Here is a 72,089-nt window from a genome sequence, read left to right as displayed (position 1 = left end):
AGAAGCTAAATTCCTATTTTTGTTGCTCCATTCTTGAACCAAAACTCTCAAATACTCTAGAAGTGTTGCAATAGGTAATTCCCTTACTGATTTTATTGCTGCATTAATAGACTCAGCAATATTCGATGTCATCGTGGAATACCTGATACAACACATTTGATTAGTTAAAAAAAGTAATAGGTATTGGTTAACTGAATTAAACTCATAGTAACCTATTAGCTAACTAACAGATAACTAATAGTAACTAATTTAACAGTTTTAAACCAAATGTTAAACATATTTAGTACCTGTTATCAGTTGAATGTGCTCTTGCCCACGTTTCGAACCCAATATCATCAAGGTATGGTCGTATTCCGACGTTTATGCTATCTAGTTCTCCCATGAAATAATCAAAACTTTTAATAGTGTATGCCTTTGCAGCCCCAAAAAAACAATCCTTCAAACTCTTAGGATTAGTTTTAAAGTGTCGCTGGACGTTACACAATAGATGATACGCGCAAATACCATGAGTAGCAAGAGGAAATATTGAACTTACAGCCTTACGTATGCTATCATGTCTATCGGATACAATACATAGCTTTTCCTTTTCACCAAAAGCTCCTTTTATTTTCTCAAAAAAATACTGCCAAGACTCATCATTTTCAGAATCAACGACACAAAAGGCAAGTGGAAATATCTTACCTCCAGAATCTTGGGTAGATGCAGTTAGGAGTGTTCCTCCGTAGGTTGATTTTAAAAAAGTCCCATCAACTGCAATTACCGGTCTACAAAAATTCCACCCCTTTATGGATGCACTCAGAGCTATGAAAACAGATTGAAATGTATTCCCCTCTGATATTTTTAGTTCTACAACTGATCCTGGGTTTGTTTTCATAAGCATATTCAAAGAACTAGGCAAAATTGAATATGAATCTCTTGGTTCACCTCTAAGCAGTTCAAGTGCTTTCCCTCTTGATCTCCATGCCTTGTTGTAATTCAAAATAACTCCATAATCTCTTTGGATGTCGGAAATAATATCTGCAGGTGTGTAAACTGTTTTAATATTCATGAACTTTGATTTTATCAAGTCGCCAATTACCGAAGATGTTGCTTGCCTCTGTTCTTCCGTTCTAATATTTGGCGGACATGGGTGAATATTGTCCATTCTTCTTATAACAAACATGCTTGTTTTTCCATCCCTTGAAGCTCTCAACCTCCAGTTGCAATTATCATCCAGGCAATGAATTACATATTCGAGCTTGCACGACTTACTAGCTGCAAACTGAAAGTTGTTCTCAATTGCAAAAAAACACAAACATGATTTCATAATTTGTTTATCCTTGAAAACTTGCCCTTTAAATATTTTCTTGACTTTTGGTGACGATACGATTTCATTATCGCCGTCTTCGATTGTCGTTCCTTCTTCTTCTTCAAGTTTTGTTTGCTTGAATATCATTTCAGCATATGAAACAATATCCATTGATGTATGGCTGGAATATGAATTCTCATTTTTGTCTTCATTCATTTCGTCAACTGTTTCAACAGTGTTTATTTCATTGAAGTTTTGCGTCTCATACCTTCTAGTTGTGATGCACAATGGAAAACATGTAATTCTTACATCATCCCTTTTAAGTTCAATATAGAATCGAAGGCTTTCATTATCATCTATATCCACAGCTTGTTGATTTGGTTCCAACTGATATTTGATGTGTAATTCAGTTTCTCCATAGTTAACATTCAATACACCATAAATCAAAGTTTTCAAAGTCTCAAAATCCACATCGTGTTTAACTAAAATTCCCTTGATCTTAAAATTTGAGTAGTTAAAATCTTCATCCCAAAATCCGTTATAGTACATAACAACCTTCAATGTAGCCATTCCTGCATTGATAACATATAAACTCTATTACTCTTAATATAGGTTAACTATTAGTTAACTATTAGTTAATTGTTACTATTACACATACAAATTAGAAATTACATGATACTGAGTATTACAAACTTATAACGTCAATTAACTAATATGATATAGATTGCATTATTTTTAAAATAAATTATGCACGAAATTTCTTTAAAATGTCCTTTTTATGTTCAGCATACAAGCTTACAAATCCAAATTTAATCTCATAATTTTAGCTTTTCATTGTTTTTTATTTAATTCCGATTCATGTCTACATAAAACCATTATTTAAATCATTGATTCACATTTTATTCACCAGTTAAAACACAGCAATTCCAGAAAAAGCTTCCTATTTAGTTAATTACATAATAAAATATGATTTTAAGAACACTAACCTCTTTGATTCGATGATTTCTTGTTTGTCTTCTTTGATGAAATTTCTTGATTTGTTAATGAGTTTCTGATTTGTTATTTGTAAAATGGTGGTACATTGTTAATGAATCACTAAAATTCCTTTATTTATGGAAATTTTGTTAAATGCAACGTTTTTTTTAATTTATGAATCTTGAAGATTCTTGAAAATATATTCCCAATATGTTAGGTTGCACATTTGTAGGAGATATTAGAAATCATAACAGCTGATTTCCTTGTGTATGGAAACCGTATTTCCTATATTAAAGTTGAATTTTATGCAATATTAAATTTGGTAACTGTATTATTCAACTTTGATTTTTGCTCAAGTAAAATTTATACTCCCTCCGTCCCAATAGAATTGTCCACTTTGAGAAAAAAATTTGTCCCAAAACTCTTGTCCACTTTCAAAAAATAATTAATTTTTACACTTAATATTTCTATATTACCCCTATTAAAAATCTACTAATGAGTAAATTGTAAGTGGACCCCATATTAAATAGGGGTATGACAAGAAAAGTAAGGTAAATTTTACAAAACCCATAAACAATAATTGCTTTTCTTAAACTGTGTGATAAAGGCAAAGTGGACAACTCTATTGGGACGGAGGGAGTAATATTTTCACACATCTAGGGTATTTGTCAATTTTTCTCATGAAATAATCAAGAGAAGATTACATATTTACCTAAAATAAGATAATATTTATAAAATTTACCTCAAGGCGGAAAAGTTATAAAAAATACATCACGATTTTAACTTTTTCATACTTTTACTCTGCTTCTTGAATTAATTGCAACTTTACTCTGACTGCCATAAATAAGACACGCATGATCTGACTTTCTCGCCCTCCCTCCCTCCCTCTCTCTCTCCTGCCACAAGTTGACTCTCTCTCTCTCTCTCTCTTTTTCTAACCTGTTCACATTTTGTTTTTACTTTTTCAAACATTTTCTTTGTTACCTGTGGCCAATTCTTTTTTTATTTTTTCATATATTTTATTTTTTATTTATTTTTATTTCTTCATTCTTTTAATTAATTCTATATAATATTTTTAATTAAAATATCAAACATTTCTATTAATCTTAAATTATGTACTACTATTTATATTATATTTTATTATATGGATAGAGGTTTTAAAATTTATATAAATTAAATAAAATAATTAAAATTTGATTAAAAAAAAATCTTCGTTGTGTTAAGATACGGGATCCATGTCTAAATTTATCCTAATATTATCATATCATTATCAATATTATCATAACCTTATCATCACATTATCATTTTATTATTAGACTATTATCATAAAATATTATCTTAACTTTATATTGATATTATCATAATATTATCATAATATAATCATAATATCATTATAAATATTTATTTTACGTATTTTATCCTAATATTATCATATTCTTATCATAGTATTATCAATATTATCATAACCTCATCATCACATTATCATTTTATTATTAGGCTATTATCATAAAATATTATCATAACCTTATATTGATATTATCATAATATTAATATTATTTTATATATTTATTTTACGTATTTTATCCTAATATTATCATATTCTTATCATAATATTATCAATATTATCATAACCTTATTATCATATTATCATTTTATTATTAGACTATTATCATAAAATATTATCATAACCTTGTATTGATATTATCATAATATAATCATAATATTATCATAATATTATTATAAATATTTATTTTACGTATTTTATCCTAATATTATCATATCTTTATCATAATATAATCAATATTATCATAACCTTATCATCACATTATCATTTTATTATTGGGCTATTATCATAACCTTATATTGATATTATCATAATATTAATATAAATACTTATTTTATATATTTTATCCTAATATTATCATATCATTATCATAATATTATCAATATTATCATAATCTTATCATCACATTATCATTTCATTATTAGACTATTATCATAAAATATTATCATAACATTATATTAATAAATCATAATATTATCATAGTATAATCATAATATTATCATAATCTTTTTATAAATGTTGATTTTACGTACTTTATCATAACCTTATCATAAATTTATCATAAAATTATCATAAAATTATCAGAATAAAAAAGATTTGAAACAATAACATTAGTAACAAAAGAATGGCTCAATTAGCAGGTAACAATTTGCACAACCATATTTAGTTGTTTGTGATTCAAATGAGACATAACATTAATGAGAAAGATTCAAAATAATAACATCAGTAACAAAAGCTCAAACAAATCTCTAAAGCCTAAAAAAATGGATAGCTCTAGCTAACATATATGTACTCCAATTTTATGGCATATACACAAATAGAATTTACATACAAACAATCGTCCATTAAATCAAAACTAGAGCTATGAACTTTCAAGATAATTAATAACCACTTGATGCACATTAAATTCTTCCCAGCATGCTCTCAACTATTTCTGCAGCAAGTAAAACAATATTTCTTGATTCATTTACTCGGCTTTACTCTTTTCTGCCTAAAGCAGAAATAGACAAGCTTCAAACCTGAAATATAAAGTTATGATAATATTTTCATAATTTTTAATATTTTGTATAATCGGTAACTTATTTATTCAATTCAATTTTATTATTTCATTAAATGTCAAACAAAGATGCAACATATATAAGCCTCTCCTTAATCATAAAATACAATGAATCAATAAATACAATAATCTCCTCTTGCGTTGGTAGCTATTAATAATTATCAATTCCTTAAAGCCAATAAACCATACTTCAGTCACATTATTTTTTTACATATCTGCTCATTTCTCTTCAATAGTTGAGGAATGATTGCTTTAGGAAATCCTAGACTTTAAAACTCCCGTAACCATCCAGAGAATAAGCAAATATGATTCACCACTTATCGTTTCACTTGCGGCTGAAGATCGCCTCCACTTCACCGTCGAAGATCGCTTCCGCTACTGTCGCCGAAGCACATTCTGATCAACGTCAAAGAACAAATCACAAACAAAGTAGCCAAATGTGCTCCATAGAATGATTTGACAGACATAGTGTTTATAATTGACCAGGAATTTCTACAAATTGCTTAATGATTTCTAAAAAGAGAATGAAAATAGTGATAATCATGTAATAATACAGAGAACTCAAGGCCAAAAACACAAATTGCTCAATGGTTCCTTAACTTTTATATTATAAAATTGTCTTACTCTAAGTTAGAATGCCTAATCAAGATATACAATTAGATATGACATGGCAATTAAGCAATTGGAGCTTTAAAACTAAGAAGCATCTATCGCAGCAATTCACACCTCTTATGTTCAAATGACTGTTTATATTTATCAAATTCATTCAAATTATTTTTAAATTAGTACTATTTTCAAAATAAAACTCATGAAATTAATTATGATATCTATAGACACGATATTAACAAATTCAATTCAATTCAAGCACAATGAATTATTTTTTAAAAAACCCTAAAAATCAATTAAAAACTTACGACATGATTGTTGCCGACATGCCGACTAGGAAAATTCATTGCAATTGTCGAAGCATAAGTTTGGCAAGCAAAAGCCAGAGAAGAGGAAGCAATGGTGGCGTTTATACAAAAGCAGCTACAGAAAGCCATTAATGAGCGACGGTAGTGGTTATGCATAGAGGGGATGACAGATTAGGTTGCTCATGCGAATAACTGGAGGAGAAAGCGGCGGATGCGGAGTCTGGTTATTGTCGAGCGGGTAAAGGTTGCAGAAACGGACGACGGTGGTGGAGCTGTGTGAAATAACCCAGAGAAGATGAGAAATTGGTGAAAGTGGAAGAAGAGTAAAAACAAAAACTTATAAAATTATATGGAGTATTAAAAAGTAGAATACAGAGTAAATAATTAAACTTTAAATATATTGGAGTAGAAATAAAAAGATAAAAAAATAGAGAGTAATTTCTATAACTTTTGAGAGGTGAGGTATATTCTACAAACTAGTCGTAAACCCGCGCACTTGCGCGAAATTAAATTACACGGAATCAAGTTTTTATTTATTTAAATAATAAATGTATTAAGAAACACTTATAAAAATATGAATACAAAGTAATAAAATAAAAGTATATTTTAATATTAGTAATAAGTTATTTAAAGTATTGATTATTTGTCATATTAATACTTTTTAGTTATAATTTTTATATTAGATAAAAATCAAAGAAACTATAATAATAAAATAATAAAAATAAAATAAATATCTGAAATGTGAGTTTTTCAAAATTTTAAATTCATTTTATTTTTAAAAATTAATGTTCAATAATAAATGTTGTGTAGATTAAAAGTTAATTTATATTTGAACACTATGATGTGTAGAGATTATAAGTTAATCTACATTAAAACACTACAATGAGTAGAAATTAAAAGTTAATATAGATTAAAACACTCATTAAAATAAATATAGTTTAAATAAGTGATTTTAAAATAGTTAAATAGGTAGTTTAAAAGAAGTGGGAACTCATGAAATTATTATAAAATATTAAAATTAAAATTATTGAGTAATAAATTGAGATTTTTCTATTATAAAAGGTATTTACTTTTTTTTTAATCAAATAAATTGCTAATCATGTCATGCGGTCCATGCATTAATTATATTTTATGCAAAATGTTTTGTAGAGTTGAAGATTGTTTGAAATATCAATTTAACACTTAAGTTTTTTCAAAGTTACTAAAGTTTTTATTTTACGAACACTTCCTTGGTTTTGTTTTATAATAAATAAATTTACTTTATTTTGTAATTTTTAAAAAAGTATTATTATGATATGATTTTTGTAAATAAATAAATATACATAAATTTAACTATAAAATATAAATTAATTAATGGAAAAGAAATTAAACAATAATAAATATTGGAATCTAAAAATTTATATTCATTAGAAACATTCAAGACAAAATGAATGACTCATAATCAAAATTTTAATCCTGAAAAATAAAAACTATTAGGCGAGGACTAAAATACTAATAAATAAAAATAAATATATTTAAAATTGATATATAATAATTTGATAAATTATTTTTTTAAAAAAAAATTAACCACTTAATCGAATCAAAATATTTTATCAAACAAATCGAATTAGCCAAAACCTTTGACCCATATTCGGGACATAATTTTTTTGTTGCTTTATATTGCCTCTAAGGGTGTGAAAGAAAGAAAAAGATCATTCTTTAGTGATATTAAATTATTTTTCAGTTATTATTAATAGAGTTATAATGTTTCAATTGGAGATAAATTTATTTCAGTTTGTAGGTATTCCTTATTCATTTGAATGAGTGATCATGAGAAGGTAAAAATTAATTTTGAGCTTCTCTTTAAAATTTCAGCATAAAAAAGTAAAACAAATATAAAAAAGGTATACAATACCTTTAAATCTAAGTTGTAAACAACTTTTATTTTTTTTGTAGTATAATGTGTCGCCAGCTTCTGGAAAAAAAATGTGTTGCCACCTGATAATAGAAATAACCAAATTTAAATTACAATAATCAAAATATAATGAGTAAAATATATGAGAATTAAAAAAAAGGAACAGATCACAATGCTAGAAATTAAACCTAACTGAAAGAAAACAATTTCCATGATAATAAAACAGTACAAAAACAAACTTAATGAACAAAAGTAAAATCCTAACTGCTAAATGCTACAAATTACAACGGAAAAGAAGAAGGAATGTTATAATGCTAATTATAACAGAAAAAGAGGACTATTTAAATTGATAAATTAGGTAGTTTATTTAGATTAGGATGTTATTAAAAATTATGATAAAATCTAATTAAACTAAGTATTTTATAAAAAAATGGGAACTAATGTAATTATCTATTAGTATTGAATTTTAAAAATTAAATAAAATTAAAGTAGTTTATAAAAATTGATTAGGACCCAATTGGTAGAAACTTTTTATTTGAATAATTTATACAAATCATTTTATTTATTAAAAAAATGAAAAATGAAAAATCTGAAATTTAAATTTTTAGATTAGATTTTCTTTATGTATATTTAGGTATTTTTTTTAGTGGTCTATCAGTAATAAAAGTATCATTTACTGACAATATTTTTTTACTTCCTTTTAATTGATTTTTTTATATTTATATATGACATTTAGATATTTTAAATTTGAAATATTGGAAATGTGTTACTATCTCCGTTCTTTTTTAGTTGTCCATTTAGCCAATATTGCACATACCAAAATAGTGCTTTTTTGTCTTAATTTATAAAAAAAAATACTAATATAGCCCTATTAGTTAATAAATGCCTTTTAAATTAAAACATAGGGTCATTTATTAGGGATGGGTAAACTTGGAAGATAAGTAGCTAATATCACATGGAATTACTAAATTGACAATTATTTGTAAACAAATAAAATTGGCTAAATGGACAACTAAAAAAGAACGGAGGGAGTAATTAATATCCATGTTCTTATAGTTACTAGTTTCGCATTACGTGCTACGCACGTGGCTCGTAATGTAACTCGTCAATGTACATATTAATAAATTTATTATAATTATAATAATTTTTTATTTATAATTAATATTAAATTAGTTAAAAAAATTTATAAAAATAAATATAATATATATTCGGCTATTAAATTTTTTTCCATACTGAATTTATTCTTCTTTTAATTTTATAATAACTATAATTAAATAACTAATTTAATTTTATTAATAATATCTTTAAAAATAATAAGATAGAAATTTAAATAATAATATATCGACCAAATACAGTATTTTGATTTTGTAGTTAAATCAAACTAAAAGATAGGTATTCCTACTAATTTGGAGACAATTTAGTTATTTTTTACATACTAAAACTAAATTGGAGATAATTTAGCTACCTATTTTAATTAGGACTTTAATTATAATAGTAATTAATTAAATAACTAATTAGTTAATGACTATAAAACCTTTATTTAGTAATAAACTGAAAAGGATTATTCAGTAAATTTGCTTGTCCCCCCCATCCGTGCTTTTATATATAGTATAGATTTATTTATATTTATTAAAATAATAAGTAATTATACATGTGTTTTAGATTTTTATTTAAATAAATAAATAAATAATTGTAAAATTTAATTTAATTGAGTGAATAGTTAAAATAATCAAATTCATTAACATATATATTTCCATTAACTTGTATTGGATTTGTAATAAACATAATCACGGATAGGTGATGTATTCTATTACTATACGAATGAATTACTTAATTAAGTGTTTATATTCTTTAACTAATTCATTTATAATTAAAGACAGATTATACTTATAAAGAACAAAGAACAATAAATTCAATTTGAATGGGAAAATAATAAATCTACAACGGAGGAGAAGATTCAATGCATGCATAATGAGGAATTTGAGTTATAGAAGGACAAAGATGTTGTAGGGATCAAAATATATAGAAAAAGAGATAAGTGAAAAAAGTAAATATTCTATGAAAAAAAAGGTTTGTAATCAATAGGATTCTATACCAATTAGTGCTGTAATTAGATTTTCTTCCATTTAATAATTTAACTTTACAATTAATTAGATAATGACCATAAAACCAGTAATTAACTAATGAATTAGAAAGGGCTTTTAGGTAAAAGTGCCTGTCCCCCCCCCCATCCGTGCTTTTATATATAGTATAGATATAGATATAGATAGATAACATAGGCATTTTCCCTTTTGAAGTAACGGTTAAAATAATTGATTACCATTTACCCATTAAGTAATTATGAGGGAGTCATGGTTTACTATAATTCTATTGAATCTATGTTTATAACGTAATTATTATAAAAAGAAAATAGAGCAACTATTAGAAAATGAAAATAGGGTATTATGAGAGAGTTTGCATGGTTATAGGATTAGGTGTTTTAGATAAATACTCCATAACATAAAAAACAACTGAAAAATTAAAATTAAAATGAGTAGTTTTAAAAATTAAATAAAATTAAAGTAGTTTATAAAAATTGATTAGGACCCAATTGGTAGAAACTTTTTATTTGAATAATTTATACAAATCATTTTATTTATTAAAAAAATGAAAAATGAAAAATTTGAAATTTAAATTTTTAGATTAGATTTTCTTTATGTATATTTAGGTATTTTTTTTAGTGGTCTATCAGTAATAAAAGTATCATTTACTGACAATATTTTTTTACTCCCTTTTAATTGATTTTTTTATATTTATATATGACATTTAGATATTTTAAATTTGAAATATTGGAAATGTGTTAATTAATATCCATGTTCTTATAGTTATAACATAGGCATTTCCCCTTTTGAAGTAACGGTTAAAATAATTGATTACCATTTACCCATTAAGTAATTATGAGGGAGTCATGGTTTACTATAATTCTATTGAATCTATGTTTATAACGTAATTATTATAAAAAGAAAATAGAGCAACTATTAGAAAATGAAAATAGGGTAATTATGAGAGAGTTTGCATGGTTATAGGATTAGGTGTTTTAGATAAATACTCCATAACATAAAAAATAACTGAAAACTTAAAATTAAAATGAGTAGTTTAAAAAATATGGGAACTAATGAGGATTAGGTGTTTTAGATAAATACTCCATAACATAAAAAATAACTGAAAAATTAAAATTAAAATGAGTAGTTTAAAAAATATGAGAACTAATGAGAATGCTCTATTTGGTGAGAATAAATAAGAGGACTCCGTTGGTCCTCTCAATTATATAATATATAGATATAGATATAGATATGTTTAAATTTGGAGTATTTTTCCTAAATTTCTCAATAATCAATTTGAGAGTTTAGAAGGCTTTCATTAAACAAACTGCTGGGCCAGACTATTTAGGTTTTTATGGGCCAAATCAATTATTAAGTTAAACAAGGGTACATTAGACTTTTCACAATTTAAAAAAAGGACCAAACTAAACCTAAAAAGAAAAGACGACTTCATCTTCTTCCTCTGATTAAGCTACTTGAGCCCGGGTAATAGTCTAAAACAGAACCGCTTCCATAAATATTCCACCGGACGTCCAGCGATTCTCAGGCGGCAGCTCGGGCTTTAGCCTTCACGTAGTTCCGCCACTGCAAGTCCCCAAGCTATTCGTAAGGAAGGAGTATTAGTTAGCACCCCAAAAAGCTCAAGAGGAAGCTGGTTTTGAATTCTCAATTCCAACAAAAAGCTCCGCCAGTAATTGGAAAAACGAACAGGTTAGTAGGTGTTTTTGTTTGCTTTGTTGCATGTTTTGCTTTTCGAAATTGGGTTAATTTCACCTCTGGAGAGTATAAAAAAACTTATCACTCCTAGAGCCTGAAACATAATACTAAATTAGGGTTTGAAAACTGTAACTAAGAAGGTGTTTGTTGTGTTGTCAGGGTTAGTTCACTATTATTATTACCCAACAATGATTTGCACGCGGTCTTATTCAATACAAGATTGGGTAGAAGCGAATCCCTGGAATCGGGAGTCTGATGAAGCTAGGAAGAGTAAGGAAATTCTTGCATTTTTCCTGCAATTCAACTTCTTATCTCTGCTCTCAATATGTTTAATGGAATAGGAAATCCTGCACTTTTGTCCAACAATTTGAGTTATCATCTCATCAAACTTGCTCTCAAAGCATCTCTATCAGTTGTTGCCGTCGTTTCTTATTCAGGTAACTCTCGCAATTTTGTATCTTTTTCTTTTAAAATGCGGTCTCCATAATCTTCAATTCTATACAGATGAGAGAGAGATACTTGAAGGTTCCGGATTTGTCATAGAATCCCTCAACATTGATGGTAAATTTTGTAATACCATTTTGACCACTGCCAGTATCCTAAGACCTGAACCTCATATCAATGCTGTTGCAAATGGTATCAAGGTTTGCTAATTCTTTTTTTCTTCATAATTTAACTTATCCCATTATAATATCGATATTTATAATTTACTACAATATTTATAAGCTATAGTTTAAGTTTTCAGATTGTTGTGATTCAGTCTCCTGGTATAGCATGCGATGGTGATATAATAGGATATGATTTCAATTATAACATTGCTGCTATAAAGTTTCGAACAAAAATGTCAATTTCACCAGCAAGGCTGCGAAATGTAGATAATTCTGTACGCATTGATCTAAACATGATGGATGAGAAACCACCCGCATACCATCCTCAGACTTCCAAGTTTAATTTAGCACCCGGGGATACAGTATTAGCACTTGGTCGCAATCATGATAAAGAATATACTGCTATGGTTGTTGGCGGAAAATTCAGGTATGATATGATTGAGTAACGTGAGGGGTTGACATGAATTTGAAGCATTGGTTATGCTGACATCTAATTTTCCTTTTCAAAATGTCCTTTCTCATTTTTGTGTAACAGCATTGATGACGCCGAATTGAATTGCAAAGAGCTTCTGAGGGCAGATTTTTTAATTTCTAGAGTAAGGACATCTTTTTCATGTGTCAATAATTTTGTTGCACCATTTTATCAATTGTTAGAAATTAAATTGATGGACAATCTTAACAACAATAGTGGAGTTGCAAGAAATCATACATAAAATAGTTTAGGATTAACAATATTAAGTTACAGACATTCTTTACCCCTGATTAATAGGCAAAACAAAAAGCTGAATTATAACAATAAGCTCTAAGGATATTTCTTGTCAGGGTACAAAAGAAAGGTTATATATTATAGTAATTACTTTCCTTGAAGTGCATAACTAGGTGTTATTAGAATTTGAGAGAGTAACCAAACACTTTATTGATTGAATCTTGAAGATTACAAGATTAAGTCTACAATGATCATGATTAGCTCCATTATATAAGTTGTCGAAGCTAGCACAAAAATAACACGAAAATAACTTTTTCTTAACTAAAAACTCTTAAGCACATACACAATGTGTGTGTGTGTGTGATTTGCTGATGTGGACACACACATTGTGTACAATTTACTGATGTTGGCAGCAGCTATATACTGTATTAGGCGTGTTTAAAGATCTCAATTCATATAGATGATACTTTTTTTAGATGCAGTTTCCCATTTGACAACTAGGTGTCAATTTACTGGTATACATTTTTGACATTACCTTCCGAAAAATAGTAGCTTTTGATATTGTATGTTGCATGTTATCCAATCATGAAATTGGGAAGTGGTGCTGGATAGGATAAATTCATGTAAATTTAAAACTTAACATATGAAATTTATTAGTTATGCATCGGTTGGAGTCTTAGCCTAAATTCATGCAAAATGAGTGCTAAATAGATCTAGGATTCTTAGCCTAAATTGGCTTAGTTTAGCATTTTTGGAAGATAGATAGTAGTACTCAACTAACAGTATGTTGGATTAAACAACATACTTTGAATGGTAGTATTAGTTGAGTAGTTTCCTAACAAGTATTAATTTTCCTATTTTGGATTTTTTGTCCTATTAGTGTTAGGGTTATTTTCAATATTTTACAAATACATATATCAAAAAATTAGTTATTTTTATTTTGCATTAGAGATTAAATTTTGACATAACAATTAATATAGTAAATGTTGCCGTGTAATTATTAGGTGGACAGAAATTTCATTTTACCCTACTATTTTACTTTGGCATGTGATATTATTTAATTGTTAATTAGTTGGTTATATCAATAATCGATCCGTAAATGTGTTTGTCCAACATTCAATCTGTGCTTTTATTCTAATGACGAGTGCACATGGTTATAAATTATAATATAACATAAAAGGACTTGTTTTATGTTAAAAGTTTTATAAGATTGGTATGGAAGTGTTATTTAGAAGTTTATATGTGTAATTTGCAAATATGTTTTCTAAGGCAAGTCGGCTTGTAGTCATTATCTTTCTCCTTATTAGCAAAACAAACTTAAAGGATTAATTATCAAGATCAAGTAGAGAAATTGTGGACGCATGATAATTGTTTTAGGGGGATGGGTTTGGTGACCTAGATGACTCTAAGTATAACAAATTCAAAAGAATTAAATTGTTATTGTTTATGATTTATGATATTCACACAATTTCTTCATTGCTGTTTTTCAAAAGGTATGACTTATTGAATGATAATACCAATTTTGAATGAAAATTCGCACAATTGCAAGAGAGACTCTAGATATTACACTTATAGAAGAGTAAATCTAAATATCACGCTTTGAAATTCTATGATTTTATATAAGGATAAAATGTACTGCATCTAATAGAACGCTGTTGAACTCCTATTTACTTTGCTATCTTGCAAATGTTTACATAATTACCTCTTCTGTTAATGAATTATTAGTGATAACCATAAATGGATTGTTAGGTGGCTTGGGATCTATTACTTCATTTAGCAGATTTTCGTATAAACAATCTAAAGTAGTTGTTTACTATAATCCTAGCCCAACAGCCACTTATAGTTCATGAGTTTGCCAAGTCATATAGAATAATTTTGATTTTGCTTCTGAATTTTTCCAGATAATGATAGCTTTTGAAGTTATCTTATGTTTTTTTTTCTTTTATAGTAATTGCTTATGTATATTTTTTTAATTTTGGTGATAGTATGGCATTGGGGGACCAATCATCAATTGTTATGGAGAAGTAATTGGAATAAATTTCTATTCTCATTTTTGTACCCCTTTTCTACCCATCAATATAGTTTCAAAGTGGTGGGATGAACTTAAAAGAAACAGGTATGCTCTATTTTTCTTTTCATTGCTATAGCATGTCACTTTTATTAGTTCACTTTGCTGAATATTTGTAATTAATAGTTTCCAGTAGTATTGGATATATAATGTATGTTATGTCAAATACAGTTTCAGTTTGCTTTTAGTCAAAAATTTGAATATTGTCTCCTTAGATATTGTGTCTTTTCTTGAATTTGCTTAACAAAATATGCTCATTTTCATATTGATAAGCCTTAAACATAATTATACGGAAAGTATGCTTACTTTGTACTTGCAATCCTTGATTTGGTCTAGGCAATATCTTCTCCCTTGGCATGGAATGGAGTTGTCCAACCTTTATATGAAAAGTGAATGTTATTTAGAATTTGTGATACAAAGATTTCCAAATATCTTTGAAGGTGTTGTTGTTGATAAGGTTTGTTCTTCCTCCTAGCAACTGATATTTGATGAGTTAAATATGCATTTTTAGTTGGTTCATTTCTTTTCCTCATTTACCAAACTTCCAACCAGGTTCCACCAAAGTCAACTGCTTATAATACCGGAATATTGCCAGCTGATATCATTGTTGAATGTGATGGAAAATGTTTTGAGACTGTTTTGGAGGTATATCACTTCACTGTAGACATAAATATCAATTTGCCTCTTAAACTTGTACTTAATGAGCAATTAACACCAAACTTAAACATTTTATAGTAAATATTCTGAATTTTGGAGGTATATCATTTTATTATAGACTTAAATATCAATTTGCCTCTTGAACTTGTACGTAATGAGCAATTAACACCAAACTTAAACATCTTATAGTAGTTTCTGAATGTGCTATTCTCCATAGAAAATGAGAAAACCTAGTTACATTAAAAAAGGGCTAGAAGTAGCGGCATTCTCAGTTTAGATAACAAGATTCAAGCTTGCTTGTGTGTACATTCTATAGATCTACATACCACCAAGGAATTAATTATTTTTCCTATTACTGTCAGTTTTTAGATTTGATATGGGACAAGGCCGGGAAACCTGTGAATTTATCTGTGCTACGACCAAGTGATGGATCTCGTTTAAATGTAACAATGGTTGTTGGTAAGGTTCATCCAAATAGATATAATAGGTAATCTCTTTCCACATTTATTCATATTTTCTTTCAAATGATTTAGCTTATTATGGGGCAATAAAAGTTGTTCAAGTTTGGTGTTTATGGTCTACTCTGGTTTCAGTTGGCCGGTGCCCCCTCTAATTACGGGGAGACGAAGCAGGATGATAACGCAACGTGATAAAGACAACGAGATCAAGGCAAAGAGGGCTAGGCTGATATGGGAGAGTTAGATGGTGGCAAGAATTATGTGCATGCTCAAGCAAATTAAAGCACCGGTTTATTTAGTGTAGCTATCTAATTTCTGTAATTTAATGGCTAAACCATTCTGAAATCTTTGTATAGGTTTTTGTTTCACTCTTGGTATTTAACTAATATTTTTTATTTAAATAGTCTTTTTAACTATTTATTTTCAGTTCTTATGATCTTTTTGTGGATGGAATTTGGTGCATAAAATCAAACGCCAATGATACCCTCAAATATCTAAGGTTAAATCTATCATAAAATCTTTGTACTATTAGTTTTTATTTACTGAGTTTTCAGTAAATATTTTATATTTAGAAAGTTCTTTAACAATTTATTTTGTACATATGTGACTAGATGAAGTTTGGTGGATTATTTGACATGAATACTATTTGCCCATATTGTCTAACATATTAGTTGTGTAGTGATATTTTTATTAATTTCTTCTTTTTTTGGTACAAGGAAAGAAGCAAAAGCTTATAACAAGCTAAATATGCATTGTTCGATGATTGAGCCGCTGCATTAAGCTGCCCGGGGGATGAACGTGGTTGATGAAACACACTATGAACATTGCAAAGCGATGCTAAATGATCTGCCGTGGAATTCGCCTCTCGATAAATACGACTAATCTGGACCTCCTAATCTCTTGCCATCAAAGCACAGATAGCAGCAAAAATATTGAGTTATGACCAACCTTTGAGTTCTTATTAATGGCATCAACCACTATCATGTTATCAGCCTCCACCAAACCCTTCCTTAAGCCAAGATTCCAAGCGAGATGAAGCATGGAATTGAGCTTCAAGGACTGATCCAATGCCAATATTCATGCTGAAACTCCCAAGCCAACGCCCAGCAGAGTCGCGGGCTAAACCCCCAGCTTTTGGGATTCTAGAAGTCAAGCAGAATGTTGTTGACTTTTATCCAACCCTGAGGTGGACAAGACCAGCAGATCATAGATTCATAAACATTTCTTTTTAAACCTCTGAACTCATCAACTTTAGCATGAGCCTTAACCATATAATCCGTTTGACAAAGAATATCATCAATAACCTGCTGATTAGAAATAGGCTTCTCACGAAATATGCTTTCATTCCGCCATAACCATAAACGCCAAATTGTAACTCCAAAGAAGCACTTCCAGTTTTCCATATCAGAAAAATTGCAGACACGAGAGATGTTAGAAACTAACCAGTCATCTACAGGCGTGGAAAAAACTCAGATTTTTTCAGGTCCTTTCCAAGACGAAACTGAAGACCAATTTCTATTACTTCGGTTCCAATCTTGATGGGTTATAGCTTGATATACATATTTTGTTGAGAAGCAACCTGATGGTGACATACCCCAGAATATAAGAACTTCACCATGATTGGGATCAGGAGGAACTGTTTTAGCTATTTTATTCAGATAATTACTAGGCAATAAATTAGCAAATTTGGACCAGTTTGACTGTCCATTAGCATCAATGCATTGATGAGCTAAAAGAAACAAATCCTGCTCTGGAACTTATTGCACCTCAATCCATCCACGGGTCTAGCCAAAACCGGACTTTTTTCCCATCACACAAAGCCCACCTGATACCATTACGAACTTGGCTCCACACACCATCAAGGCCATGCCAAAAATGGGATGCACCTTTCGTTCTCGGTAGAACAGCAAGATTATCATCACAAAACTGATATTTAGCTCGAAGAATTTGCACCCACATCTTGTCCGTATTAGCAATCATTTCCCATCCAAGCTTCATCAAGAGAGCTTGATTCATCTTTGTTATGTTCTTATAACCCATCCCTCCATTAATTTTTGGTTGTCTAACATCATTCCACGCAGCCTAGTTAATCTTTTTCGTGTCGATCGTGCTTTCGTAAAGAAATTTTCTGCAACCTTTTTCAAATGAACTCACAAACACCGCTAGGTCTGATACTTATTCCTGTGGTATGTATGTTAGACTCCTGTGGTCGTGGTCAGACTGCTGGCTAGCTGGTCGGATTAAACACACAAACACATCAATATATGTTTCCAACATAACTTCTAGGTTCATAAACCTAGTTCCAGGTCAAACATATAATCATGTAAACATGTAGCACTTATGGTCTTTTTTGTTTTAAAATCATATATAATTCTCATTTTGAGAAAACGTTTGAACTTCTCTCAAGAAGTCATTTTAGGTATAACAATATCTAAACAAAACCATTTATAGTATAAACTTAATTGTCAAAACAATTCTTAATCATATACTAAGTATTTAGCAAAACCGATTGCTAAATTTTTAAAACCGTTTAAACGTCAACTTTAACTCTTTTGAAGTCCGTTATAAACGTTTAACTTCAGTTTTAAAATCTCTTTTTAAAAGTCTTTAGGTTTAAGTTTTAAACTCTTTTCACTTTACTTTAAAAGAAGCTATCGCTTTTAAACGTTTTCGAATCAACGAAAATACATCAAGTTCTTAGGGCAAAAAGCCCCCAAAAGTCCCCAAACTTCGGCAAGTCGGAATTGTGCACGATCCTGCACTGAATGGTGCACGGTCGTGCACCTCCAAATGGTGCACGTTCGTGCACCCGAGTGCACAGCCCCGGAAAACTCAATTTTATGAGCTTTTCAACGTGCTTTAACCCCGTTTTTCCGCCCCTAACACGTATACACAATCCAATCTACCCATATTCACATTCGAATTGAAACGTAAAAACAATACGTATACGTTCGATTCGATACGGTAGCCGTTTATAAATGAATACATATATCGAAATATATCAAAATAAACGTTTAATACGGGTACTACCTCGATTACTTGAGTAATCGTTGAAGAAACGGAGTTAGAATCGAAGAACTGAGAAGCGGTATCAAAACCCTCGCGTTAACTGAGCGAGCAAGCAGCTCAGATTATATTTGAAACTTGATGAAATAAGGTTTCTAATCTCATTTGTTAACTTATAAAACATATATATATATAGTATTAATTAAAGTGCGCTTCACTACTGGCTCAATCATGCACTTTAAACCAATTTCTAAATTAGTCGTCCGTAGTCCAAACGGAAACGACTTTTGAATTTTGTGAAAATTTACCCAAAATCAAATAAAATATAAAAAAATAAAAAAATAATTTTTATTACCATCCGACTTATATTTTATTTTTATTAAATCATTTTTGATTTATTAAATCTGCATTGACTACGCTTGATAAAATTGCTACTTCCAAATTTTATCAAATTTTCACGATAACCTTTTTAAAATATTTCGCGAATATTAGCACCAAACATATTCGCTAGGAACTTATGAATTATTCTGCACCCAATCCATAAGTTTATTCTATTCCCGCTAATTATATAGTTAATCAAATGTAAATTCTAAAAATTTAAATTTACAATCCTATAGCCACAATAAAAATTTAAGAACGCTCACTACTAGAAATCAGCTAATTAGCGACGGAATTTAGCGACGGACCTAACTTCCGTCGCTAATTGCTGGATTAACGACGGATTTGCCGACGGATTAGAAACCCGTCGGCATTTCCCGCCAAATGAAAGGCGGGAAGCTTCCCGCCTTGCTTTTACGACGGATTAGCGACGGATTAGTAAGTCCGTCGCCAAATTTAGCGACGGACTTACTAATCCGTCGCTAGTACATGGGACTCAGTAAAACTCATCGTTTTACTTAGTCCACATTAGCGACGGATTAGTAAGTCCGTCGCTAAATTTGGCGACGGACGTACTAATCCGTCGCTAATGTCATCCGTTAATGAAACGCATCGTTTCATTAACGGATAGCGACGGATTAGTAGGTTTAGCGACGGACAACGTCCGTCGCTAAAGCTTAACCTAATAAAAACCGCGCTGCTCCTTCTTCTTCCCCTTTTCTTACCTATTTTCTGCTACACCGTTCCCACCGCCGCCTTCCACCTTTCTTCCGCTGTTCTCACCATCAGTTCCCTCGCCGTTCTTACCATCAGTCACCGCCAGCTTTCCAGCCATCGCCGATTCACCCACCCTCGTGTTCACCCACCGCCGGCCACTGTCAACGGCAGCCAGCCCCCTTCTCCTCCGCCGTCAACCTATCTCCTCCTGTGAGTCGTTTTTCCATTATTTTAATTATTAAATATATGATTCAATTATTAATTTAGGTATTCGAATTAATTTTTTGTTAAAAATTTATGCCCCTGACTTTGGCAGTCGCTGTCCACCGCCGCCTTCCACCTTCGCCGGCCACCGCCGCTTTCCACCTCCACTGTCCAGCCAGCAATTCACCGCCGGGTCAGTCATTTATTAAATTAAATTTTGTCAAATTTAATTCAATTAGGTTAGGTGTAATTAGGTTTAAATTTAATTAGTTTTAAATGTGATTAGGTTAAAATTTAAGTAATTTTATATTATTAGATTAGGTTAGGGTTTAGTTTTATCAAATTTATAAGTTTATTAAATTAGGTTAGTATTATTTGTATTAGTAAATTTTATAAAAATAGATAGCTTTTTAAAATTAGGTTAGTTTTTATAAATGGAAAAATTTATTAAAATTAGGTTAATAAAGTAGATTTAATTTTGAATTAAAAATAATTAAAATAATATTATTTCATTAGTAATTTAGTTAGTAAGATTAAGTTATTTAATAATGAAGTTAGTTAATTAGGTTATGTAATTTGGATAGTTAATTGTTAACGGTTGATTATTATGTTATAATTTATGTTATAATCTTTAATTGTTTAAAAATTTAAAAATTGGGTTAAATTTTATGTTAATTTTGAGAATTTAGCTTATTTAATTAATAATAATCGTAATTAATTAATACATTTTGTAATATGAAAATTTAGTTTAAGATTTAGTTTAAATTAGTCAATTTAATATTTTAATTGTTAACAAAATTTTATTTAGTCAATTTTATTTTGATTAGTTTAGGATTTAGTTTATGATTGAGATGAAATGGTTTGTTTTTTGGTTTGGTTAATTGTTAGAATATGTATTGTTGTCTGCAGGCTTTCCCTGAAAAATGGGTGATGCTCATTTTGAGGGGAAATGCTGCCGAATTTTCGTGAAAAATATAATAACACTTAGAATATTAGAAAAAACGTATCTTGATAAAGTATTAATTTGTATTGTTATGATAATCTAATCCAAAACTATTAATGTAGGTTCATTTCTGACGATTGTTGATAGCCGCTGATCATAGCCGTTGTCGTCTGTTTACACCGCGTCTACCGTATTCATATCTCATATTTATTGCGGTTCTGCTCTTCAACAAGTAAGTGTTATTGATTTTTTGTATTTCAATTTAATTAATTAGTTAGAGTAAATTGAACAACTGTTAAATTTAATTAACAAAGATTTTATTCCCACCGAATAAAATCTTACCTAGCCGTAGAAACCCGTCCCGTGTGTTCAAGAGATTGAACGACACGGGATTGTACGTGTGTACAGTTCGTAAAACTGCCGTCGTCTGCGTAATTTGATCACGAAAAAACATATATGTATGGATATGGTATAGGAATATTTGGTAGTTTTCTGGCGTATGTTCTCCGGGTGGCTATTTAATATAGGCTGTGTAACGCTTATTCCTTACGGAATATATAATTAGCGTTACACACCCTATATTATATAATGCACCTGGGGAACGACGCCGGAAGGCTGCCGAATATTTTTTCCGTATTCATGCATATATCGTGATCGAATTATGGGGCGCCAGTTTTGCGAATGGGATAGGACCCTACCCTTTTAGCAGTCAATTACATTGACTTTGCTACATTGAGCTTATGAATCGTTATATATTCTGTTTTTAATATTACTAATCGTTATATATTCTGTTTATCTACTAATTAACTTTTTCATTTCATATGATAGACTGAGGAGCTCGGTCGAGAGCCCACTTTAGCTGAGTTGCATGTACGGTTGCACCTGACCAAGGCTGATCGGACTGTCTTCGTTGACAAGAGATCAAAGGATAAAAACGTAAGTTTATTTTAACCTTAAGTGACTGCTTACTATGATATAAATATAACTTTATATAGTTAGTTGTTTATAGGATGTTTACGTGTTTGTTGTGGGTGTTGTGATTGCTATTTCGTATTGTTGAACAGAGTTGTCTGTAGTTGTTGCAGGATGTCCCTGAAAAATGGGTGATGATCTAATTTTAGAGAAAATGCTGCCGAATTTTAGTTAGAAATGTAGGTTTAAACTAATATTTGTGAAGTATTTTTATAAAGTTTTACTAAACTATAAATTTGTATTTTTATTCTCAGGACCGTTTCCAGGCAGAGCTTGCTGCAGCGACCCAGTCTCAGGCGGCTGGAGAAGGGAGTTCGTCGACTCCAGAGCCGATCGACGAGAACGAGCTGTTTTTGTCTCTCGAGGCAATCAAGAAGCAACGAGTCTACGGTATTGGTTCGGCTTCAGCATCCTACATCGGCCAGAGCAGCCGATTGCGCCCGGCGGATCATCCCAGTCACAGCAGCAGGCGGTCGTTAGTGAGGAGATCGAGCAGCGCATTGCTAGAGAGGTTGAGGAGCGACTCGAGCAGCGGATGCGTACTGTGGAGGCAGGTTTTGAAGAGCGGGTCGAGCAGCGGATCCGTACTGTGGAGGCGGGTTTCGACGAGCGGATCCGTACTGAGCTTGCGCGACTGATGACTACACTCCCACCGGAGTTACGACCGCAGTTTCCCCCACCTCCACCTCCACCGGCTGACGACACTACTAGTTTGGGGTAGTATAGTATTTAGACTTGGATTTTTATAATACAGTTTGCATATTTTGACTTATTTAGTATTTATCAAATTGTATACTTTTTTACCGTTTATTTATATATAACGGTTTCGGTTTATGTTTATTTGTGTTTCGGTTTTTGTTTATTTGTTGTTGTCTATTGTGTCTGTCTGTGATTAGTTAACGGGTCTATTCAAAAACAGGGAAAATCGAAAAATGCCGAAAAACGGGAATTTTCTGCCAAAAAAAACAAAAAATTAGCGACCACATATGAGCTTTTAGCGACGGATATTCCGTCGCTAAAATGCTCAAAAACGACAAAATTGGACTATTTAGCGACGGAAATTTCGTCGCTAAATAGTCCAATTTAGCAACTACATTTAGCGACGGACGGTTCCGTCGCTAAATCAGCGACGGAACCGTCCGTCGCTAAATGTGTCGGTATTTGGTCGGTCAACCCGACCAAAATACCGACAGGTCCAGGTCAACTTACCGACGGAAATTTCCGTCGGTAAGTTGGCGACGGTTCGTTTTTTGGGTCGCTAAACGATTAGCGACCCAAATTGTACCGACGGATTGAGTCCGTCGGTAATCCGTCGCTAATCAAGATTAGCGACGGATTTTAGCCAATTAGATCCGTCGCTAATTGGCTGATTTCTTGTAGTGGCTTGTAAATTAAATCTATCTTTAAATTTAATTTACCTACTTCCGTCTAATAAAATACAAGACACGTGGCCATATTTTATTATTTAAATTTCCGGGTTATTACACGTAGTTTGCAATTTGGCTCAAAACTTCTTCAAAAGGGGCTTTGATGGTAATGTCATGATGACAATTCTATTCACAGTATGTCTGATCCCTGGTTAACAACCCAATATCCTTGTCTCCCTCATCTTAAATCTGAGGTACATATTGATTCAATTCCTTCTTCAGTCTCTTATTTATTTACTCCCAATGGTCTCCTTGGAATGAACCTTTACTTCGACAACTTTTTGTGGATGCTGATCTGTCTTTATCTCCATTCCCAGACAAAATGCTTTGACATTATCATGATAAGAGCCTTTATACTATAAAACCAGGGTATCATGTTCTTTTTAATGAGCTTCAAAGTTCATATATATCTTCCATCCCTACATTTTCAGGCCAAAATTGGAAGTTTCTTTGGCATGGTCCTATTTCTCCCAAGTTGCGAATGTTTATCTGGTGATGCCTTCATATACTATTAGAGTAATTTGTAATTTAATTTTTCATTTAATCATCTATGTAAAGCAATTTCATGCAGTTTTGGAATATTTTATCAATCAATAAATTATATATGATTACCAATGGCGAGTTCATAACAAGATTCAATTTTATATTTTTGTTTGAATTGAGTTGAGACGTCTCCTACAAGACTCGTTCACATAAATATGCTACACGAAACAAGCTGAATCCAAAACCTATGCTATGTGTGCGGGAACTTTTTGTTGTTTTAGTAGAAAAAGATTGTGTTTTCAGAATAAGGAAAAGAATAGATATCAAATTATACACCATTAGTCTCCTCTAACCACCACATCCAGCAACTCTAAATACCCCAAAGCTTAACCACTGAACTCCCTATCCGCAAAAACATAATCCTTAAACTATGATAAATGTATTTATAAAAATATTTAAAGTCAAGTCTAGTTTTGCAAAAGATCTTGTGAATAAAATAAAATAAACTTTTAAAGATGATAATAGAAACCATGAAGTGATGACAACTGATTAATCATGATAACAGAGAGATACAATTAATTTATAATTTAATAACAATCATGAACCTTTGTCGAAGATGGAACTTATCCCTCCCGAGATTTGGAGATATATTGCATTGACATATAAATAATAAATATTAGAATTCATCTGCCATAAGAAAGTCGAGTTCTTCCGGAAGTGGCCAGCTATAAAATAAAGAAAGAAAAATAAGGGATGAAAACAGCAATGTATATGAACGTAAAAGAGAAATATGGATGGTGTTTACCTATATAATTGATCTGCGCGGACGGCACCAACCACCATAGATAAATCCAAACGAGCACTATTACTTGCTCTCAGCAAAACCAAGTCTACCCTTTTACCAGCCTTGTCCCACATCATTTCAAATAACTGACAAGCAACATAAAAGAAAAAGAAATTAACCCAACAAATCAGATCGCGTGCACCAGATGTGGTCATATACGGTACCTCCAAGCAACTCCGGACATCCTTTCCACCAAGTTCAACTATTACATCATTCGGACATATGCCGGCAAGTGCAGCAGGAGATCCCGGTGTAACCTATGCGTAGTTTGAAGCATAAACTAGATAAGCAATCATAATTCAATGCAACATTTGCTCAAGTGAAATTGTTATCATGAAATCACAACCAAATTATACAAAGCAAATGACGAATATATAAACTATGTGCTGTGCTAGGAATGTGAAAACATGGCTCTCGTTTCTTCTTCATTGAAGCTTAAAAGTTCTCATTTACATTCTCTTTGAAGCTTGTGCTTCAACTTCGCATTTTGTCTACTTCAAAACATTTTGGATGTTTGTATGACATAAGCATATCAATAAGGAGTCAGGATAGTTTCAATTTAACCCAAGATGTCCACCGTAACCAGATATGGTTCATTGATTCAAAACGTACGTAACAAATAAACATGGTTCAGTTTTTCTCAGTAAATTAACAATAATTTCTTCATACACAGCTTCCTTGAAGATTTACTGGCAAAACAAAAAGAGTCATACCATATGTATTTCTCTTATGCCTAGGCATTACACACCTAAATTGGATGGTGTGGTTGCACTGGTAGTTGAATCAAATAAGTCGAGATCATTTTGCAATAATAGAAAGTGGTGAAAAGATGATCACTATAAATGCATTGTAACTAGAGACGGAAAACTTTTCACCTCAAAATCTTATCAAGAGATCACTTAACTGAAATTATCACACTTAAAGACAATAAACTTGATGCAAATATTAATAAAAATCATAAGAAAATCCTAAATTATGACATCATGTGAACCTGACCTTTCTAAATCTAGCGAGTCATTTAAAACCTGAAAATAAGAAAAAACCGTAACATCTTGGTAATTGCCTCTTTTTACAAGAAAATAATCTAAGCTTCACTCAAGTACACTTTTAATCACATAGCGCATAGTTGAATGTAAAGGCAACAAATTCACAAAAGTTTACATGTTCAATAGTGTGCTGCTTAAAAAACAGCAGTGTGCTGCAACAACAACAACACTATCCGGCACAAACCATTAATTTTCCATATTCTTATATGGCTTCACAATAATGCTTTTTGAAATATTCAAAAAGAATAAATAATGATGAAGAAAATACCTCCTCGACAATAACGCCATTTGAAATATCCGGAAACTCCCGTACAATCTTCTCAACTTTATCCACCACAGCTGCAAAAAGCCTTTTAACTTGTACTCCTAGCAAAGGTGGAACATATTCCCTATCAAATTCCACAATGAAAGCACCATAAAAATTTAGCACACACTAAAAAAATAGTCAAATTGACATTCATCGTCTATTAAATGCAGTAAAGAAGTTAGCACATCCCTCTATTTTAATCTCTTAACTAGCCTATGTGAGCTAGAAAATAATAATACCTTTTCTTCCATTTCACACGTGAAGAAAAAATTGAAATATTTAGCTGACAAACATAATACACCAAAAACGAGAGTAGCACTCGTGAAATCAAATTTCTGCTCCCATCCTTTTACAAACAAAAACAAAAAGTTGAATACAATTAGCTAAGTAATGAGCTAGTTATACCTTATGACCTTACCTTTTAATGCTTCCGACTAAACTCATTCTAATTGAAAAATAGTGAAAAATTTCAAATCAACTTAGGATTAGAATTTAATATATCATAAGTTATTACTCATCAACTCTCATTTAATAGAGCATTCATATATAATAAATGACTAAATTGATTCATAGAAACTAATTTAAAAATACTTAATAAAGGTATTAAACTAAAGTTTCCAACCAAACACAATCAACTTACCTTTCCTTGTATCTTTCTGTACAGATTATAAAATATAAAAAATAAATTCAGTATCCAACAACTTTTATCTAAGCCAAGTACAATCAATAGAACCGGGCACATGTTACAAATTCATTAGATAGTTAAAGGAAAACATTTGGCACATACCTGCAACTCTTAAAGTGCTCCCACCACTTGCATACCACATTTGTTGGTAGAAAAGGCGTACAGTTCTGAGCGTAAAAATTAATTCCCACAACTTCCCCGTAAAGGTTAATCATTGGTCCCCCAATGCCGCACTATTAAGACATAGTCATGTCAAGATATTTTAGAACATATACAAAATTTATTAGAAGAGAACAGTTAAAACCATTATGCATAACTAGACAGCATATATGGATATGTACTTTTTTGTTCATAGAAATGCATTCATTTCATAATTAGTACTAATGTAAAACAAATAGGGAAAACTTTTACCTTAGTAGTTATGCAATTTACTCTGAGGAGTTCTTCACAATCTAATCTGCAACTTTCAACGCTACAAAGATAGAAAACAAAAATTATTGACTGCAATGTTCAAATAAACTACAAATTGTATTATGATCGGAGACACTTAATGTGATTTCCAGAAGTTTGCATTCTCTTGAATTAACTAAATTGAAACACATATGACTAAATTCAATTATTTACTAGGGTGTAAAAACAAAAAAAGCATGTGACTTAAAACGAAAACAGCAAAAAGAATTTATATTCCAATGGAAAACATTCTTTCTATTTCAATTTATAACTCATTTTTTTACTTTTTTCCTTTAAGATTCAAATATTGAGTACCATAATGGTAATTCTAAAAGATATTAAAAGCGGCACGTCCTTATCTCACCTAAATTTACCAGGAGCAGTCATAACCTCAAAAGGTTCATCATGAAATCGGCCCAAAGCTACCAATGTATCACCCGGAAACACTTTAAATGAGTTAGAATGTCCGCTTGAACCATCAAAAGTGATAGAATCATCTAAACACCTTAGATTAGCAGTAGGTAATGGAGCCGTCGATTCAATCTCAATGGCACAAATATTAAAATATTGATCATAAGCAATAATATCGCCGCAACATAAATCACCACCAGGTAAAATGACTTCAACCTAAATAAAAGAGCTTAATTTAAAATTTAATCTTAAAGAGAAACAGATTCTACATCCAAATAAATTTAACAAACCTTGAATTCTCCTGGAAGACAGTTTTTATAGGCATCAAGTCTAAGCGGACTTGCGGACGTCAATATAACACAGACAAATGCACCATTGACATGATCACATTCTATGACAACCCCTGAAGCCCAAAAGAATTTCTCCTCCCCTGGTAAAGAAGATTGAAAACAAAAAAATCTGAAATTTATCAATGTAATATGATTAAAACACGATTTACACAAGTGAGGCAGTGTCACAGTTATTTCATGATAATACGGTGATGTTGTAAAATATTCAAATTCAAATTCAAATTAGAATCAAAATTCTCATTCGAACACTCAAAAAAGATATCCCAATGGTGGCACATATGAAAGTTGGTAAATACTGGCCTAACCTTTCCTTTACTTTTAGCAGGTTCAAGCTGAATTCCATAATGCGGCATCATTTTGTTCATTATGAAATGGCGGGCGAGAACTTGCCAAAAAAAATGAAGTGCTTAAATAAGAAATGTGAGGCTTTTTGATGCAAATAACCCTAAATTTAATAGTTAGAGAAGAGAGGAATGGACGAAGCATAGACATGGGTAGAAGAAAAAACTTCAATGGGCTCAATTAGATGAGGAGTAACACAAACAAAGAGAAAACCCATAATTGTTTTATGCAAGTTCAAAATGAGCAACCAGTTCAATAAAATCTATGATTGACCAACCAATCCTTACTCACAAGCATGTTCACTGAGACAGTCTAATACAAAATAAATAACAGAACTAACAGCTTTATTGTTCATATACAAGAATACACTACTGAATTCTGCTTTTAGATAAACTAAAAAACAAAACTTTTGAAATAAGCAATGAATTCAATTTGCATAATAAAACTACAGCAATAATAGTATCTACCGGAAGAAAAGATAATGCTGACAACCGAAGGAGCCACCGCCAAAGCAGCATTTTTTACGCTTAAGTCGGTGTAATTGTTGTACTCCAAAATTTTAAATTTTCGGTGAAACGAATTGTGAAGGATGTAGTAACCTGAAAGCTCTGTAGACAGAGGCAAACATTTAAAATCCAAATAAATAAAAAATAAAATGTGATTTCTTTGTCTTACCCCGATAATCATCCCTCCTCTGCCTCCATAAGTTGATCGGAGCCATTGATTGAACTAAATAAAGCTCAATCTGGTCCTGAAATTTACTACTCCCTCGCTAACTTCTTCAAACAACAAGCTGTTAGAATTTTAATGTTGGTTTACAGGTTAAGCTTTCTATTAGGGTTAGCAGTTCCAATTACAAAAAAAAATTGGGTTAGCACTAGCAGTGTTGTGTGTATGAATGGGGGGAACCAAAATTTGAACAAATAATCCTTTTATTATGGTGTTCACGGCTTTTTGTTTCACCCCCTTGAAATTGTAGTAATGTTGTGAGGTGGGTCGAAGAAGATGGGTTAAAAAAAAAGCGTTATATAGCAATATTCCTTTTAGAAATTTTATTTTGAACAAAGGGTTAACGCGCCCCCCTAAAACTTAAGAGGCGCGTTGACTCTTTTTTCATTTTATTTTTATATAATCCTTTTTAAAAGGTGTAAATACTAGTAGTAAAATACATAAATTCCATTGCAAATTTGCAATACTATAATATATGCAAAATTTAATATATATTCAATTTTATATTTAATTTAACACAATATAAATTTCTTTATTCATCTAAATTAATTATAAAAATATCATGTTATATAAAGAATATCTTTTTTGAATATTTTATTTATTTTTATTATAATATATTTTAAATTTGAAACTCATTAGTTACCAACTAATAATAATTTTTGTTGTATTTAGTAGTTAAACTGAAATAATAGTAATTATACACACATTTTAACATTAAATTATAATTTTAACATTAAATTATAATTAAAATATGAAATTTTAATATTAAAATATAATATTTTAATTAAATTTAATATGTGATACTAAATGATATAATTAAAGTAAAATATAGGTTTGTAAAAGGAACCAATTTTACTGTATATATCACCTAAAAATTTAATGGTATAATAATCTGAAATTGTTATAGTTGTTTTAGACATCCAATTAAACAAACTAATAAGTTTTAGATCATTGCTTAATGTTATTGCTTATTTTTTTAAAAAAACCGTTTTTTTTCTCTCCTCCTTTTCTCGGAACGCCTGCTGAGAAAACGGTTATTTCGTTCTCTAAAGCTCACGTTCTTGCAACTATGGCGAGGAATAGAGCTAAAAAAGGTTTGTTCTACTGCGATTCAAGATATGGCGTTGATCGAAGATGATAAATACCTAATCCGATTGAATCTCTAGAGCAACTGGGTTTTGTTCAAGTTGATGAAAATTTGGGGGAAGCTATAAACCCTAATTTAAAGAACGATGATGTTTTGTGGAGTAATATGGTGGAGAGTGAGAAACATAATCCTACTAATGTTGATGATGAGACTAATGCGAATCCTAATGAAGTTTCGAAGGAAAAGAATTGGAGTTTGTTCTCTGATAATATATCTAAAAGTTTTAGTGGTTCCTTGAAGTTCATCCCCCTTGCGGTTAAGGATGGAGAACGATTTGTTAGTTTCAGTTCAACAGAAGCAATCAAAGAAAAATACAAATGGAGGAATGCCCTGGTTGGATGTGTTCTTTGAACTTTCCCAGAGTTTGAAAGGATTGCTTCATTTGTGAAGAATAGGTGGGGGAATTTTGGTTTACTGAATGTTGTAAGGATTAATGCCTCTATGCTCTTGTTTGAATTCAAAACAGAGGAGGATTGTCAAAAAGTTTTATGAACAGGTCCGTATTCGTTTGATCAGAAACCGATGATGCTCAAGAAGCGGCATCCGAGAATGAGTATGGACCCTTATGAGATCAAGACTGTCCCCATCTGGATTCAATTGCCTGGGCTACTCTGGGAATTTTGGTCTCTTGACATCCTGAGTAAAATTGGCAGCATCTGTGGTTCTCCTTTGTACTGTGATTAATGTATAATAAATAAAACCAAATAGGAATCTATTTCCTATTTGGACTCTGAAAGGTATTCCCCCATACTTAATATAAGGACTCGAGGAATGCTTATACTCAGATTTGAATTACAATTAATACTCTATTAAACTCAATACCGACTTGAGTATCGGTGTGCTCATCAACCACCAATCGATCAAGAGTCTAACACTATTTTATAGGTTAAAGCCCGTTAAAGAAGACAAACTTCATCAATTACTATGCTAAATTCATAGTAATTAGGGTGTAGTGGAAAAGGTGGCTAAAAGAATATTTTGATGTCTGAAAGTATCAAAAGGGGCTTCCAGGACCACAAGGGTTTGAGTATGGTCAATTTAACTCGTCAAGTTTACAAATTGGCCCATAAACATCTAAGGCATTGCAATTAGTCCAATATCTTAAATTTTTATTGTGAGTCATTTGGACTTTTATGGGTTATTTGCGGCTAATTACACTTTAATCTTTCAAGGTTGTCAATGTGTCTGATCTGGCCAACTTGAATTCAAACATGTGGATTGCTAACTCGTCACTCGGATGAGTTTCTCTAAAAATCATCATTAGACGCTTAAATCTCTTATCACTTTTTACATGTATGAAAAAAGGGTGTACCTACAACGCTGATCGGATGTGATTGTTCGATAAGCACTCTAATGCTGAAGTCGGTATTTGTATGTTGAATTTGTAGAGTATTTGCAATATAGAATGTTTAGGCATACCTCAACTTCTTATATAGTAGTGTGATTAAGATATACATAGTAGAGTCCTCATAGGACCAGGTAATGTGAATTCTAGTAGGAGTAGGACTCGTAGACTATTATGATTGGATATTCCTTTTAGAAGAGATGTCTTCTAGATTTGCCAGTATTGTAATTGGATTAGGATATGGATAAGATCCACGTCAGAATCATATCCACGCATTAATATTTCAGAATATTGATTCTTCTCTAAGTTTTAAGGGACTGTCTTCTGTTAGGGTGAGTTTATAAGTACTCGGTACTTGGTGGGCGAAAACTATAAGACTCGGTCTTTAATGAGTAGTTGTTGTGGGATTTGGTTTTAGTATAGCTATCAAAATTCATCTAAGTGAATCTCCAATGGCCTATCAAATCGAGGCTTGGCGAGTGTTATGAGGTTCATTTCAGTGGGTGGATCCCATAAATTTAGTACACTGTGCTTTATTTCCATCATGAATTAATATAATTATAATATTAATTCAATTATAAAAATATTTTCTAATTCAATAAAAGTTCTAATTTATTTATTATTAATTACAAATTAAAAATATTAATTTAACATTAGATCATCAGTGGATTTTAAATTAAAATAGTATAAATAAGTAATTTAAAAATTGTTATCTACTATAATTGAATAAGAATTTTTGGGAACCAAAAATAAATAAATAAAGTGGATAACACAATTTGGATAGAGAAGGTAAAATATTAAGAGTAATTAGCATATTAAACCTTTACATTACACATTTATAGTGATTTATTTTATGTTTTAGATGTTACATTATAAATTCCAATTAATCTTTTATTTTCTATTTTGTGAAGTTCTTTTATTGTAAACGACGCTGTTTTTCACAGTACTTTATAAGGCTAAGCCGTTATAAATATGAAATATTAAAATTAATATGCAAATAATCGAAAGCTTAATTTTGTATAATTACAATTTTTATACAAAATTGTAATTTTGTCGTATGTATTTTTTTTTGAGAAGTGTATATTTTTAAAATTATTAAGTTTATTTATTACTATTACTTTTACAATTATATCACTAACATAAAACTCGTATTAATTAAAGGTGACGTACTTATTGGAGGCAAACATGGCAAAACAAATTTAAATATGAAACACATGCTTTGCAAAAGAAAAAAAATACTAATAGTTGGTCAAAGTGATAAGAGATTTGATATCGCTTAGGTAAGATTTCGGATTCAAATGTTGCGAAAACAGAAAATTTCCATCGGCAGACTCACACACCAAATTAGGTGCGCGACGCGGGTCAGATTCAATGTTGTTAAAACCGGACCGGACCGGCCGGTCGAACCGGGTTAACCGGAAACCGGTCATCTGTCCGGTCCGGTTACATATCAAAGTCAAAGTTTTAAAAAATCGGTCAAAAATTCGGTTTTTGACCGAAACCGGACAAACCCGGTTTTTGAAGTAAATGATCAAAAGGCAATTTATTTGCCCAAGAGAATATTTGTGGGGCTTTCATACATATGTCAACTTTATGTAGGAGTATTATTTCTTTCTCTTACATAATTACACATTTTTTTTTTCATACATCATCATTTTTCTCTTTTTTCTCTCTCATACAGAGTGACGAATACATAATTTTTTTTCAGGGGGTCCAAATTAAATATATAAAATATAGACACTTTTAAATGAAAGTAGAAATTGACAACTTTTTTTAAATCAATAAGTTTAAAAAAAATATATTATAATATATTTTTCGATCATTAATCTTGTGAAATCGCTGTATAATAACTTTATTGTTATTCCTTATAATTTTTTTCTATGTTCCATTAGAAAAGGTTAACTATATAAATAAGATGTTACAGATTTTGTAATGCTATACTCTACACAATTATGATATTCATCAAATAAAAATGCAATCAATTTACGTTTTCGAACTCATATATCCTTTGAAGAAATTTATATTGACGTGTTGACGATTCACAAATAAATTATACAAACTTGATCTCTCAACTTGTGTGGATAGTTTATTATATTAGGATCTTAAAGTTAGGTGTATTTTATTTAAATAAACTTGAACATTAGTCTTTTCAAATAATGTTTGAATAATAATTTAATGATGTTAATTTTTTTTCCAGACCTTGTTATGTTTTATAAAATTGTTTTATATCTAAAAAGAAAGTTCATATAAATAAAATACAAGCAAAATATTTATTATTATAGTTTTTTTTTCTTTTGAATTAATATATATATAATTGTAAAAAACAAACAAATAAAATAATTAAAAGAAAAAAAATATATTATTTGTTGCATCTAATGATGTTGGTTGGATGTATAAAAAGATATTGAAAAGTGAAGACCGACAAGAGATTAAATTAATTTATACCACTAACCAATTAATCTTTGAAGATTAAATAAATGAAATTAAAAAAAAACATTACTATTACTTTTGGAAAACTGTCATTAAGTGATTTGCAAAATATTATTAAAATAAAAAATAAAAATCATATTTTACAAAATAAAATTTAAAAAATAATTTTATTTAATTAGTTTATCAAATTTTTTATTTATAATACATATATTTATAATTTAAATATTTTATATTTATTATAATTAAAAAATCCGGTTGAACCGGTCGAACCTTGAACCCCCAATGAAGCCGGTTTGATCTCCGGTCCGGTTTTAAAAACATTGGTGAGATCTGGATTAGTCAGGATGAAACCCTGAAAATCGGATGGGCTAAAAACTAAAAAAAGAAATCTTTTTTTTTGTCATCTAGCATGCATCCTTTTATCCAAAATTTATTGCATTATACGGAGAACTCCCATCTTTTTCATTGTCTAAAAGATAAAAACCCTAGCCATGTCCAGTACATTTTGTATAAGTAGCTGGTCTTCACCTAAGAATAAATGCTTGATAGAACATAACTCTAAAGTTGCTTTCTTTTAAATCGAAAACATCAAGAAGACATCTTTTCTAATCTGTACGTAAACTTAAGAACTTTGAAAACTGTTCTCCATCTCTATAACTTAGTGGGTTTTACTTTGCATTGTCAAATCTCTCTTCATTGTTAAATCTTTTGATTACTTTTTTGTTGGCAAATCAAAATTAACTCTCGCAACTTACTTTGATCGTTCGTTTTCTCTGTGAGTGCTAATCATACCGAAACACGTCGGCAGCCTCTTGCTCTATCTGTTTAAGGTAATTTTTGTTTTCATCCTTCAAAGATATTTGCGTTGATTGTTTGTTTAATGATTGAAAAGTTCATTTCTGTGTTTGATTGGAGTGTTATTTTCATTGGAATGTGATAACTAAGATTGAACGGAAAACTCTAAGCTAAGAAACTTGAGAGGTTAGGTTTTGTTTCAGATCCTTGGCTTAAGACAGACAAGAAGTTTAACGGGTGATTTAAAAGGTTAACTAGGACAACTGATCATCCTATTAGTAAATGGGGATGTTATAAATAAAAATAAACGAATGTTCCAAATCTAAGCATATGAAGCATTTGAAGTTTTACATGTACAGGTTCTGGTGTGTTTATGACCAATTGCTCAAAAGGAATTGGCTGTTATTTAATTCAAACTGCCACATCTTTTCATACTGCAATTTAATTTAAAAGATGGATCTTGATTTCTTTGTTAATCTTGGCAATTTTGTATATTGCATTCATGGAAAATAATCAATCGATGTCAATGAATAGATGATCAGTGATATTTGCTACTAATTAAATGTAGCGTCGTATCGGAGACTAAATAAAGTTTGAACCAAATGCTCTCAAACATGCAAAATTTTATTGTTAATATGGCTATGGAGCATATAATTTTCATTCATTTTTAAATGTTTTGATGCTAACTAATTTAATGAATTTTGTGTTGGAAGATGGTTGGCCCTTTAATTAAAATACTCACAAATACTCCACACACTCTCCCACACAAAGAAAGAAAGGAAGGAAGCAATATGTTTAAACTTTTTTGTATTTGCTTTTCTTAATTTTAAAATGCATGCTTACATAGGTATTTATACTAGTTTGTAAATAGAACGTATACATACCAACGAGCTGTAGCTCAAATGGTATAAGCGCTAGACAGCAAACTGTCAAGGTCGTGGGTTCAATTCCTCCCACAAGCGTTCCTCCCTCCCCCAATTATCAAAAAAAAAAAATCTTTAACTTAATGACTTAATATAAACTTATAACTTAAATGCATGTAACTTCATATGTATTAATTCAACTAAGAAAACTTAACATTTTTAACTCATAATAACTTAAATCAACTTTAAGTAATTACGTTTCTTAGTTATATTTATTTCAAGTTTAATATCTAACATCCCCCTGTAAACTTGAACCTCTTGTAACTTCGAGTATCATTCTCAGCTTCTGAAAACTGTCGTACTTCAAAGGCTTCGTGAAAATATCAGCAACCTGATCATCGGTTCTCACATACTCCAATTCAATTTCTTTATTTTCCATACACTCATGGATAAAATGGTACCTTGTATCAATATGCTTACTTCGGTCATGAAACACTGGATTTCTTGCTAGTGCTTGAGCAGACTTGTTATCTATCATAATCTTGGTTGCTTCTCCTTGCTCTAAGTGAAGTTCTTTCAGTAACCTTTGTAACCAAATTGCATGACACGCACATGAAGTAGCTGCGACATACTCAGATTCACATGATGAAAGCGCCACAATTGGTTGCTTCTTCGAACACCAAGAAATTGCACTATTTCCCATTAAGAACATAAAACCACTAGTGCTTTTTCTATCATCAATGCCTCCAGCAAAATCACTATCACAATAACCAATCAACTTGAAATCATCAGACACTGAATAAAAGATTCCATAATCAAGTGTACCTTTCAAGTATCGTAAAATTCTCTTGGCTGCTTTCATATGAGAAGTTGTGGGTTTCTCCATGAACCGACTGACAAGTCCAACCGCAAACAGGATGTCTGGTCTCGTACAAGTTAAGTATCTCAAACTTCCAACGAGACTTTTGAACAAAGTTGAATCTATTCTCCCAGCATCTTCTTCCACTTTTGAAAGTTTTACTCCAATCTCCATAGGGGTGCTGACAGGCTTGCAGTTTGACATATTAAACTTCTTGAGTATATCTTTTGCATAGCGCTCCTGTGATATGAAAACACCATCTTCCATTTGCTTCACTTCAATTCCCAAATAATAGGACATGAGTCCCATATCACTCATCTCAAATTCGTGTTCGATCGCCTTCTTAAAGTCATTAAACATATTGGAATTAGTACCTGTAAAAATGAGATCATCTACATAGATACAGACAAACAACAAATCTCTATCTTGTTCTTTCACATAAAGAGCATACTCATGCATGCATCTGCAGAAGCCATTCCCTTGAAAGTACTTATCAATTTGACTATTCCACGCTCTCGGTGCTTGTTTGAGCCCATACAGAGCCTTGTTAAGTCTTAGCACTTTATCTTCATAGCCTTCAACAACATACAATACCCCTCAGGTTGTTCAATATAAACTTCCTCTTTAAGTAACCCATTTAGAAATGCTGACTTGACATCCAACTGGTGAATTTGCCAATGATTTTGAGCTGCAAGCAAAATCAACAGTCTGATAGTCTCCATGCGAGCAACAAGAGCAAAAATTTCTTCATAGTCCATGCCCTGTCTCTGCTTGTACCCTTTTTCCACAAGTCTAGCCTTGTACCTCTCTACTTCACCCTTAGCATTCTTCTTGACTTTGTACACCCATTTGACTCCAATTGGTTGATGAGTACTTGGATTAGAAAAAAGTTTCCAAATATCATTCTTTTGGATAGACTGAATCTCTTCATTCATGGCTTGAATCCACCTCTCATCTTTGCTAGCTTCTTTAAAACTTAAAGGTTCAACATCAGCAAGAAAACATAATAAGTTCATGTCATCTAACCTTTCAGTTTCATTATAAATGTCTTCAAGATTTCGATATCTCCTTTGCCTGTCACTTGAACTTGATGAAGGTGATGTTGATGTCGATGTCTGGGATAAAGGAGCTGGTGAAGCTGGTGGTGTGACTTCAGCTTCATGAACTATTGGTTCTTCATCTTCAAAGTAAGGTAGGAAATCATATGATCCTTCCTTTTGTGAACTCCAGTCCCACGATTGTTTTTCATTAAACTCGACATCTCTGCTAGTCACTATCTTTCCATTGTCAGGATTGAACAATCTATAACCTTTTGAATTCTCATCATAACCGATGAAAACAAACTTCTCACTTCTATCATCCAGCTGGGATCTGTGTTGCTTTGGAACATGTACATAAGCAACAGATCCAAAAACTCGCAAATGGGACACACTTGGCTTCTGTTTACTCCACGCTTCTTGAGGGATCACATCTTGCAAACTCTTAGTTGGACACCGATTTGAAAGATACACAGCACATGCAACTGCTTTAGCCCAAAACTCTTCTGGGATATTTTTACTCTTCAGCATTGATCTCGCCATATTCAGAATCGTTCTATTCTTCCTCTCTGCAACTCCATTTTGATGGGGTGATCCTGGAACAGTCAAGAACCTCCGAATTCCATGAAACTCACAGAAACTTTTAAACTCATTAGAAGTAAACTCTCCTCCTCTATCAGTTCTCAAAGATTTTATTTTATAACCACTCTCTTTCTCAACAAGAGCTTTGAATTTTTTAAAAGAATCAAAAGCATCAGATTTATTTTTTAAGAAATAAATCCAAGTCTTTCGAGTATAATCATCAATGAATAACACAAAATAAGAACTTTTACCAAGCGATGGAGGATTAATTGGACCACAAACATCTGAATGAATAAGCTGGAGTGGCTTGGTAGCTCTGGAGACAGATTGCTTTGGAAAGCTCTTTCTTGAATGTTTTCCAAGTAAACATGCTTCACATAACTGTCCCGGATGATCAATAACTGGAATATCCTTCACCATTTTCTTTCTTCCTAAATCTTTCAAATTTTCAAAATTCAAATGCCCGAATCTCATATGCCAAATCCATGATGTATCTTCCACACAAGCTTTCAAACACATAGCTTCAGCTGCTTTCATATCTAGAATGAACATTCTATTCTTTGTCATCGCCACTTTGGCAATAAGATTACCATCACGATCTTTAAGCCATAAAGTACGCCCTTCCATATTAATTTTACAACCATTCTCCAAAAGTTGACCAATACTCAAAATATTACTTTTCAATTTTGGAATATAATAAACATCTTGGAGAAGTTTATGACTGCCATGTTTTGTCTCAAATAAAACTGTACCTTTGCCATGAATTTCCACCCTTGTGTCATCGCCAAATCGCACATTGCCACTAACTTTAGTATTGAGTTCCACGAACTTGCTTTTATCTCCAGTCATATGATTACTGGCACCATTATCAAGATACCAAGTACTCTTGCGAGTAATGGTTTCTTCCTTACTAGAAAAGAATAAAGCTTGATCTGTTTCATCATCTTGGCGTTCTACAAGCTTTGTCTCCTCTTCTACTACTTCATTTTGACATTCCCAAGAATAATGACCATACTTACTACAAGAGTAACACTGCACTCTAGTTTTATCATTTTTCCTTTCGTATACCCCATAATTGCTTCTTCCTCTTCCTTTGCCACGACCTCTATGAAAATTTTGATTTCTATTTTCATTGAAAGAGTTTTGTTCGCCTCTTCCTTGACCACGTCCATATCCACGACCACGGCCTCTTCCACGGAGTTGTCCATGACCACCTCTAGTAGAAGAATCACCTCTTGATTTGCTAAAGGATTTTGTTAGCAAGGCCTGATCAACATGTTCTTGTTTTCCACGATTCATTCTTTCTTCATGCGCACACAAAGATCCACATAATTGATCAATTGTCATGGTCTCAGTGTCTTTTGACTCTTCAATGGCAACCACAACATGATTAAATTTCATATTGAGAGATCGCAAAATCTTCTCAACTACACGAACATCTTCTATTCTTTCTCCAAGTCTCTTCATTTGGTTAATTACCACCAACACTCTTGTGGTATAATCTGATATGGTTTCACTCTCCTTCATAAAGAGTGATTCAAACTCAACCCTTAAAGTTTGAAGCCGAACTTTCTTTACTTTCTCAGCTCCCATGACAGAGTTTTGAAGAGTCTCCCAAGCCTGCTTCGAGGTAGTATTAATAGCCACCTTTTCAAACATATCATCATCCAAACCTTGGTGAATGATTGTGAGAGCACTTTGATCTTTCTTTCTCTCTTTCTCCAAAGCATCTCTTTGGACTTGATTTAGTGCCGCCTCATCTTCTACCGGCTCAAAACCATTTTCAACTATACCCCACACACCTTGTGAACCAAGGATAGCTTTCATTCTATTTGACCAATTCTCATAATTGGTTTTAGTGAGTTGTGGGTATTGAAAAGAAAAAGAATTCCCTCTCGATGACATTTCACTATTATGGCTTTGATACCACTTTGTTGGAAGATGGTTGGCCCTTTAATTAAAATACTCACAAATACTCCACACACTCTTCCACACAAAGAAAGAAAGGAAGGAAGCAATATGTTTAAACTTTTTTGTATTTGCTTTTCTTAATTTTAAAATGCATGCTTACATAGGTATTTATACTAGTTTGTAAATAGAACGTATACAAACTTATTTATCTTTAACTTAATGACTTAACATAAACTTCTAACTTAAATGCATGTAACTTCATATGTATTAATTCAATTAAGAAAACTTAACACTTTTAACTCATAATAACTTAAATCAGCTTTAAGTAATTACGTTTCTAGTTTAATATCTAACATTTTGTACCAAAAAGTAAAATACTTTGCTATAGGACCTTATTATTTTATGTTTATCAAGTAGTATATGCTAAAAATTGATCTCCTCTTTTTTTAGATTTAAAAAATGGCATTGAAAACTTGCAATTCAGAATTGGATGTGAATGAGAAAATTCAACCACCCCACTGTGAAAATGTTTACAATAACATGAGGCATGTAGTGTATATGGTGAAGGCTGTCATAGATGGCTTGGACAAGATATTCACAGGGTTTTGTATGGAAAAGAAGGGTTATATCATTACTTCTTCATATTTTCTAAATATGGGTAGTAAAGTGTCTGTCCGTAGTTTAAATGACGATCGCTATATTACGGCTCAGCTAAGAAAAATATGTAGTGATTCTGGAATAGCACTCCTCAAAATAAATAGACAGTGTGATTATGCTCATATTGGGGACAATATAGGTTCACATACCGGATTAGATGTCTTTGGAGTCTCTCATCCTGACCATCTCCCTTTTACCTTTATGATTGGCAAATTGACGACCCATTTTAAAAAATATAACGAAAACAAGAGATATTTAGGGCAGTTAGGCCGATATAAAAGAAATTGCGGTGTTACTATTGATTTATTATGCATTAATGGATTTCAAAGTGACACCGTTAATTTCCATTCACTCGGCTGTCCGGTTTTTAACTCAAAAGGATTGGTGATCGGCATGATAGTAAGTTCCCATCAGGGATTGGACTATGCTGTACCTGCAGTTTGGTTAAACCAAATCAAGGACTCGATAAGTATGTTTACTATCATTAATTGTTTATTTAAATCATTTTTCTTCTTGCTGCAATTTATTATTACTATTGATTTCAATAAACTAAAGCATCTTTGTACTTACTAAGATGCTTGAGTTTTAGTGCAATTTATAGATGAGAACTTTTATACAATAGCATTCCACATGGCCAGTCACACTCTTTTGCATGCTCACAATATTATTATAATAATTTTAAACTATAATGGTTTAAATGAATTAACTAAGAAAAATCTATAAGGAATTATAAGAAGAGACAAGTTGATTTTCCTACAAATGTGAACATTATGCGTTTTTGTTAGAATTTTAAAGAAGAAAAGAAAAGAAAATTGAAAAACATATAAACATAGCAGCAGAAATAAGTTAAAGATCTAAATCAAATATTTCTTTTTCTTTTTTTTTTCTTTCTCATTTTGTGCACTCTTTGAACACACACATACATACGGATTTACATTTCCAGCATCCTCTTTTTATAAGGAAAAGTTCACATCATAGTCTAAACAACTACCAACTAACATTATGACTCAAAATATGGAACACCATTACTTTTCACCTAATCTAATTTACATATTCAAAAATCTTATCAACTCTAACACTCCTTCTTGATGAGATTTTTGTTGAAGTCTTGAACTTGAACTTGAACTTCCATGGCATTTTCACTCATTAACCTTGTAACTGTTTCCAATATGTTTGGAGGAACAATTTTCTTTTTCTTGATAACTCCTCCTCCTTGTTGGCTCCATCTTGAGAGCTTGCTGAATTCTTCAAATAGTTAGAAAATTTTCTATTGACCCTTTTTATTTCAACATATATGCAGTTTTTGCACATGCCAGGACCCTAAAAACATAATTTCAGTTTATGGACTTGATGGTCCTTCAACATTTCAATAAATTTTCAGTCTTCATCAATTTTCAGTTTATAGACATGAATAGGTTTATATCAGATTTTCAGTTTAGAGACATGAAAGTCTCCATTAATATTTGCAGTTTAAGGACTTACATTGGTCCCTTCGCAATTTCAGTTTAAAGACATGAAGGTCTCCATCAATTTTTGCAGTTTATTGACTTGCTTAGGTCCCTTCACAATATTCAGTTAAAAGACATGAAGGTCTCTATCATTTTTGCAGTTTATTGACTTGCTAAGGTCCTTTCAAACATCATCTTTCACATTTTCTGAGTTTCAAAATTATGCAGTTTATAGACTTACTTAGGTCTCTTCATAAACATTTCAGTTTTGACAACTCAAAACACCCATAAATTGTTCTTCTTTTGAACATTGTAAAAACATATTTATAAAATCTTTCTTTGAAAGAAACTTCAGTTTAAAGACTTGTTGGTCTTCTTCAATAAACAAAAAATTATCATGAACATGTCCTTAAGATCATTTGAGCTTTGATACCATGTTAGAATTTTAAAGAAGAAAACAAAAGCAGATTGAAAAACATATAAACATTGCAGCAGAAATAAGTTAAAGATCTAAACCAAATATTTCTTTTTCTTTTTCTTTCTCATTTTGTTCACTCTTTAAACACACACATACATACTGATTTACATTTCCAGCATCCTCTTTTTATAAGGAAAAGTTCACATCATAATCTAAACAATTACCAACTAACATTATGGCTCAAAGTATGGAACACCATTACTTTTCACCTAATCTAATTTGCATATTCAAAAATCTTATCAACTCCAACAGTTTTAAATATAAGATAACTTCTAAAATTTTAAAGTTGATGTTTTGAAGGTGGATCGAGTTAAGCCATTTCCGATATTTTGTTTATTTTGTGAATTTCTATCGGAGTTTGAGAGGAGACTCAACCGATACAGTATTTATTTTATTTTTCAAATAGTAAAATCATACTTAGTCAAGCTCCATTTTGATGAATCAAATATTAATTTTATAGTTTATAACAGGAAATTGTTTAAGAACTCGAAGCATGTAATCGATACTTTTAGACGTTGAGATACTAATAGTTTACTAATACGTTGATTTTAGTATCATATTGATCTTTTAACATGTAAAATGATTGTCTGGTTGTACTACTTGTATAATATTGAGTTTAGATGGATTATAAAATTTGGCTTAATTGTTCCATTCCACAGCTTATATTTTGATTTTTTTTAAATAGTTTATATTTTAATTTATGATTTGTTCTTAGATCAACCGAGTTAGCGAGCCTCGGGATTGAGACGGCCGTAGCTTCTATTGTCGATTTATAAGCGTTTCAACTGTGAGTTTGTATTATTACTCTTAGTTATCATATAACTTGACATGTGTTAAATACACAAAGTCTTTTAGATACTTGTTTTTAATATGTTTTAAATATTGTCATGAAATAATTAGAATGTGCTACATGTTGGGTGGTAATAACACTGTGTTATGATTATTAATTGAGTTCTTGTGGTTTCTAACTTTGTAGTTAATTAATGGTGTGAAATGAACCAAAAATTATTGCACACAACCGTTGCGCCATGTAATTTGTGCAACAAATCAATTGTGCGATAGCCATGTAGAAAATTGAATGATAAAAATCTTAAGTAATAATTAAAAGATTCCCTATCGCAAATACTCATTGGCTTGATGTAAAAATTGTTGTGAAAAATTGTTTTTAATTTTGTCTTATTCTTAATTTGTCCTTTTGTGTTATTTCAAAACAACACAAATCCCACATGAAAAGTGTAGAGCTTCAATAATGAGTTTATAAGTATTTATGCAATATAGGCTCATAAATGTGTTGAGGGGAAGCAATGGGCTCGCGCCCCCCCCTCTCCGGAGTAGGCTTGTGGGTTGTGGTTCGGGATGAAAGTCAAGTGGGCTTGTCCGAGCCTTGACTAATCTTTTTGCTACCCGGTTTTATTATTATTTATTATTTATTAAATAATAATTATAGCCTTATGTGAGAAGGCCCTATTTTAGCATGTGTAAAATTATTTTTGGTTGAAGCCTAAAAATCCGGAAACAAACTTTGACTAAGTTTAATTAAAACATTTTTATTTTACCTTAACCACTAAGATTTTCGGTTTTGTTTAACTTAACCAATTTTATGTCTACATTCATTTACTTGACAATTAAGTTTGATTTTAAACTTTAAATCGTGACTTGCTGGATTAGGGGAGATACTTGATTCGCACAAACTGCGAAATATTTCTTAAGGGCAGTGACATCACGCCTCAAGCAACAATCAATAACACTCTGCCTTTCTCTTTTACACAACAATCTTAAGAAATATGTCTTCTGATACTTTGCGCACGGGTGTTACTGATACTGAGAAATCCGACGCTCCACCTACGGTTACGCTTCCTGCTACTGTTGCTCCGCCAACCTTGATGGCTACTGTTCCATACGCCAAACCCTTTCCAGACATCTCAAAGATACGAGTCTTTGATGTTGAAAACTTTCGGCGATGGCAGGAGCGGATCTTTACTGTTCTCGACATGCACGGTGTTGCCTCTGCATTAACCGAGGCAAAACCACTTCCTACTGCTGTCAAGGAATCCGAAACATGGCTTTTATGCCAATAAGGTTTGTCGACACACAATAATCAGTACATTATCTAATGAAATTTTTGACGTTTATTGTGCGTATAAGGAAGCAAAACAGATATGGGAGTCCATGATCAGCAAGTACATGGCTGAGGATGCTGGCAAACAGAAGTTTGTAATTGGCAACTTTTACAAATGGACAATGGCCGAGGACAAGGATATGATTGCTCAGATTAATGAATTGAAAATATAACGGTGAACTCTACTGAGGAGTTGAGACGGAGCAAAAGACAAAGAATTGAAAATTCTTTTGGAAATGAATTTTATACTTATTTGGTTGATAATGAACCTCAAACTTTTAATGAAGTTGTTTCTTCTTCTGAGTCTGTTTTCTGGAAAGAAGCTATTAAAACTGAAATTGATTCAATTAATCAAAATAATACTTGGGTTTTAGTTGATTTGCCTCCTGGCACAAAACCCATTGGCTGTAAATGGATTTTTAAAAGAAAAATAAATCCTGATGGTTCAATTGAAAAATATAAAGCTAGATTGGTTGCGAAAGGCTTTTCTCAAAAACAAGACATTGATCATTTTGACACTTTTGCCCCTGTAACTAGAATTGCTTCGATTAGAGTTTTAATTGCATTAGCTTCAATTCATAAACTTTGTATTTATCAAATGGATGTTAAAACTGCGTTTTTAAATGGCGAGTTAGAAGAAGAAATTTCTGACTCAACCCGAGGGTTGTGTTGTTTCAAAACAAAAGAACAAACTTTGTAAACTTTTGAAATCATTATATGGTTTGAAACAAGCTCCTAAACAATGGCATGAGAAATTTGACCAAGTTGTGATTAGTGATGGTTTTTCCTCTATTGATGTCGATAAATGTGTTTATACTAAAGTGATTGAAAGTGAGTCTATCATCATTTGTTTGTATGTGGATGATATGCTTATCTTTGGTACATGCCTTGGTATAATACATGAGACAAAGTCTTTTCTTGCTTCTCAATTTGATATGAAAGATATGGGAGAAGCAAATGTGATTTTGGGTGTTAAAATCATAAGGAATGGTGATAGTATTATGCTATCACAAGGACATTATGTTGAGAAACTTCTTAAGAAGTTTGGACATTTTGATGTCACACCTGTGAGTACTCCTTATGATGCTAACACTCAATTAATGAAAAATAGAGGAGATCATGTGACTCAAACTGAGTATGCTCAGGTTATTGGGAGTCTGATGCATCTGATGAATTTCTCTCGACCTGACATAACTTATGTTGTGTGTAGATTGAGTAGATACACTCATAATCCCAACCGTAATCATTGGAATGACATTGTCAGAATAATGAAATATTTGAGAGAAACCATGAGTTATGGTATCCTATACAGTGGATTTCCCGCTGTACTAGTAGGGTACAGTGATGCTAACTGGATCTCTGATTCAGATGAGACAAAATCCACTAGTGGTTATGTGTTTACACTTGGAGGAGGTGCGATTGCTTGGAGATCATCTAAGCAAACGTTAATTGCCAAATCTACTATGGAGTCCGAGTTTATAGCTCTGGAATTAGCTGGAAATGAGGCTGAGTGGTTAAAAAACTTCTTAGTCAGTATTCCTTTGGGTATAAAACCAACTCCTTCAGTGTCTATGCATTGTGATTGCCAAGCGGCAATAGCCATTGCTAAGAATAAAGCTTACAATGGAAAGTGATACCGACCTAATAATATCCGAACTCCAAGCATCGCCTAACGAATGCTATGCTCGCCCAACGGGTCTCCAACGAGTATCGCCCATGTCTGTCTCGGGCGGACTTATCCAGGTCTGCCATTTAGACAACCTCATCCACCCCGTTCCCTGACACCCACTACCCGGGATAATCGGGAACGTGCCTTCACCACTATCAATAATCGTGGGATAAACCCACGATTTCCCAGATAACAACCGCCTCAAACTCATTATAAAAGGAAGCCACCGAATGCCGAGAAGGGTAAGCACAAATCAGACTTAAATACTCTTACACTCATTTACCTACCAAAGAACCCTCTCTGACTTAAGCATCGGAGTGGCTTTCAGGCTGAGCAAGCCTGAAGTCCTTTGAGCTTATATTTGTTACTTGTGCAGGAAAAACATTACGGGCGACCCTGTAAAGATCGACCTGTATCATTTGGTGCGGTGAGCGTGGAACTTATTAGTTTCGTCGTTCCTTTTAGATACTTTTCAGAATTTGCTTTTTCAAGGATGGATCCCCTACGAGATAATACTCTACCGGCTACCAACAGAGAAGACAGGGAAACAGAACCACCGGCCCTAAATCTGTTTCCCCCCACCAGCGAAGAAGGAGAAACCAGCGACCCCCAGGCGATAAGACAGACGATACCTCCGATAGCCATAGCACCCGATGAAGAGCCAATCAACAACCAAGCAATGTTCAAGGCTTTCCTAGAAATCACCAGTTTACTCAAAGACATCAAACAGAGTATCTCGTTAAAATCGCCGGAGCAGGGATCAGCGAAATCACCAGTACAGAAGTCAACGTCAACCATGGATGCGAGAGGAAGGTGCCCCTGAAAATTCCGCAAAGAAACAAAATGCCCCCATCGTAATTCCAGACGAAGAACGTTGGATGGATGAACAACACACCCACAAAGGCGGAGAAGAGCACCTGGAGGAAAAAGTCCGTCAAGTCATGAGCAGGCTTGGGATAAGATGTGAAGACGTAGACATCTCTCTTCGAAGTGACTCACCACTTGCAGATTTCATCATCTCTCACGAGTTCCCTACAAAGTTCAGATACCCCCCAAATTTGGAGTCATACGATGGAACAGGCTGTCCCAAGAGCCATATTCACAAATTCCAAGCGGTGATCAATGTTCAGACAAACTTGGATCACGTACTATGCAAACTTTTTCCCACTACCTTAAAAGGTCTGGCGCAGGAATGGTACCAGAGTTTAAAGCCAGGATCAGTGCTGACGTTCAAACAATTCTCAGGACTTTTCCAGGCTAGATTCGTAGCATGCATCCCTCAAAAGAAGCTGTCCACAGACCTGCTGGCCATCATGCAATGGGAAGGAGAGACACTCAGGAAATATGTAGAAAGATTCAATAAGGAGGCGATGCAGATAGAAGACCTGAGCCAGGAGATCGCCTACACAGCATTACTCAATGGAACTACCAACTCCGACCTTCGAAAGGAATTGTTGGCTAAATCACCAAAATCATTTACCACACTGATGACCATCGCGCATACACAGATCAGAGTAGATGATGGCCAGAGAGAGATAGAGAATCGCCTCGGACGGGCAGAAGAACGAACATTTGCAGAAAGAAGAAATGGGGACAGATCGCCCATAGGAAAGAGGTTCGGAGAAAAAGGCAACGACCATTTCAGAAATAAAAGGAAAAAAGACGAAGATAGGCGATATACGCCCCTGAACACAACCAGAACCAACGTACTGTTTTGGGTAAAAGACAGCCGAGAGAAGGTCAGATGGCCAAGGAAGATGAACGCTGCATCAGCCAGCAAAAGAGACAATAGCAAACACTGTGAATTTCACAGAGACAACGGCCACACCACAGATGAATGCTGGCACCTGAAGGAGGAGATAGAGAAGCTGATAGAAAGGGGATCCCTTTCCCAGTTCGTAAAAAGGGACACCAAAGCCAGAGAGACGGAATCAGAAAGAAAGAAAGAGCGGAAAGAAGAAACCGCCAGAAGACCCAGACCAGAGCCAGCAGGCGTGGTTAACGTAATAATGGGCGGATCGACCGGAGGAGACAGCAATACTACAAGAAAGAAAGCTGCAAGAACAGTCTACTCAGTTAGCCCAGGTGCACCGAATGCTAAGAAATTCAGAAGCGTATCTTTTTCGGAAGGCGATAGTCATGGCTTATCAGTCCCCCATGAGGACGCCCTAGTTGTCAAGGGGCGACTCAACAATTTCGAGGTATCTCGGATGCTTGTAGACACTGGAAGTTCGGTAAACATGATCACGATGGAGGTGTTCGGCAGAATTGGACTCAAGAAAGAAAACTTGACACATGTCTCTACCCCACTGGTGGGACTAGGAGGCAAATCTGTACAGGTGGAAGGATCACTGGAGATAAATATCCAACTAGGGGATGGAGAGATCTACAAAGAGATCCGAGCAGAATTCATGGTGGTCAATATGGACTTCGCATACAACGCAATTCTCGGAAGGCCACTCTTGCACGATACGTGCGCATCCATTTGCATGAGGTACCTACTGATGAAAATCCCAACCAGAGAAGGCGATGCCGAAGTCAGAGGATGCCAAAAGTCAGCCAGAGAAGCATACTTTACAGCTCTCAGGAAAGTTCATATAACCTTGCCAGTATTAACAATGGAACCTCCAGAGAAGAAGGAAAGGGCGGAGCATTATGGGCGAACCGCGAAAATCGAATTATCCCCGGGAAAGGAGATAGAAGTGGGAGATGAGCTAGAAGAAGAAATCAAACGATCTCTGACAGAAAACCTCAGATCGCTTGGAGACTCCTTTGCCTGGACAACAGACGAATTGATCGGAGTAGACCCGGACGTCATATGTCATCGGTTGAACATAGCGACCGACGCGAAGGCAGTGATACAGAAGAAGAGAAGGCACTCGCCCGAAAAACAACTCGCCATCGCAGAAGAGGTCGCCCGGTTAAAAGCAGCAAACGTGATCAAAGACGCCTATTACCCCAAGTGGGTAGCAAATGTAGTGATGGTAAAAAAGTCCAATGGCACTTACCGAATGTGCGTGGACTTCACAGATCTGAATAAAGCATGTCCCAAAGATAGTTTCCCACTCCCACACATTGATCAGTTAGTAGACTCCACAGCAGGTCACGCCCTCTATACATTCCTAGATGCCAAGGCGGGATATCATCAGATACCCATGGCACCTGAAGATCAGGAGAAGACGGCCTTCATAACGGACCGGGGATTATATTGTTACAAGATGATGCCCTTCGGTCTGAAGAATGCAGGAGCCACATATCAGCGGCTGGTGAACTCAATATTCAGAGATCAGATAGGAAAACACATGGAAGTTTATGTAGATGACATGATCATCAAAAGCATCCGAGCTGAAGACCACCCAACAGATGTGAAAATAGTCCTGGAGACGCTAAAGAGATACCAGCTAAAGCTCAACCCGGAAAAGTGCGTATTCGGAGTACCGGCGGGCAAGTTCTTGGGATACATGGTCTCTCAGCGGGGTATCGAGGCTAACCCAGATAAAATCGAAGCGGTCTTAAAAATGACACCGCCACGGAGCATACATGAAGTCCAGAAGCTCAACGGCCGGATCACGGCTCTAGGTCGGTTCATGTCCTGCTCGGCAAAACGATGTCTGCCTTTCTTCAAAACCCTGAAACAGATCAAGAACTTCACATGGACAGCAGAATGCCAGCAGGCGTTCGAGGAATTGAAAAGCTTTTTATCTTCGCCCCCACTGTTGGCGAGACCGGATCCGGGCGACGTGTTATATTTATACATCTCTTGCTCTGACGAAACAATAGCAGGAGTATTGGTGTCGGAAAAAGGAGGAGAACAATACCCGATCTACTACATTAGCAAAGTACTCAGAGATGCGGAGCTGAGATACCCGAAGTTGGAGAAGCTGGCGCTATGCGTATATACCGCCACCATCAAGCTCCGACATTACTTCGAAGGGCACCAAGTCATTGTACGGACCGACCAACCATTACGAAAAATCCTCCAGAAGGCAGAGACAAGTGGACGCATAGCAGAATGGGCCATCAAAATAGGAAGTCTGGGCGTTATCTATGAAGCTCGAAAAGCACTGAAAGTTCAAGCACTAGCCGACTTCTTCGCAGAATTAACGTTCAAAGAACCCATGGAGGACAAAACGACTCCCTGGGAGATACACGTCGATGGAGCAGTTTGCGGAGAAGGAGCGGGCATCGGAGTCGTGCTCAAAGGACCAGGAAGAATTTTAATGGAATACTCAGCAAGACTGGAATTTCCAGCTTCCAACAATGTCGCGAAATATGAGGCGCTGATAACAGGGTTGCAATTATGCGAAGAGCTCAATATCTCCGAAGTCCAGATCTACAGTGATTCACAACTGGTTGTGAACCAAGTCTCAGGGAACTTCGAAGTAAAAGAAGCTACATTGAAGAAATACGCCAAGCAGGCCAAAACCTTCTTCGCCGATAATGGGCGATCCTGGTCGTTACAGCAAATACCCAGAGCAATGAATGGAAGATCAGACGAATTGGCAAAGTGGGCAGCAACAAAGAATTACGACTCAATGAGAAACATCCCTCATGAAATCAAACGACAGTCTAGCTTTCAAGAAGAAATTGAGGAAGGCGAAGTACTGATGGTAGAAGAGGAAGAAACCTGGATGACCCCCCTCACAGCATACCTGGCTAATGGAATACTCCCCGAGGATAAAAAGGAAGCCAAAAGAATAGTGGTACTCTCATCAAAGTTCGGAATATACAACGGCCAGCTGTACAAACGGTCATTCACCCATCCGTGGCTAAGATGTGTGAACAAAGAAGGAGAGTACATCATGAAAGAATTACATGAGGGGACCTGCGGAGCACATGACGGAGCATCAACACTGGTCAGGAAAGCACTGCTACAAGGCTATTATTGGCCCACGATGAAAGAACAAGCTACAACGCTAGTAAGGGGATGCTGGCCTTGCCAGCAACATGCCTTGGTACCGAGAAAGCAAGCTTCAGAAATGAAACCCATCGGCAGTGCATGGCCGTTCGCCCAGTGGGGTATGGACATCCTGGGACCTCTCCCTTTGGCCACAGGACAACGGAAGTTCCTGGTAGTGGCAATCGACCACTTCACCAAGTGGATAGAGGCAGAACCACTGGCAAAAATCACCCAACAACGCATAACTAACTTTTTCTTTAGATCTATCTTGTGCAGGTTTGGAATACCGAAGGTGCTGATCACAGACAACGGAAAGCAGTTCGACTCAGCAAAGTTTAGAAAGTTTTGTGCCGAGTATCAGATCGACCTAAGGTTCACTTCGGTTTACCATCCACAATCGAATGGGCAAACCGAAGTGGCCAACAGAATCCTACTGGCCGGACTAAAAAGAAGACTAGACGAGTGCAAAGGAAGATGGGTAGAAGAACTCTACAGCGTCCTATGGAACTACCGTACCACCCCTAGAGAATCAACGGGCGAAACTCCATTCGCCCTAGCCTATGGAACGGAGGCTGTAATTCCTGTAGAGATCGGCGCACCCACGCCAAGGACAGAAGACAACCAGCTAAACCTAGAAGAAAACAAAGAAGAGCTCAGGAACAATCTGGATCTCCTGGTTGAAAAAATCAACAGATCAGACATCAGGATGGAAGCCTACAGACAAAAGATGGCCAAACATTTCAACAGCCATGTAAAGAAAAGAAAATTCAAACTAGGCGACCTAGTCATGCGAAAAACCGAAGTCAAAAAAGGAGAAGCAGGAAGCGGAAAACTGCAGCCAAACTGGGAAGGACCTTACACCATCAGCGAGGTCATTAAAGAAGGAACATTTAAACTCACCAACTCCATGGGAAGAATCATACCAAGGACATGGAACGCCAACAACTTGAGAAAAATTTAGTCACAATGGGTCGCCATCAGACATGATTAGTTATTCCTTAAAAAGTAACATAATTAGTCAAGCGATGTTTAGTTTCAATATTGTATTTCAATTCCTCCAAGTGATGTTTAATCACAGCATTGTGTTTCAATTTCTACAAGTGATATTTCATCACATTATTGTATTTGAATTTATGCAAGTATTTTAATTTACCCTTGCTCGGACAAGGAATTTCCACAGATATCGTCTCTTTACCATAGTTACTGATTACTTAAAATATTCCCAAAGAGGAGAACTGACGAGTTCATTCCCAAAAAAGGAAAATACACAGTCAAAATATATATATCGCCTAAAATAAAGAGAACATAGAAACTAACTGTCTCAAAAATAAAGAAGGCAAAAAAAAGATATATATTAAAAAGAGGGCAAATGCCCCACAAAAATTACAAAGGAAAGTAAAATTCCTAACAAAAGAAAATATACAAATGTACAAAGTACATAACAAAAAAAAAAGAGAGGGAAAATTCTTCCTATACAAAAACTAAAGGGAGAAAGAGGAATCTAAAGCTTGATCTCTGGCTCGACCTTCTCCGGGGCAGCCTCTTTGTTCCCCTCCAAAATATTTGGGACAGATAGCCCCTCCTGCGAACCCCGCCTGGCTGAAGAAGAAGCATCAACATGAATGTTGCCAGAACGAGTGGGAGAAGGGACATCGGCAAGACTAAGAGGATCGGACCCTGGAAGGATAGACTCCAGATCAGAAGGCCGATCCAATAAGTCCAGAGCAGCAAAAGGCCGCTCCGAAGATATAAGCAAGCCGAAGTCCTTCTCCTCAGGACTACCTCCCAAACCGGGAACAAGAGGCTTCTCGCCAGCCTTGGCAGGTTCCTGGACCCCTTGGGCAGACTGTTCGGCAACCTCAGCAGCACCTCCACCATTTTCAGACTTGATGGAGACAAACAAGTCTTGGGGAGAATCTGGCTCACTCTCACTGTTAACCCCCTCGGGAAAGCCATATAAGAATTCAACGTCCCCATCAGGATGACGCTCCAAGTAGGTACCCACGATGGCTTCAGTGAAGTCAGTCAGATCATTGGCTAGCTGGGCGGTGTTACGGCGACGCCTCTCCTTCTCACGAATCAGCCTGCCCCGCTTCAAATAAAGCTTCTTCTCAGCAACAGAGACTTTATCATTAAGGGCCGTGACGGTGGTGTCGAACTCCTTCTTGAGATCGTCGTAATCAGTACTCTTCAACACCACCTCTGCCGCCAGATTTTTATTCTCCTTCTTAAGGCGGGCGACCTCCTCAGATAGCACACGCTGCTGCTTCACAACACTCTCCCTCTCTCTGGATAACCTATCCACATCAGCACGAAGAGAGTCCAGCTTCTGAGTGCACCCGCCATGTTCGCTGCGGAGGGAGTCATACTTTCCCTTCAGCAGCTTGTACTCCGTCTTTACCTTCACCTGCATCTCTTCGTCGTTAAGACGGTTGGAGCGGTATTGACGGATGGCATATGCAACCTAAACATAAAATAAAGCTGAGTTAGGAAAAAACCATAACAGGAAGAAAAAGGCAAAATGATAAAGTTAGAAAATAATCACCTTTGCCAGGTTGGAAAAACAATCGTCCATCAGTACGTGGTCCGGCCTCTTCAAATAGTAGTCAACGTCCGAAGGGCAGCAGGAACCCCGGAAGATGTCGTGGGCAACGGCAGGACAACGTACAGTAGCATCGGCCCCATACTTTTGAAGGAGCAGGTCGACCTGAGTCACCATCACATCCCTCTTGGGCCTTTTCATCGAGGGTCCCTCCCCCTCAGTATCTTCGCCCCTGAAGAAGGAGCTCGCCTTTTGCTGCCGGTCGAAGCAGCCGGGGCAGTTTGGGGAGCCAGAGGAAGGGATCGGGGAAGCTTCTCCTTCGCAGGAACCTCCATCTTATCCTTCCCCTTACCGGTGTAAGAGGGAACAGCAGGAGGAGGAGGGCTGGTGACAGGTTCCTTTATCTGGAAGCCTGGCAGCACCACCCTAGGAGTGGGAGCAGATTCATCACCCTTCTGAGAAGAAGGTGGTTTGCCTCCAGCCGAGGAAGGAACATCGCCTCCTTTCTTAGCAGGCGCCTTCTTAGCCTCAGAAGACGGCTTGGGAACAGCTTGGGGAAGGGCCTCCCTCTCTCGAGCCTCTCGGCGAGCTCTCCTATCCTCCATGACCTTCTGCTGAAGTTCCTTGAAGTTCGGCACTGAAAAGTCAAAGGAAAGAAAATTCAGAAAACGCTTCACAAAAATTAAAAAGAGCTTAAAAGCTTCATGGTACAAACAAGGTACCAGAAGGACTAAGAGGCATAGAAGAAATATTAAGAGGGGAAGAAAGCAGTGGTTCGCCCATGTCAGGGAACCCGTCTCCATTATCAGGCGATGTCTCCCTCTTGTCCTCATTCTTCTTCCTCTTCCCCCTTTTTCCACCCTGCACTCTCTTATTTCTCTTGGAGGCAACACTTTGGTCCCAGCCGAAGTAGGAATCTATCAGATTCACTACGTGCACCTTAGCGCCACCTCGAAGCAGACGTAACGTCTCTTTATCAACCTCGCTCAGGTTCGCCTTTTCCAACTTAAGGGGCCCTTCCACAAAAACATTCGGAATGGAGCCCCAACCCCCTTCCTTCTTGGCGATGACGAAGTTACCTTTCCACCGCTTCAAAGAATTGGGAAGGCCAGTGAAGGGAGATCTTCCAGGTTGCAAGTAGAAGAACTCATCGCTTTTCTTCCTCCCCAAAGAATAGATCGCCCTAACAATCTCGTAGCCCACCTGTCTCTTCAGTTGGAGTCCACGAATAAAAACTCCGGTCAAGTGACGGTGGGCATTAGGATGGAGTTGACCCAAGGGGATCTTAAAATTATCGAACACTTCTTGGGTGAAGAGATCGAGTGGTAGCCTCAAACCCGCCTCAAAATCTTCAACGAAAAGCAACTGTTCATCATCCTTTAAGACCTGGCTAACAGCCGAGCCCTCAGATGGAATCCGAAGGCTAATGAAGGGGGGAATTTCGTACCTCGCCCTAATCCAAACAAGGGCTTCTTGACCCAGACTGATGGTCCACTCAGACAAGGGCTTTTTCTTACTGGAGGATGTCCCAGAGGAGACCTTACGTCTCTTAAAAACAAAATCCTCCTCATCTCCTTCGTCATCACCTAATCCACCATCTCCGGCCTCATCTCCACTAGCACCCTCAAGGGGAGCCTCACCCTCTGGCCCTCTGTCGTCAACACCCTCTTCACTATCAGGGATCACCTTCTGAGACAACCCTTCCTCGTCAGATGACAACTCAACGAGGGTAGCAAGAGGAACAGGGTAAGTAGGGTCACTGGTAGAACTCTCAGAAGAAGAGGAAAAAGAAGGGGAAGACACTGAAATCCTTAATGAAGACATCCTACAAATATACTATCTAAAAGCAAACAAGAAGAAGGAAGGAAGAGGACAAACAAAAATAGCTAAGCCACTTACTGATTATAAGAGAAAGTCTGATGCTATGAAACTCGAAGAAAGCCTGGTTGGAGAAATAAATCAACAGAAGTAGAGAGTCAGATAGAAAATTCAAGAGTAAAAGATTTTAAATTAAAGAACAAGTACCTCTTTTATACGCCAAGCTAGACACTCGAATGCCTGACAGCAGGAAACTCCTCGAAATAATCAATGAGAAACCAAAAGTCGCGTTCTTTTATAGTCAAAAAACGCTTCAGATTCGTAACCGTTGCAGGAAACGTTTGAAATTCAAATCATTTCGAAAATTTCGGAAATTCGAATTTTGAATTTTGGCGCTTCAAGTCTTTGACTTAGCAAGATTACAGGGGGGGGGACATCTGATACCGACCTAATAATATCCGAACTCCAAGCATCGCCTAACGAATGCTATGCTCGCCCAACGGGTCTCCAACGAGTATCGCCCATGTCTGTCTCGGGCGGACTTATCCAGGTCTGCCATTTAGACAACCTCATCCACCCCGTTCCCTGACACCCACTACCCGGGATAATCGGGAACGTGCCTTCACCACTATCAATAATCGTGGGATAAACCCACGATTTCCCAGATAACAACCGCCTCAAACTCATTATAAAAGGAAGCCACCGAATGCCGAGAAGGGTAAGCACAAATCAGACTTAAATACTCTTACACTCATTTACCTACCAAAGAACCCTCTCTGACTTAAGCATTGGAGTGGCTTTCAGGCTGAGCAAGCCTGAAGTCCTTTGAGCTTATATTTGTTACTTGTGCAGGAAAAACATTACGGGCGACCCTGTAAAGATCGACCTGTATCAGAAAGAATAGACATTTACGTCTAATACATGATGTGGTAAAGCAATTGCAAAAGGATGGAATTATGTCCATTGACTATGTGAAGTCAGAGCTGAATTTGGCCTATCCTCTGACTAAACCTTTGGGAAGGAAAATGATCCTTGAAACATCGAGGGGAATGAGACTTGTGCCAATTTGAGTATTAACCGTGATGGTAACCCGACCTCTGTGATTGGAGATCCCATGAATTTGGTTCATACGGGTAATAACAAGTCGTGTGTTAGTCCTGCTAGTACTAAATTTGATTTAGTTCATTCCTATGTTGTGAGTTGTGCTAGGAACAACTATTGTGAGGTTGAGTTTGTAACTCTTAATGATTTCATAGTCCTTAAGGATAGTTATGTTTAGTTGCTATATAAACTTGATGAAATCACCTATATGAGTGTGGAGTGGGGCCACTCCTATATGACTTGTGGCTAAGTCGTTAGAGCACTCATGAATAAACAGGTACGCGCACGGCCTAAATGCGCACAACCGCGTTGAGTAGCAGTTTGTGAAAATATGATGTGAGGGATGAGAATTATAGCTTACAAATGGAATTCTTGGTTCATAGAAGTTTAAAACTTCATCAGGCTTACCGTGAGTTATATCTCTTCTTTTCAGGTTTTTGTTCATAGTCCAAAAGACACCGAAACTGATGCATTTATATTTATAAGAGAAACTAATCAAGCAAGTGTTTTTCTGTTTTGAAATAAGTGGAGGATTGTTGTGAAAAATTGTTTTTAATTTTGTCTTATTCTTAATTTGTGGGTTGGGGTTCAATAATGAGTTTATACGTGTTTATGCAATATAGGCTCATAAGTAAGTTGAGGGGTAAGCAATGGGCTCGCGCCCCCCCCCCCCTCTCCGGAGTAGGCTTGTGGGTTGGGGTTCGGGATGAAAGTCAAGTGGGCTTGTCCGAGTCTTGACTAATCTTTTTGCTACCCGGTTTTATTATTATTTATTATTTATTAAATAATAATTATAGCCTTATGTGAGAAGGCCCTATTTTAGCATGTGTAAAATTATTTTTGGTTAAAGCCTAAAAATCCAGAAACAAACTTTGACTAAGTTTAATTAAAACGTTTTTATTTTACCTTAACCACTAAGATTTTCGGTTTTGTTTAACTTAACCAATTTTATGTCTACATTCATTTACTTGACAATTAAGTTTGATTTTAAACTTTAAATCGTGGCTTGCTGGATTAGGGGAGATACTTGATTCGTATCAGATATTTTAATACTGCTTCTCATGCTTCCAGTTTATTAACTGAAGAGCTTGTTGTATCCTGAGAGATATCGCACATACTGCGAAATATTTCTTATGGGCAGTGACATCACACCTTAAGCAACAATCAATAACACTGTCTTTCTCTTTTACACAACAAAAATGACGTGGCGCAACGGTTGCATGGGATATACACTCGAAATGAACTCAGTTCGACTGATTTGCTGCGTTTCCCATTTTTCAGGAGTTGTTGAGAAACGTTTTGAGTGCCACTTCTGAAGTTCTTCATTTTTAAAAGCTAGCTATCTTTTAATATAAATTCATGTTATGAATCTCGAATCATAGTAGTTCTAGAACTTGGCTAAATTTGTTTGTATTCGAAGTTTAGCCGATAAATTAATTATGCATTGCATACATTTGAAATTCACCGGCTATAAATTAATTATGCATTGCATACATTTGAAATTCACCGGCTATGATTATAAATGTTTAATCTAATAATGTTACACTGTGGACATGCATGTTGGATATTTTATTGCATGCTATTTGAGACCGAGACTCGGATCGTGTATCCTTCAGCGATGATAGGTTGGTTGGATGTTATATGATAGACCAAAATGCACGCGTTGTGATTTTTTTGAAGCAAGAGTGGAACTCTGCTCCTCCTTCCCGCGGATCCGAAAAATTTGAAAAATAATAAGTTGATTTTGTTTTGTGTAAATGGTGTTTTTCTACAGTTTTTAATTTTAAAAATTTATTGATAATTAATATAAATTAAATAAAAAAATTATTATTATTTATTAAATTTATAAGGAAAAATGTTTTTTTGTACTACTAATCATAATATTAACGTTTAATTAGAAATAAGTCAAAAATAAAATATTGTTTTTAATTTTGTTACCGGCGTTTTGCGTTTTTGTGAAAACCGTAACAAGTGTGTGAGTGTGTGCGTGCCAGGCAGCGGATTCCAATTTGTGAACTTAACTTCTTAAAAGGAGCAATTGAAGTTTGGTTAACTTTATAACAAGTACTCCAATCAAGTAATGTTAAAACAAAAATATCCAATTGTAAATGTGTTTACTAATTGAATACAGTGAAAGTACGAGTGAAAGTACGAGTGTTTGAGTAAAAAAATGCAGAAATTCAATCGTAAAGTTCTTTACTGATTGAAAAAAAAATTGAAATTGCTGAGTGCTGAGTGTTTTTGCCTGGGCTGGGTTTTTTGGATGATTGATCGGGGCTTTTTTTTCTTCCTGCTCTTGTCTTATTTATAGACTTTGTCACTTGAAAACTGCTGCTTCATCTTTCAACTGCACACGTTCTTTCCCACCTTCAAAAACTACCAATTGTGTCTCTTGTTGCTTCTGCACGTGTTTTTTGACTTCTAATATTCTGAAAATAACCTTTTTGGGCTTATAGGCCATGTAAAACATAATTTAATGGTCATTTTAAACATGGGCCTAACATTCTGAAAATGGATTTAGGCCTTTTGAAACTCCTAGGAATAACTCGTCAACTTCATAAGTTGATCGGAGCCATTGATTGAACTAAATAAAGCTCAATCTGATTCTGAAATTTACTACTCCCTCGCTAACTTCCTCAAACAAGAAGCTGTTAGAATTTTAATGTTGGTTTACAGGTTGAGCATCTATTAGGGTTAGTAGTTCCAATTACAAAAAAAAAAAATTGGGTTAGCACTAGCAGTGTTGTGTGTACTGTGTATGAACGGGGGAACTCAAATTTGAACAAATTGATTACTCTCCAAAAATGGTCTTGTTTAATGTTTTTACCTCAGTTTTTTAATTTTTGCAGTAATCTCTCAATAAAATATAAAAAAACTTACAATTCCACAATAACCCAATATTAGTTGTTTTACAAAAATATTGGACAATTATGCCCCCTCCATCAAAGTGTGCTAGAGAAAAAGTTGCAGGTCTTGGATACCTATTTGGCCGTGAAAAGCAACTTTTTATGTGTAATTAAATTCAGATTTAGAGTTTTAAATAAGATTCCGGCGAGGCGATGACAGTAGTGGTCATGGGAGGATGGATGGGAGTAGGTGTGACGACATTGACATGGCCAAAACTAAGAAACCACCGGAGGAGAAGCCTAGGGCCACATATTTTAAGGGGCCTCATATTATTATGGGGTCATTGAAAAATAATTATAATTTTTTAAATATTTAAAATATATATTTATTAATTATTTTAATGATAGATGTTCTAATATTTATTGTGAAAACTAGTTAAACCTTTTAATAATTAAAAACTTAACTTTAAAGAGATCATATTTATATAAGGTCTTTAAAATATCTATAAATATATTTTCGATTCTTTTGTAATATTTTTATAATTGATTTAAACTCATTAATACCAATACACAAAAAATAAGATAATTTACATGTTTTAAATCGTTTAAAATCAATCTTTATGTATTTATCTTTCAAATAAAATAATTATGCTAAATGTGTCTTTTTTGTTTTATTTTTGCAAAAATACATATTTTAAAAATCTAAAAAATATATACCAAAAATTTACCAACGATCTACTAAAAATCTATCAATAGTTTAATAAAAATATATCTTTATAAAAAAATTATATGAAAAGAGCATAATTTTGTGAAAAAAATAAAACAAGCTTATTTTTTTAATATAATCTGACAAAAATTGATATTTTTTTAAGGACTCTTAGAAAAATCGCCTAGGCCCACATATCTTTTAAGACCGGCCCTGCTTTTGAAATTATAAATTTGTGTACGGTTCATGCCAAGAAAGTGACAATTATGCCAAAAGCTATTCAGTAAACAAGAAGGATTAGAGGAGAATGCCCTTAAGTGGATATGTTCTTGTTTTTAGTTAAGTTTATGAATTAAATATGTAATGGTAATCGTATTATATGAATGGAAATTCAAAATGTTTCTTTTAAATGATTTTGCTCTTATCTGGTTTATTTTGGTTACCCATATCTTTGCATTTCAAATGCATTAATGCCAATTTTAAAATAATAGAAAAATAAATTAAACATAGCGTGAGAATTTATATATAGTATGTGCTTATGGTATTAAAAATTAACTCAAGGCATTCAGTTGATATAAGTTCACATCCAGTTCATATTAAGTTGATTTTTAATTTTATACACTGTCAAATATATTTCACTTAAAAGAGATATTCAATTTGGATTATACTAAATCTCAAAATTTTCTCTTATAAAATGTCAGTTAAAATTGTAAAGAGCAGTAAGACAAATTTTATTTCAAATTGAATTAAGGTAGTTCAATTCATATAAGTTCACATCTGGTTCACATCAAGTTGATTTTCGGTTTTATAAACTGTTAAATATATTTCATTTAAAATAGATATTCAATTTGTTATTACACTAATTCTCAAAATTCTGTCTATATAAAATGTCATTTAAGATTATAAAGAGCAACAAAAAGTTTTTTTTTATTAAAAATTGAATTAAGATAATTCAGCTGATATAGGTATACATCCGTCTCACATTAGGTTGATATTTGGTTTTATTAACTGTTAAACCGACTTTAGCATCGGAGAGTTAATCGGACATGTTTTGCAGGTACATTCACCGGTTCAGAAAGCAGACTCCATCAATAAAGAAGCACCGTGTTATTTTTTGATATATTTTAGACTACATGTACATATCAGACTCTCATATTTGGTTCACTTTTGAATTTTAATTTTAAAGAATTTTTTTTCTTCGATAGAGGTATTTAATATTATAAAAAATTCACATTGAACCTCCGAACTTAAAATGCTACATGTCCGATAGTGACTAGCCAATGTGAACTATCGAACCTAATACGCCAGCACTGAGTTGGTCAGCCACTAATGGACATGTGATATTTAATGTTCGGAAGGTCCAATGTCATATTTTTTTATTAAGTACCTCCATCGGAAGAAAAAAATCATTAGGTTTCAAATTCAAAACCGAATCAAATGAGAGGGTCCAATCTGTACATTTAACCTATATTATATTATATTTTATTATATTAATAAAAAAATATAATTGTCAATTACATAATTCGCGAGTAATGCAGTCATGTTATCATGACAAATTTTTTATGATATTCCCTACAATGTGCTTATAAACCTTGGCCAAAAAACTCTCTCTGATTTTAAAGATGCTAACAAGGAGAAAGAGTTTAGTGGAAGTGCAGAGGCTATTCATTGGACTAGACCAATGCGAAACTGGATGTGTTGGAAGCAGAAGCGCTACTATGGGGCCTATCCCTAGCAAAGGACTGTTTGTGGAAGTGGAATCAGATTGCTCCCAACTCATCACTGCTCTAAAGCAGAATTCAGAATTCTTAACTGCAGTAGGGGACATCCTAAATGACATCAGAGAGGAGACTCCCCATTCCACGTAAGGGTGTTATAATCGGAATTTGGCAAGTATAGGGACTCGAACGTGAACAATTTTGGAGTAGGGCCATTTCGAACAAAACTGGTATAGTATAAGGCTTTTGTATGGGTTTTGCCAAAATAAAATGGTCAATTTTTAAGTAGGGAAAAAAATAAAACAAGCCTGGAGTATTTTTTGCCAAAAAATATTCTAAATAGGTATACGGCTCAGTAGCCCTTTGTTTTGCCATGTTCGAGACAAACTAATAGAGACAGTTTTATAGCATTAGGCGTGCTGTACCTCCATAAGTTACACAAAGGGGTTATATGTTCCTCGTAGTAAACATAGAGGGTATATTTAGATATTTTTCCATATGAATAACAAACTTTAGTACAGGCTGATCAATCCGATGGCTTTAATCACAACTTGAAGTTTTGTTCGACAGTTTGCAACATATTCTTGAGCATGTTGTTGTCGAACAAGATGGTCTTCTCGTATTGCAGTGAAGTAAGGAAACAGCAATGCAGCTACCAAATGTAAGGAGTTGATGAATGGCTCAAGAAAGCATTGTGGTGGTACCAATATTTTGATCCTTCAAGGGTGGCAACTTTAGGATGACCCAAGCTGGTGAATCAGTAAGCCACAGTCCTACACCAGTCTCCTTGTGCTTGAAGTCGGGAGCTTTCACATTTCTCTAAATATCGCAAAACACAAATCAAAAGAGGGACATAGCCAAATAAATGAATCATTAATTAAATTAAGAGTTACCTTATTTGATCTGTTGTCCCACCATTTATTCGGGTTATCTACCAACTCCGTCCAATATTCATCACCTATAATCAGCCACTATACATGTTAGTCGAATAATTATTTCACCAGGACGCACCAACTTTATGAATGACAAAATAGATACCAATAGGAATAGAAGGAAAAAGGACAATAAAAGGATATACAAGTAACTCATAAAAGCAGAGGCAGTTTGAAAACTTCAAAGAAAAAAACAAGGAGAAAATTTAACCAGATAAGTCGAGGTCTTCATGCCTCCTCACAGGTAAAATTTCACCTCAAACTAGCACACATGCTCAAGGCTTAAAAATACCTATTTTTTTTCTTTCTTACTAACAAGCCATACAACCAAGTGACAAAATTGTTTGCTATCTATGCAGTGACATTAATTCTCAATAAACACCACAGCCAAATATCGTAGCTGATCCTGATCTGAGGACCTTATAATATTTTTGCTTGTATTCAAAGAGGGTAACATACTGTTAAAACTGTCAAGCTCAACTAATTCAATCTCTGTTGAAGCTCGTTCGCTTTAGTACATAAGATGGAGATGATATCGTACAATTGTGACTCCATTAAGAAGTTACCAATATGGGGAATTTGGGATTTTACCTTAAATATCACTAAATTTTCAGACAGTAAGTCAACACAACAAATAATCCTAATTATTGCATTCTGTGCATATTGCTTTTCTCATGGTTAGAAATTAATTAAAAAAAGTGAATGTTTTGTTCCTTATAAAGGCATAGTTCTTCTAAGCATCAACAAAACAAGGCTACCAAGTGTTTCAATGTCAAAATGCCTAGTTCTGATAGTACATGATTGTTTCGTTCACGGGGTGCTGCAGGTGTGTAATCAAGTCGAAAATCCACTCGACTCTAAAATTCAAACTTGAAACATGACTCAAACTGGATCAAGTTTTATTATAGGAGACCGAACTCGAGGTCGACCATTTTTATAGTAGAATAATTGTGAATCGATTTCGAGTCAGCTCGATTTGATTATCTGTATAAATATTTAAAAGTTAAATTTTAGTATAAAAGTAAAAATTATTGTAAATGTGTATAATTATAAAGAACAAAAAATGAATAAAATCTGATCAGGCTCGTGAGCATGTCAGGCTGAATATTGTGATGTTCAAACTAGACTCGACCATTAACTAGAGTAGCTTGAAATCGAGCTTGACTCGATGTTAATCAGATTAATTTCAAATATTTTTGAGTAAATCTCAATCAGCTTGTGAGTTGGCGTGAATCGATTACTCCTATGCTTTTATTTCATTTTTTGAAATAGGTACACCCCTAGATAGTTTTTTGTATTTGACAAGTAAAGCTTGTTGACAGTCTCAATGTACTCTGTATTAAGACAGTTGTATTTGAAATTTTGTTATGATCAATGTTAGCTCTTTTGGTTATTGACCAAAAAGTATAGGTATGAGCAATATAGTCTTGGTAAACCACTTTAGATTTTATCTTGCCTCAGTACTCTTTACGTTAGTTAAATTATTTTCTGTGCTACGCAAGTATTAATTCCGCCAATAAAAATTAAGATCGTACATACATATCATAACAGTTATTTTGATACCTTTATGCTGCTTCACTTGTTTTGATTTAGGACTTTGCGCATCAAACTCCACCATTTCAAGTTTTGACACAACCCACCTTGGTGCCATATTAAGCCACAGAGGTAGACCACCATCCTTGCTTTTAAAATCAGGATGTTTTGGATTCACCTGTTTAAATTAAAATAATAATTTGAAACAAGGTCTTTATTTTTACACGCGACGAGCAATAAACACCAAAATCAATTTTTTTGTGTCAATTAGACCCTTGAGCTTTTCAATTTTTATTAATTAGACTAAAAAATATCAATTTTTTTTACGAATAAAAGTATCAATTTTGAAGATAACAGTAAGGAGCTTATTGACCAAAATGTTGGAATTATAGATCATAATTTAAGGTAATTGATAAAAAATACAAGGTCACTGTACTACTTGATTAAAATATTATTTTGATGTTAATATTTTATTACGTACAAGTTCATGGAGTAAGTTAAATTAATTAAAATTTAACTCATGCGTTAAATAAGATGTGTAGAGAAGATGAAGTTATTACCGATCCATTCAGCTTACTACTGCGGTAGTCATACCACTCTTTTGGATTTTCATGGAGGTCTCTCCAGGAATTTAACAAAGAATCACCATTTTTTATCATGTAATCTGAAATAAAAGTAAAACACAGTTTACATCACCACCTAAGAAAAACAAATTAAGAGATGTAAGGCAAATAAAAGAAGCACAACCACAAAAAAAAATAGAAAAGCATATATCCAAACTCCCGGTCAATAAATTGTTTACCTATTCCACCTTTCGCAGTGGTTTTCGTATCAAATGTCACAGCCTCTAGCTTCTCTAGAATCCATTTGGGTGTGGTGTGGTCAATACAAAGTAATTCTTTATTGTTCTTTCTTTCAAATACTGCACCCTTTGGATTGCCCTATTCATATGACAAAAGAATGCATGCGATTTAGAAGTTCATTCTTCCTCACCCTACCTTCAATACAGAGAGAGAAGATCAAACTTACTTACCACTTCTGATCTGACGTCCCACCATTCATGGGGTGACATCAAAAGATCTTTCCACGACTGTTCAGCTTTTAAATCATCCTCTGCAATTGCTACAAAAAGAATAAAGTTATTGGTGAATGAGTGCAATGATTGTAACAGGAAAAAGAGTTATTTAATATGCACTAAAAAGAACTAGACTGAGAAACGAGACGTCAGATGGAATCAAATTCCCATAAGCTCAAGCGACATATAGTATGTTCACGAAAACAATATTAGATACAAAAATGTGCATCAAAATAAAATGGCATACTAAGTTTATACAAGGAAACTAATTGTGAACTAGTGGCAAAGTTAGATTCAGAAATTTACAATTAGGTTATGACTGCATAACTGTTTCATAAATGATTAGACAATGTTACAAAAAGATTTACAAAAAATAAATTTCTTTTAATTTATGATGTCTAAAATATGTTTTCATGTGTCAATTCAAGTGTTGTTAGTATTGAAATTTTTTTTGAGATATCAATTTTGTTCATCTTCTTTCCAGGAATTAGACAAACTGACTGCAGGAGAGAGGAAATTGAGAGAGACTGTGAAAAACAAGCACACAGTACCTGTGTGACCAACATATTATTTGGATGGGATTTTCAACACTGTCCTTTGTTTAGAATAGGATAATGTCCGTGAAAATGGTGAAAGACGGTTTCCATGGTTTCTTGGAAACCCTCTCTCATAAATAGATAGTGAACAATCTTTGATAGCGCACTGATTGAACCGAGACTGGACTGAGACCGTTGGGAGGGGGAGAACTGGCTACAACTTTGAGGATTAGGAATTTCAGTATGAGGCCTGATTTTTCTTCTCTACAAACACATTCCACAACTGCTCTTCAAACAGCACATTGAGGGCATTAGGTAATGAATGCATAATTTTTTCCAATCGCAAAAACCTGCCAAACATTATAAGCTAATTCATTTACCTTGCCCTACCATCCTTTTGGCAAACATAAGTTAAAACTGATAGCTTCCTGCCAGTAACCTTTAACCGGTAGTGTTATTTCCTATTACAAAAGGAGTCCTATAATAGGTCTTTTTCAGCTTAAATGTAATTCATAATTCCTAAGCATGTTTAGCAACAATTAACAAATAAGGTAACATCAATTTTACCCTATCTTATCGTTAGTTAATATAGCTTATTATCAAAAAACAAATTTGAGACAGCGCAAGAAAAGAAAGGCATGAAAAGGTATGGAATATGAACTTACCAAAATTCTTTAAGGGCTCCTTTTCTGCAGGTTGCTCAGGCAAATAGTCTTCTTTTTTCTGCTTATGTCTCCAGCTTTTCCTAATTTGTGAAGAACCTTCTATAAAGTTGATACTGTTTACCGTAATCTAGCATGAAGAAATTTGAATGTCACTGAGTCATAATTTGGGAAGCCTCCTCTATGCTTGTCTACACATACATCGACACAATGCATAGTCTCACAATTTGAATATATTGCTATTTGATAGACGACAAACACATCCCTCCTCAACCAAACCGCTAAAAGAATTTATTAAATACCCAAACCCATACACATATAAAGTAAGTAACGTTCATTGAATATTCGCTAAGATACGTAAAATTAATATTCATTTTCCTGTGCTTTTCAATGACCGATGACCTTACCCTAACTGGAGCTTGATCCTGAGAAACATCAATATGAAGGGGTTCTGCAGTTAGCTGTCCAGCAATGTAAATATGATCATCTTTTTTCAAATGGGAAGCAGCAGCATGAGCCAAATCACCTTCAAATGTTACTGGAATCCTGATATATTAGGAAATCAAAAATATCAAAATGTTGTATAACTGAGAAACAAAACTAACCATGGGAAATAACTCAAGAACTCCCCAAATTTCTTTCCAAAATCACTAAAGCATCAGCAAAATTTAACAAATACATTCATAACCTAAGGTGAAAAAAGTGAAGTTATTTAAGAGATATTGACACAATTTGTGTAATATCATAGGATACACCATAGGATAATTATTTTCAACTAATGAAAACACCATAGGATACAAAAGCACTCCAACTGCAATATCAGCCAAAAATTCGAAGGAAAAAAAATCAAATTACGCGCAGAAATCATCATCAGTAATGTGGTAACAACACCAGTATCAAGTTCTACTATATAAAACAGTCATTTGCAAAATTCTACAAAAATGATCAACCATCAAGAAGTGTAATAAATAACTGATTTTTCCTTTATTTTTACCTAAAAAGGACTAAATTGAACTTAAGAGCACCATAAGTAAACAAAAACTCATATACTAAACAACTAATCTATGAAATCCAAACCAAACACACAAGAATTGATTGATATAATACCTGAAATTAGGGGAGTCAGATTGAGAAATAACAGTAGTGGCTACAAATTTATCAGCATGAAACTGGATATGTTCGCTTATGTAACCAATCAAATGAACAGAATTGGCAACCTTAGTCTGAAAAGGAATCTCTTTAGGTCTAGGCCAATCACATGATGATGATGATGATGATGAAAAAGAAGACGATGATTGTGATAGGAATCGGAGAGCAGAGTTTCTCCGGGAAGAACAGACTGCTCTGTACACTGAATTCATTGTCGTTTGGGCGGGTGTTTTAACATTCTAAACAGGCAGCGCAATGCTTTTGTTGAGGTTTTTGAAATTGTCTCAATCAGGGTTTATCGGTTGGGTTTTATTGTTGGGTTATATGGGCTGAGTTGGATGGGTTGTGATATACAGAGGAAATTAGATGGTACACTGAACGCTTCAAAAGGCGACCCTTTCGAGTTTCCCCCACCAATAGATAGAAACAAATAGGAATAACCAGCTGAAAAAGGTGGTCCGGAAGCTTCCTCTCTCCCAGCAAGCAAGACGAGATGCCCAAGAAATTTTTCATAAATAAAGTCATCTAAAAAATTATTCCATCGAACAAATTCTCAAAGTCAAGTTTCTCGCTTAGAAAGATTTTCTTCTTCTGTCTTAGGAAAGTTTAAACTAGAGGACGGGTTATAAAGGAAAGAGGAGAAATAACTAGATCCAAGTCTAAAAAAAAAGGCAGATTCAATTGCTTCGAACTTTTGCAAGGTAAACTAAGCTAATATCGAAACGCGCGCCGCTCAGACATCCATCCCCTTCGCCCTATCTATCCCTTCTGCCCTTTCTTTGAGTTGGAGCTAGCCTAGGTTGGCCAGAGATTCTTGAAAGCTCCTACTTAATCTCAAACATATGGTCCAAATTTCATTTTTGAAGATTACGGTGTCCATCTTTTTTCTTGCAAAAATAATCTTTATTATCTCAACTTTATACCTTTTTAATTTAAAAAATATGGTAAGAAAAAATTGGAAAGGATTTTCATATCTTCCATTTAGATAGAATTTTTAAAAATTCATCGAGATTTTCGGCATTTATATCTCCATTTTCTCTAATCCAAAAGAAAAACTTAATACTTATAAATCAATAAACCCTAAAATGCAATTTTGATAAAATCTGCTCACCCTCTTTGTCTTTTATCTCGCACTAAAAAAATTGAACCATTAGGCCGTGGTGACGATGGCGGTCGTGGAAGACGTGGAAGACTCGATGGCGGAAGTGCGGGGCGGCGGGAGGTCGTGGCGGTGGTGGGTTATTTTTCTTCTCCTACAATTTATTTCTAATGTTTTTGAATCGTCTTTATTATTTTTTGTATTGCATTTTTTTCTGTCAAACTGGTGGAAAAAAATGATGGAAAAAATTATTGAATATTATTTAGAACTAAAATTAATATATTGGTTAACTGGTTTTTTTATAGCTATATTATATGTTTTTCTCATTTTTTCTGTTTGCTGCTACTATTTTTAATTTGATAGGTATTAAATCATTTTGCAATTAGTAATTATCATTATTCTGATGGTTATTTAATTGTTAACTGATGGTTATTTAATGTTTTATTGGTTGTTATTTATCTGAATTAACTTTATGATGTTGATAGGTTTTTTTTTCTTGAACGTAATTTACCAATGGTTAACTATGTAATAACTAATAGTTAACTAGTTTGTTTTTTAAACAGAAACATGAATTTATAAGTTTTTTGATCTACCAACCTAACATAATAGGTAAGTTTTTTAATACATAATTTTTTTTTATGTATTATTACTTATAATTTTGCATTTTTGTTTAGTGATTGTGGAGTGTTTGTATTGCCTTTTGCTGAGCATTTGATCCAGAATCTTCCAATTCCAGCAGCATTTTCCATTGAGAGCCATCATGAATGTATTTCTTTCATATTTTATCAATATGGTAAAATGAAGCAAACGAGCAACATTGACAGCGATGAGGAGGCGGAACTGAAACCAAAGCTGAGGAGGAGGCAGAAGAATTAGATGTCTTTATAGTTTTGGAACTTTTAGGTTTTGTTTTTAGTTATAAATTGAAAACAATTGGTATTTTGTAACTGATTTGTTGGCAAGTTTGTTTATCCTTTATTTTATTTTCAAAATATTTTGTTATTATCAAACGTATATTATATTTTGTTTACCATTTAGTCACCTTTACGCATGTGTGAACTACTAGTTAACTAACAGTTAACCAAATGATAAGTAGTATATTATTAGTTAACTAATAGTAGTATACTGTTAGTTAAATTTTAAGTAGCATACTATTATCTTTTTAAATGATAAGTAGTATACTATTAGTTAACAAACAGTTAACCAAATGTCCACATAAAGATACCTTGTAATTACTAAATTTACCAATAACATGTGAATGGAATACGTATTTTAATAAAAATAATAATTTCAATCTAACAATGTATAATTCAAATACAACCATTAAAAAAACATAATTGTTCATACCCTAATATGATGCCAAAATTATTTTCATTTTGGAAGACTATGGCATAAGTATCCCTAATTTCTTCTTCTGCTTTACTTGTCAGATTGGTCAAAGTATAAGAAGCTATGTTTCTATTTTTGTAGCTCCATTCTTGAACTAAAACTCTCAAATACTCTAGAACTGTCGAAATAGGTAATTCCCTTGCTGATTTGATTGCTGCATTAACAGACTCGGCAATATTTGATGTCATTGTGGAGTACCTGATTCAACCAAGTGATGAGTACAATTAAAACACTGAAGTTGGTTAATTATGAGTAAACTAATAGTTAACTATAGGTTAACTATTTAGCATTTTTATAAAAACAGAATAATTGAAATAGAAAATCAAATCATTTACATGTCATACTCCGTCATAGTAAACTAGAACCTTTAATGTGGTCATTCCTGCATTAATATGATATATTTGTTACAAATCACATTAGTTAACCTTTAGTTAACTAATAGTTAACTAGTTAACTTCAGTTATTGATAAAACAAATTTGAAAATATTTTTTTTTAGAATAAGATTTACAGAAGCAAGTTTTAATCTATTTTATATTGCATAAAAAATATGAAACTGCTTTAACAATTTTTTTATTGTTATGATACAAGTATGTAATTAACCAATTACGAAATATAATTTTAGCTATTCATTGTTTATTTTTTTTCTTTTTAATCACAACTATTTAAAATTATTGGTTCTTTCAAATCATTGGTTCACATATAATTCACCAATTATAACACATAATATCAGTCAACTGTTCATAATTAGCTTTTTTTTATTTCCAGAAGACACCAAAAAGACAAATTTAAAACTAAAATTGATATATGCAAATCAAACATGTAATTAACTACTACCTCCGTTCTTTTTTAGTTGTCCATTTAGCCAATATTGCAAATATCAAGATAGTGCTTCTTTTGTCTTAATTTATAAAGAAAAATACTAATATAGTCCTATTAGTTAATAAATGCCTTTTAAATTAAAACTTAGGGTCATTTATTAGGGATGGGTAAACTTGGAAGATAAGTAGCTAATATCACATGGAATTACTAAATGGACAACTATTTGTAGACAAATAAAATTGGCTAAATGGACAACTAAAAAAGAACGGAGGGAGTAATTTTTTTTCTTCCAGAAAACACTAACCTTTTGGAATGGATGAATAATTGATTGTCTTTCTTGCTGAAATATTTTGGTTTCTCAATAGGTTTATGATTTGCTTTTTTCAAATGATCTATGTTTGTAAAGATTTTAGTTGCTGTTATATATGGAAGGTTTGTTTAATATTTGCCGTTATTTTTATTAATAAATCTTGAAGATTCTGGAAAAGATTTTCTCAATATGTTAGTTTGCCCATTTGTAGGAGATATTAAATACCATAACATTTGGTTTCCTATTTTGATGCTCACCGTATTTTCTATATTAAAATTGATATTTGTGCAATTTTAAATTTAGTAATTGTATTATTCAACTTTGATTTTGTCT

General features: G+C 33.7%; 6 protein-coding genes and 1 long non-coding RNA gene across 7 annotated transcripts in view; 3 read left to right on the top strand and 4 right to left on the bottom strand.

Moving 5' to 3' along the window:
* LOC126668549 (protein FAR1-RELATED SEQUENCE 5-like) overlaps positions 1–1,858 on the bottom strand; it is a 2,445-nt gene extending 587 nt beyond the window's left edge. The window contains exons 1-2 of the mRNA XM_050361739.1: positions 288–1,858; positions 1–142 (exon numbers count right to left, since the gene is read on the bottom strand). The exon at positions 1–142 is cut by the window's left edge and continues 75 nt beyond it. Of these exons, the coding sequence (XP_050217696.1) occupies positions 1–142; positions 288–1,858 (1,713 nt within the window). The remainder of the gene's footprint in view (positions 143–287) is intronic.
* A 3,103-nt stretch (positions 1,859–4,961) lies between these two features.
* Positions 4,962–6,252, bottom strand: LOC126669589 (uncharacterized). The gene is made up of 2 exons (XR_007638512.2): positions 5,799–6,252; positions 4,962–5,280 (listed from the first exon to the last, which is right to left on the bottom strand). It is a non-coding gene; the product is annotated as an uncharacterized LOC126669589 (long non-coding RNA).
* Positions 6,253–11,224: 4,972 nt separating this feature from the next.
* Positions 11,225–16,402, top strand: LOC126669313 (putative protease Do-like 14). Its single transcript, XM_050362757.2, has 11 exons — positions 11,225–11,483; positions 11,649–11,759; positions 11,831–11,926; positions 11,994–12,133; positions 12,235–12,524; positions 12,633–12,693; positions 14,789–14,919; positions 15,208–15,328; positions 15,424–15,516; positions 15,891–16,015; positions 16,122–16,402. The coding sequence occupies exons 2-11, from the start codon at positions 11,678–11,680 to the stop codon at positions 16,228–16,230; spliced, it is 1,248 nt and encodes a 415-aa protein (XP_050218714.1). The 5' UTR covers positions 11,225–11,483; positions 11,649–11,677; the 3' UTR covers positions 16,231–16,402.
* A 4,780-nt stretch (positions 16,403–21,182) lies between these two features.
* LOC126668548 (uncharacterized) lies at positions 21,183–22,939 on the top strand. Its single transcript, XM_050361738.2, has 5 exons — positions 21,183–21,218; positions 21,395–21,466; positions 22,063–22,170; positions 22,461–22,756; positions 22,802–22,939. The coding sequence occupies exons 1-5, from the start codon at positions 21,183–21,185 to the stop codon at positions 22,842–22,844; spliced, it is 555 nt and encodes a 184-aa protein (XP_050217695.2). The 3' UTR covers positions 22,845–22,939.
* Positions 22,940–24,652: 1,713 nt separating this feature from the next.
* On the bottom strand, positions 24,653–29,554 carry LOC126666846 (putative protease Do-like 14). Its single transcript, XM_050359726.1, has 10 exons — positions 29,227–29,554; positions 29,019–29,159; positions 28,150–28,289; positions 27,813–28,075; positions 27,410–27,470; positions 27,101–27,231; positions 26,275–26,395; positions 25,125–25,217; positions 24,922–25,046; positions 24,653–24,841 (listed from the first exon to the last, which is right to left on the bottom strand). The coding sequence occupies exons 1-10, from the start codon at positions 29,270–29,272 to the stop codon at positions 24,793–24,795; spliced, it is 1,170 nt and encodes a 389-aa protein (XP_050215683.1). The 5' UTR covers positions 29,273–29,554; the 3' UTR covers positions 24,653–24,792.
* Positions 29,555–47,420: 17,866 nt separating this feature from the next.
* On the top strand, positions 47,421–52,481 carry LOC126668547 (uncharacterized). Its single transcript, XM_050361737.1, has 2 exons — positions 47,421–51,728; positions 51,840–52,481. Exons 1-2 carry the CDS (start codon positions 47,421–47,423, stop codon positions 52,479–52,481), a joined length of 4,950 nt encoding a protein of 1,649 aa, XP_050217694.1.
* A 10,146-nt stretch (positions 52,482–62,627) lies between these two features.
* Positions 62,628–68,892, bottom strand: LOC126668917 (protein OSB3, chloroplastic/mitochondrial-like). The gene is made up of 9 exons (XM_050362147.2): positions 68,097–68,892; positions 67,397–67,535; positions 66,993–67,119; positions 65,750–65,838; positions 65,519–65,657; positions 65,277–65,380; positions 64,747–64,894; positions 63,145–63,209; positions 62,628–63,070 (listed from the first exon to the last, which is right to left on the bottom strand). Exons 1-9 carry the CDS (start codon positions 68,348–68,350, stop codon positions 62,933–62,935), a joined length of 1,203 nt encoding a protein of 400 aa, XP_050218104.1. The 5' UTR covers positions 68,351–68,892; the 3' UTR covers positions 62,628–62,932.
* Between the last annotated feature and the right edge of the window lie 3,197 nt (positions 68,893–72,089).

Source organism: Mercurialis annua, linkage group LG2, assembly GCF_937616625.2.
Source record: "Mercurialis annua linkage group LG2, ddMerAnnu1.2, whole genome shotgun sequence".
Lineage (NCBI taxonomy): Eukaryota > Viridiplantae > Streptophyta > Magnoliopsida > Malpighiales > Euphorbiaceae > Mercurialis > Mercurialis annua.
This window is presented reverse-complemented; position numbering and strand designations above follow the sequence as displayed.

What these genes read in the sequence shown, in the direction of transcription:
- LOC126669313 (XM_050362757.2), top strand. Translation starts at nt 11,678, where the DNA reads ATGATTTGCACGCGGTCTTATTCAATACAAGATTGGGTAGAAGCGAAT. An exon ending in TGCCGTCGTTTCTTATTCAG is followed by an intron (nt 11,927 to 11,993) that starts GTAACTCTCGCA and finishes AATTCTATACAG; the next exon opens with ATGAGAGAGAGATACTTGAA. An exon ending in CTGTTGCAAATGGTATCAAG is followed by an intron (nt 12,134 to 12,234) that starts GTTTGCTAATTC and finishes TTAAGTTTTCAG; the next exon opens with ATTGTTGTGATTCAGTCTCC.
- LOC126668548 (XM_050361738.2), top strand. Translation starts at nt 21,183, where the DNA reads ATGTATTGTTGTCTGCAGGCTTTCCCTGAAAAATGG. An exon ending in AGGCTTTCCCTGAAAAATGG is followed by an intron (nt 21,219 to 21,394) that starts GTGATGCTCATT and finishes CGCTGATCATAG; the next exon opens with CCGTTGTCGTCTGTTTACAC. An exon ending in GCGGTTCTGCTCTTCAACAA is followed by an intron (nt 21,467 to 22,062) that starts GTAAGTGTTATT and finishes TTCATATGATAG; the next exon opens with ACTGAGGAGCTCGGTCGAGA.
- LOC126666846 (XM_050359726.1), bottom strand. Translation starts at nt 29,272, where the DNA reads ATGGCTCCGATCAACTTATGGAGGCAGAGGAGGGATGATTATCGGG. An exon ending in GAGCACTTTAAGAGTTGCAG is followed by an intron (nt 26,396 to 27,100) that starts GTATGTGCCAAA and finishes GGAATTTGATAG; the next exon opens with GGAATATGTTCCACCTTTGC. An exon ending in ATGTCCGGAGTTGCTTGGAG is followed by an intron (nt 25,047 to 25,124) that starts GTACCGTATATG and finishes GTTGCTTGTCAG; the next exon opens with TTATTTGAAATGATGTGGGA.
- LOC126668547 (XM_050361737.1), top strand. Translation starts at nt 47,421, where the DNA reads ATGCGAGAGGAAGGTGCCCCTGAAAATTCCGCAAAGAAACAAAATGCC. An exon ending in ACTTCACCAAGTGGATAGAG is followed by an intron (nt 51,729 to 51,839) that starts GCAGAACCACTG and finishes AACGGAAAGCAG; the next exon opens with TTCGACTCAGCAAAGTTTAG.
- LOC126668917 (XM_050362147.2), bottom strand. Translation starts at nt 68,350, where the DNA reads ATGAATTCAGTGTACAGAGCAGTCTGTTCTTCCCGGAGAAACTCTGCT. An exon ending in AGGATCAAGCTCCAGTTAGG is followed by an intron (nt 67,120 to 67,396) that starts GTAAGGTCATCG and finishes TCTTCATGCTAG; the next exon opens with ATTACGGTAAACAGTATCAA. An exon ending in ACAAGTGAAGCAGCATAAAG is followed by an intron (nt 63,210 to 64,746) that starts GTATCAAAATAA and finishes GGCTGATTATAG; the next exon opens with GTGATGAATATTGGACGGAG.